This window comes from Oryza sativa, chromosome 2, assembly GCF_034140825.1.
Source record: "Oryza sativa Japonica Group chromosome 2, ASM3414082v1".
NCBI classification, from domain to species: domain Eukaryota; kingdom Viridiplantae; phylum Streptophyta; class Magnoliopsida; order Poales; family Poaceae; genus Oryza; species Oryza sativa.
The window spans coordinates 16,162,324-16,228,091 of record NC_089036.1 but is presented as its reverse complement, the minus strand read 5'-3'; the positions used below and the strand labels follow the sequence as shown (position 1 = coordinate 16,228,091).

Here is a 65,768-nt window from a genome sequence, read left to right as displayed (position 1 = left end):
GAGATGTGCAAATTTTTTTATTATTATTTTTTTGATATTTTTTTCACACTTAGAAACTCACAAGAACCAACCATATAAAAAATAAACTTAAACGGACGAAATATGTGGCCTGTGGAATTTTCGAAAGCTTTACCGAAAAACTTCTCTCCTCAAAAACACAATCTTGCAAGCGGAATTCAGAGGTTTTAATATCGCCAAACCCGGCGAAGCCATGGAGAATCGGATGTAACTTTTTCTGTAGATGTCCGTGAATATATTATTTGCCTGATTCCGAGTCCATATGAGAAAGTTACGCCTATTTTAATAAATGACATATTTTGTCTGTTCCGGTAGAGTTTTGGAAAATTCTACAAGTCACATATTTTGTCCATTTGAGTTTATTTTTTATATGGTTGGTTCCTATGTTCTCCTAAGTGTGAAAAAATATCAAATAAATGAAATAAAAATAAAAAAAATTGTATCTTTTTGTACTGTTTAACTTATGGCTATCATTTCATTTGGCTATATTTTGAATTAGATTAAGTAATTTCATATAGTGATAGAGTGCATTATGTGTAACATGCTGATCAAAGGATATTACTAAAGGAGTTATGCAAAGGGTTTTACTAAAGGAGTTATAGTCTAATTTTAGTGAAGGTGCAAAGTAGACTAAGTGGTATGCTAGCTATTTTCAGACTTAGCTAAGTGGTAGTTCGAGTTTATATTTTTTTTATGGTTGGTTGTATCATGATCCTAAGTGTGAAAAAATATCCGAAAAAATAAAACAAAAATGACACTGTTGCAACTACATACAGAGAAACAGGGATGGAGGCGAGGGGTTGGGGGGGGGGCGGCGCCAGCATGGCTGGCGCCCTCTTCCTGCCACGTCGGTTCGCGAGTGCCACGGTGGCAGGAGGACGGCGCCAGCCACTCTGGCGTCCCAAAAAGGACCATTTGTGGAATAAGTTTTTTCAGAGGTCTATTTGTGAAATAAGTTTTTCAAAAGGGGGACGGCGCCAACCACTCTGGCGTCCCAAAAAGGACCATTTCTAGAATAAGTTTTTTCAGAGGTCTATTTGTGAAATAAGTTTTTCAAAAGAGGGACGGCGCCAACCACTCTGGCGTCCCAAAAAGGACCATTTCTGGAATAAGTTTTTTCAGAGGTCTATTTGCGAAATAAGTTTTTCAAAAGGACCAAAATGTGAAAAATCCAGTTCTAAAGTTACTTGCTGGTGATATTTTGTTATGTACTTAAAAAATGGTTTTATTTGTTAGATGTGATGGGACTAACTATTTATGGAAGAGTTATGATAACGCTTGTATGTAAGAGGACGTTAGAGTTATGATAACGCTTGTATGTAAGAGGATGTTTTCTAAATGGTTGGATCAACTTTATGCTTACATGTGTTGAGGAGCCATATCATTGTAGAATGTAATAGCATGATTTTTCATGCACCTTGTTTCAAGTAAACAAACCAATCAATGAAATCTAAACCCCAAATCCTTAATAGCGGGAGAATAATGTCGTTCTCTGTAGTACCGTGTCTATAATAGCTATTGCTGATATTTAAGACCTACCCGCAGGTGTAGTTGATGTTTGATTTACTGTTATCGAGATTTGGCATTAGAAATTTTGATAAGTTTTTATAGTCACCCCTAAAATATTATATCTATTTTTTCTATGAAAAACGTACAAGCGCTAGGAACCCATAACATAGTAGTAAAGGCATGTCACAAAGTTGTAAAAACCTATTCGTACTAATGAAGATAAAGATTAAATAAGGCCATACATGATAAGAAAGTTATTAGTGTATGATTAATTAAGTTTTAATTATTATAAACTTAAAAATTAAATTTATTTAATATTTTAGAGTAACTTCAATATAGAAAATTTTTGCACGGAACATATCGCTCAGCAATTAGAAAAGCTTGGTAATAGAAAGCATGCATCTCTGTTAGAAAAGAACACGGCCTAAATCCAGTCCAATTTTTCATCCCACTATCATAGGATAGTGGCCCAATAGGTCCACTTTGGCAGTAAAAACGTCCCAGGCTCCCAGCCCATCACGGCCTAGTATCATGCCCGAAGGGAGAAGGAAAAAAGTTCACCTCAGGTTCCTCAGTTTACTGCCGAGTTACAAAATCATCCCTAAAAGAAAAAAAAAAGAAAGATATAACGCCTTCCTTGCCTTACAAAATCAGATCATTTTGAGTTCTAAGACAGTATTGCTTCCATTTTTAGGTGACATGGTGGCTGAATCAGTATGGTACCCATATGTCATACTCACAAAAAAAAATCCTCTTCATGAGTCCCCAATCTCTCCCGCTCCACCCACCATCCACAGCATGAGTCCGCACAAGCGGGCATGCTCGGCACTGGCCCTGTCGGTGTTGCGGGAGACGAGGCGCCATGGAGAAGATAACGCCAACAGCGGGTGGAGGCGGCGAAGCCCGTCTTCTGAGAAGCTATGTCGAGCTCCATTAGTATATGTTGTGTCTAGCTCATGGTGTCGTTCTATTGCGCACTCAGCCTGGTGCCGCCCGACAGCGATGCCGGCACCAGGTGACAGCTCGCCGATGCGTCAACCTCACAGCCAGCGATCTTGAGGTCTCTATAGCACGAGACGAACATATGGTAGCAGTAGTCGGACTTGAAGCGCTCGCCGTCAGTGGCCCAATCAGAGGCATCTCACATCTAGCGGTCGGGGAAGATCTGGCCACCTTGGGTGACGAGTGGGTAGTGATGGACGGCAATACAAATTGACTTATGAAATGAATACGAAGACGACGAGTACTTACGTAGAAGGTGGTGTTGACGCCGGTGGTGTAGCTGGAGGGGACCTTGATTGGAGAAGCTCCCTTCTTGTTCGCCTTGCCGATGCCGTTGTTGGGTTCGTGGGGGCAAGGAGGGGCCCTCGCTGCTCCTCCTCAAGATGGGTGCCACTCTGCACTGGAGCTCGACAGAGCTTCTCCGAAGACGGGCTTCGCCGCCTCCGTGGCTCCGCCTGCCCCTGGCCTTCTCCTCTCGATGGCGCCTTGTATCTCATGACACCAATGGGGCTGGCGCCAAGCACACCCGTCCTCTCGCTTCACCTTGCCACCCTGAGCCTCGCCTACCATCTTGTCTGCCTTGTTGACGTTGTCGTTAGGGTCCGTGGGGGTAGGGAGGGCACTCGTCGACGGTTGTGGCCCGCTCGTCCAAGTCTAGTGCCCCAACAACAAGCACGATTGCGACTGCTATGTCACCTACTGTGACATCACTACCCAACAGAGCGCCCTATTTGTGCCTGGAGCCTGGTACAGCTTCCTCACCGCGCCGCCAGCGCTCCTCGGCCACCTCATTGGCAACCACTCCCGGCCCTCTCAGGAGATTACCTACTGCGCCATCCACTCGCTCATCATGTTTGCGTCGGAGCCGACGTGGCGACACCTGTTGCTGGTTGTGCGTGGGGACGGCGATGGCTACGACAAGCGCCATGTGTTCCTCCTCGCCATGGCACCTAATCTCCCGCAACATCGACTGGGCCGGCGCCAAGGACACCCGTTGAGTGAGGGAGAGAGTGAGGAGAAAAGGCAATGATTTTTTGTGAGTATGATAGGTGGGTTTCACATTGACTCAGCCACCACGTCACCTAAAATCGGGAACAGTACTAATTTAGGACCCAAAGTGATCCGGTTTTATAAGATAAGGGATATGTTATAGAGTATTTTTTGGGTTCAAGGATGATTTTGTAGCTCGTCCACAGAATGAGGGGCCTTAAGTGCACCTTTTCCAAGGGAAAACCCCTTCCAGCGCGAAGAAACCAACCAATTCAATCCAGGCCCATCAAAGCCCAAATCCATCAACCCTAACTCCTTCAAGCACAACCTCCACCGTCACAGACCGCCGGCGCCGTTCGACTCTTCGACCTCCACGCCGACGTCGCGCTGCGCCTGCCACCTTTATCTTGAACCGCGACGTCGTTGTCCGCCCCTCCCGCGCCGGCGAGGCGACCGAGCCCCCTCCCCTCCTTCCCTGCCTCGTGCCACTAGCGCCGCCCTTCGCCGCCGCCGCCGCCGCCGCCCGCGAGGGAGACGCGAGAAGGATGAGGGTGAAGAGGCGGTCCAAGAACCGCAAGGTGGTCAGGTTCTACGCCACCTGCTTCGGCTTCCGCGAGCCCTACAGGGTGCTCGTCGACGGCACCTTCGTCCACCACCTCCTCAGTCACAGCCTCCTCCCCGCCGACGACGCCCTCCAGTCCCTCCTCTCCGCCTCCAGGCCCCCTCCCCTCTTCACCTCCAAGTGCGTCCTCGCCGAGCTCAGGCGCCTCGGCAAGTCCCACGCCGACGCCTTCGACGCCGCCGCCCTGCTCGCCACGGCCAAGTAAGTAGTAGCACACTTCTACTTCTAACGATGGTTTTTTTTTTTCTCTTATGAGGCAATGAGGGTTTTGTTCCATTGGAAATTTTTGTTTGTGGGTTCAGGTGTGAGCATGACAAAGTAGTCAGTGCAGTGGATTGTGTTCTGTCACTGATAGGTGAAAAGAATCCCGAACACTTCTTTGTTGCCACCCAGGATTCTGATCTCCGTGCAAAGCTACGGGAGGTATGGAAATTCACTACCCTTTCGTGCTCGTGCCAACACGCTGTTTCAGAGTAATTTAAGAATTATCACCTTAATTATGTTATGCAAAAGCATCTGGACAGGGAGTCAGTGGCGGGCCCAGGATTTAGAACTTGTGTATTCGAAATAGGAGTAGGGTAAAAAAATTTCCTACACCCAAGAGCCTAATAAATGATGTATATAATATAACACACCAGTAATTATATAATATATAGCATATATAACACAAAATACACATAAGTTCGTATATTGATATAATTTTATAATATATAGCACATATGTAAGTACTAATTGGATGAAGTACACACAAAAGAATAGAAAATGGTAAAATGATAAGAAATCTTTCAATTTAGAGATGAACTTTTCAATTCTTGATATTTTGAAAATGGTAAAATGATATGTAATCTTACAAATCCTACTTACTATTCCCCTACATGCGCCTAACTAGTTACTTAAATCAAGTCTGCAAGTTAGCAATTATGATGAATCAACTTCCAAGTACTCAGTGAACAATTAGTAGAATACTAGAAAAGTAGAAGTGCAGAACAAAAAATGAAATCAGTGAAGTACTAACATCCCAGGCTCCCAAATCCCAGCGTCCCTGCCTCTTGGTCCATGCGAGCTGCGATGCTGCCTGCCTGGTGCCTACGTCGTCAGCTCGCCAATGCGGCACCGACACCACGAGCCTGTTCGGTTGCCCCGCGCTGCCGTCGCCGTCTTGCCGCCACGCCATGCCTACGCTTGCGCCCGAGCATCGCCGCTGCGTGTTTGGCCACTTGCGCGCCCGCGCCACCGCCGTCCAGCCACCGGCCACCCAACGTCCGCGAGGCTGTGCGCCTGCGCCGACCGCCCGTCGGCTAGGGTTAGGGGAGACTGAGGGAATGGGATGTGTGAGATTGATGGGTGAGGCTGGAAGTGGGTAGGGGAGAGGAGAGCTGGAGAGAGGGAGGGAAGTGGGGAATTTGGGCCCAATACATTTGGGCTAATGGGTGAATGAGGAGGGAGGATGAAGCAAGCCCAAGAAAACTAGTTTGCTTGCTTATTGGGTATTTGAGGCTCTTTTTTATTTGTTTGAATTCATATACGAAATATATAGTATATATACCTATTTTTTGTGTAAAATTCTTGGGCATACATCTGAATACCCTTGAATCATAGCTGCGCCCGCCCCTGACAGGGACAGTCAGTGGCCCGGTTTAGTTGGCAAAAATTTTTGTTTTGGGGTGTCACATCGGATATACGGACACACATTTGAAGTATTAAACATTGTCTAATGACAAAACAAATTACAGATTCTGCCAGGAAACTGCGAGACGAATTTATTAAGCCTAATTAATCTGTCATTAGCAAATGTTTACTGTAGCACCACATTGTCAAATCATGGCGCAATTAGGCTTAAAAGATTCGTCTCGCAATTTACACGCAAACTGTGTAATTGGTTTTTTTTCCCACATTTAATACTCCATGCATGTGTCCAAACATTCGATGTGATAGGTGAAAATTTTTTGTTTTGGGAACTAAACAGGGCCAAACTTCATCACGTTTGACCAAGTTTTTAAAAAATACATAGCAATGTCTTCAATACCAAATTAGTTTCATTAAATCCACATTTGAATATATATTTTTTGTAGTATATCTGTTTTATGTTGGAAGTACTGCAACTTTTTTCTATAAAGTTGATCAAACATAAAGAAGTTTGACTTAGGACAAACCCAAAACGCCTTACACTATGGAACGGAGGGTGCACAATAATGTACATGTTGCCATTACATATTCTCTTGAATCAGTTTATGTGTTCATGTGTGTTTTGACTGGATGCAGGTTCCTGGTGTTCCTGTGATATATGGTCTGAAGAGCTCCTTGTTCATTGAACAACCCTCTGTGCAGCAACGTAAATTTGCTCAGTTGGACGAGGAGAAGCGTCTGCATATGGGTAAATCAGAATATCAGAAGCTACTGAAGGTTCCATCGGATGGAAAGGCGGCTGCCAGTGAAAACGCAAGTGATGATGAAAAGAACAGAAGGCCTATCAGTTCTCTTGTAGAAAATGCACTTGGGGTGGCCGACAAAAGCAAATTTAAGAAGAAAAGACCAAAGGTTAATATTTTCTGTTATTTTCTTCTGGCTTCTGATGTATTAGATGTATACGCAAGCGCAACAATACGTATGATCTAGTTGGCATCATCAGCCTTACTCCATAGTCAATCCTATTTTCGATAGGACCGCTTGACAATTGAATCCAATTTTTCCCATTATTTAACTATCCATAATAGTGTGGAAAGAAAGTTTGCTACAACAGTTCCGCTTCCGTAAGTAATTTTTATTGCTTGTCATTTCTGCAGGGACCAAACCCACTCTCCTGTAAGAAAAAGAAACCAAAGCCCCAATTGTCAGCTGCTCAAAATCAGGTAATTTTCATTTTATATCACTGTTGTTTTTCTCTCAGTAGTTGTACGTAATAATACCTAAAACTGTTACTTTCAGATTAACATGCCCATTATTAGTATCTATTATGTTGTTGGAAAAGCATGTCTAGAAGAGCTGTTTGCTGTCGATGCAACACGAGGACTGATGAGAACATGTGTCCTACAGGGGCCCAAAGCTGATGGGGAGGCAAAGCGAAAGAGAGTTAGGAAGCGGAAGAGAAGCCACAAAGATAGCAAGCAAACGGAAACAATGAGCTAAGAAAGATGAGCTGCAAAGTTAAGAAACTCTCGCTGCATATCCAGAGGCAGAGCTAGGTGGCACAATGTTTTGAAGATAGAAATCATACTGATCTCATGGTGTGCCACTCATTGAGTCGGCTGCGTTCTTTGAATTGTAATGCTTGATTGTTCACAGATATTTATGATAGATCCGTATAGGATGTATCTGGATGTCTTCTTGTAGCAGTTGATGCAACACTGTCTATCAAATGGAATTCATGGTGCTACTGCTAATCTGATAGAATTTCCTATTGGGTTCAAATCCTGTGAACTTCCTCCATTTTTCCTTTAAAAAATTTTCCAAATGTTTTCCCCTGTCACAATTCTCGGCTATGCATATTACAGGCCACAGGATGAGCTGGCGGGCTGCTCTGCTCCCAGGAATAGTCTACCAAGGATGCTGCTCCAGCGAGTGCCATCAGTTCATCAACTCGTCAAATTGATGCTGATGTCTGAACAGTTGCGAACTCCTCAAGATCTGATTCGTCAGAGCGCCCTTGTCCATCGGCCATCGCTCACTTCATTAAGTTAATTGTCCTTTCTGTGGTACAGTTTTGCTTGTGAATCGTTTACCTTGATTCTTTCCTCTCATTTTCTGTACCGCTTGAAGAGTTCTTTGAGCTAGTAGAAAAGTTGCTTTGGTTTGACATCCGATAATCTAGATGTTCCAAAAGATTAGATTTCTGAATCTGATGGATGTTTTGCTTTCTTTTCTTTTTTTACATCTCCACTGCTATTTTATCACCAGAAGTCAATCTGACTCTGCTGCATCCTAGCCACTTCATGGAAGAACTACCCACGGTCCACAAGCTCAAGATTCATCCAATCCAAATGTACATTTGAGCATAGAGCTGGGAAGAAAAGGTCGTACTCCCTCCGTCCTAAATATAAGGAATTTTGGGTGGATATGACACATCGAAAATCCCTTGTATTTTAGGACGGAGGGAGTATAGCATAAGCTCATTAGAACGTCTTGCCAGCGATGTATTAACCATATCATGATATGAACATTGGAAAAAAAAAATCTTTCTGTTTCAAGTCTTTTCTCCGCCTCTGCAATACAGTTGGATGGAACTTGTTTGATCCTCAAGAAGTTGAGGCCAACACAGGATTCGTTGAACTTCAAAATGATGGCATGTCACATGTGTACTTCACCTCACATTCGTCTCTGTTAAGGTTAACATTGAACTCCAAACATCTGTCTTGTGTGATCTTGGATCTATAATGCAGACATTCTTCTACAGAAGTTAACAACTCCTCTTCGAGCTATCTTTTTATTATTATGGAATTATTATACCAGTAGATTGGGTAGAACATTAGCGGTAAATTTTACTCCCTCCGTCCCCTAATATAAGGGATTTTGACATTCTGTTTGCACTATTTAACTACTCGTCTTATTTTAAAAAATTGTGTAAATATAAAAAAAGAAAAGTTGTGCTGAAAGTACTTTGAATAATAAAGTAAGTCACAATTAAAATAAATAATAATTCTAAATTTTTTTAATAAGACGAATGGTTAAACAATGCAAAATAAAATATCAAAATCCTTTATATTAGGGGACGGAGGGAGTATCTTTAGTTAGTTGCCCTCTAAAATTCTATGGACTTCTCATTGGTATGTGTTGCTTGAAACTCTATTCTAAAATATAACAACTTCTGACTAATTTATTCAGATAGATAGCTAGAAATTACTATATTTTGAAACCGATGTATATACTACTAATGCATACTTGCATATAGTATCCGCGTCCCATTTTACAATTAGTTGCATTGAATTTGAAGAAAAAAATGTACACGATGGGACATATTAGAATTAGTTTTCCCCTGTCCAGCTTCCGCCAAGGCCGAGGCCTTTTGCAAACCCTGCAATCTCCGCGAGGTACAGGTCGTCCATCCCGCCGCCGTAGATCGCCGGGAAGAACAGCCAGAACGCCGTGCCGGCGACGAAACCCAGTACGAGCGGCGCGGCCACCGCGCGAGGCAGCTGCGGCCTCGCCTCGCGCTTGTGCTGGCGCGCGCACCACCACCGCTCGGCGCAGACGCACACGCCGTGGAGCGCGAAGAACGCCGTGACGCGCCCCGTGGGAGCCCGGGAGGTCAGGTAGAGTATCACCACCTCGTGCATCAGCCCCGACACGAGGAACGCGGCGAGCACGCCGGCCGCCGGGTCGCCGGAGCGCGCCCTGACGGGGTCGTAGACGGCGGCGCGGAGCACCGCCGACGCCACGAGGTTCCACCGCCGGCCCCAGAAGTCCCGCAGCGAGGCCGACAGGTACGGCCGGTCGAACTGCGGCTCCATCTCCATGCCCAGCGCCACGCCCGCCGCGCCGAGGGCCGGCAGGACGACGTCGAGGAAGCAGTACATGAAGACGGCGTTGAGGGAGAACGCCGCGTAGCGGTGCATCTCCTCCTTGGCGTGGAGGACGCGGACGATGGCCGCCATGGCGCCGACCTTGATGGCGGACGAGACGACGAACTTGAACGTAGCTGCAGGTGCAGCTGGCGGTGGCCTCGACGCCGACGCGCCTGCTGCTGCCGCGGCGGCGTCGACGAGCTTGACGGGGAGCGCGGCAGTGAAGACGAACGGGAGAGGGCGGAGCGCCGGGTGGAGCGGGCCGTGGCCGAAGGCGAGGAGGAGGAGCTTGAACTCGCCGAGCCAGACGAAGACGAAGGCGGAGAAGCCGCGGTAGCTGTAGTACGGGAGGGCGAGAGGGAGGACGGGGAGGAGTGCCATCGCCGGGAGGAGCGCGGCGAGGCGGCGGGGGCCAGGGCCGGTCAGGGAGGCGGCGAGGCGGGCGTACAGCATGGCGACGGTGGTCGCCAGCGGCACGGCGGCGGCGGCGGCGTGGCGCATGACGGCGTGTCGTGTACTCGTGTCGGGGGCCTCTGTGCTTGGATAGTCGGGTGCGAGGTTTTCTGCAGGACAAACTCGAAATAAGAACAGAGCATGCACGCACATGTGTACTGTTCCTAGTGCACTGGAGTAGTGCCATTAATTTGTCAGTACGAGGGTAGAGTTTTCACAATTGAAGTCTTCTCCAAAATACTCCATCCGCACCGATAATACTTGTCGTTTTAAACAAGGTGAGATCAAACTTTAGAATTTTTATTATAAATCATTTTTAAAATATTTATCTTTCAAATATGATAACTACATGTATAGATTAGTCTTAAAAAATATTTTAATAAAATTATATAGCTGTTAACACTTTTATATATATTATAATAAAAAATAATGGTCAATGTTAGTTTTCAAGACCGTCTCTAGTCCAAAACGATAAGTATTATCAACCCGGAAGAAGTAGTTTTGAAGAAATTACTGGCACTAATTCTTCCGAACAGTGCTAGTGCTACAACATCTGTCGTTATGTGCATATTCATTAGTTCGATCCATGCCATTGCAAATGTGGTTATTAAAAAAAAAGTCATTACAATTCTTCAATTTCTAAGCGTGCAACTTAAATTTTACGAAATTGGAACCATGCCATCACCGTCATATTTTCTATCTTCTTCCCGTTTACATGTGGGGTGCTGATATTTCTTAACGACATTACTATAAATATGAATTTCCAGCAATAGCGCTAGAAATGGTCCTGCTATATATACAGTTACAGAAGGAATCCGCAAGCGCACAGATATATCATTGTAGTATTTTATCCGGGAGTATTCCAAGGTATCGTATTTATTAGGCAAAATTTGCTACGTGATATCCAAATTTTGTATAATTGGCTGAGGGACACCGTAAGATCGTGCCATTGCCAAAAGACACCATAAAAATGATGTAATTGTCTGTAGAACACTAGATACATTATTTTATAATTTTTAAGAAAAAGCGGAGAGAGAAATTTAAAAAAGACAAGTTTGCTCCTGGCTTGGCCTGAGCTTAAGTTGGGACTTTCTGCTTCTGCTCAAAGAAACAAAGCTTTGGTTTAGTGACTCGCATGTATTCGATCAACAAAAGATGAACAAATACAAATCAATAGAGTCTAACAAGAACGTGTCGACATATGTGATGTACCAGGAAGACCGTGCTTTGCGGATGAACAAATACAAATCAATACCGGAGCTTCTTGCGGATGTTGCCCTACGTAGTTGTTGTTGTCTTGCTCGTCCGACCACCCGCCGACGACAACAACTCCAGCAACATCCGCTCACCGTAGATCTCCTCCACACACTCCCTCTTTAGCACCACGCCCACGGACAACAATGTGTACACGCTATGCGTAGGGCCACGGTCGCCGTCGCAGCTGCGTCCCTCGTTTTGTCGAGCGTGCAACGATGGCTGCAGCGACAGCAATACGGCCACCGGTAGCCACCATGGTGTGCCGTCGCGTTGGTCGTTCCTCCTCCTTGGCCGCTGCCAAGGGACAGGCCCAGCGCCAGGCTAGCATTGCTCAGGTGGCCGACGTCCCCAAAGCGGGCCGCCCATAGCAGCGGGCCGCTGCCTGCTTGCACAGCTACTCGCCGCCGCCACCTCCTCTTAGCTAGGGGAGAAAGAGCTTGTCATTTTAAAATTCTCTCTCCACTTTGTCATGGAAATTATTAAATAATGTGTTTGGTGTCCTACAGACAATTACACTATTTTTTATGTCCTTTAGCAGTGACACAATTTTGTGGTGTCCCACAGCCAATTACACAAATTTTCAATGTCCTGAAACAATTTAGCCTTATTTATTTAATCCCAAGGGAAGATTGTAAAAAAGAACTATGCTAATAATGTATATATGCCACTTGTATGATCAGAGTCTAAACAGGGGTTAATATAATCATAAGGGTAGAGTGGCACAAAGCAAAGAACTCATATCTCTCATTAATCAATCCTACGCTATGTGGAAGAAGAAATAAAAAAGCAATTAATTCCTATGCTTCTAGTATACGTTCCATCAATTAGTTTATATCCGCTAGTATACAGTTGTATGGCCAATACCCTCTAACAATGCCCTCCTGGTGTTTTGAGAGACCATCCTGGGTTGCCGAGTTCCTTACGACAACTTATCATGGCTGTCCAACCGGGACTAAATACGGAGGAGTACCCTCCCCAGGAATTTATCTTAGGAATATATACTAACATGGAGGAATACCCGTACTAAACTTTCACCATCAGCGGCCCACCTCTACTGTCCCGCAGCATATATGCCTAGATAATGATACTTAATAATCTAAACACCACGTCTACATTATTAAATACTACTCTATATCCCCTAGGATGACATAGAGCAACCGAATAATGGAACATTAAACCCACACCATTGCACCTCTCTGGTAGGCTAGCTACACAACTATACCGATACAGATATAAAGTAAAGTCGATACTTACATAAACTAAAGCACCAAGAATATATAAATATATATAGAATAATATTCCATTAATTCCAAAAGTCTTACAAAAGAATAAAGAAAAGCTACTACCGCCATACTCGAATTCCCCCCTAAAGACTCCGAGGACTTCAAGAGCTATTCCACTCTACTCCACTTAGCACTAGAATACTAAACTAAAGTATAGATAGAAATGTTGAGCTTTCTTAAGTGTGTTTTGAAGTGTGAATGAGCTCCTCCTTAAATAGGCAGGTATGATGGTTGTAGCCTATGCGAAATGTCCAATATGCCCTGAAACCGTCAATCCGTCATTGGGGAGCGATCAGGAGCGTCCATGTGTAAGGCCAGTCGAAGCTAGCGTCACCAGGGTTCGGCCATACTTGGGCCGGCCCAACAGGCCTCCAAACTACTCTAGGGCACTGACAAGTGGGTCCCTATGATGGTTGTGGCAGTTATGACGGTTTCGAGGACAGTTACACCTGACATGTGGCCCCATCTTATCCTTAAGCTTGCTTAAGGATGAGTTCTCCTCCATTTTATTTGCTTAATCACTGCAAACAAATAATTATTCTAAAATAAATATGCATTGCAAGTATAGCTAGCTCCCCTTTATTTTAGTTATATTGATGGTCAAAATTTATCTATAACGACCATCAACATGAGGCCCACCAGTCATATTCATCTTCTTCCTCCATTCTTCCCTCCTCTTTTTTCCCATCTCTCTCCAGTACTTCTTCACCTCCTCCCCACCAATCCATCCTCTCCCCGCCACCACCGGTGCCGGCACCGCGCCAGAGCGCGCGGCCCACGTTGGCCGCGCAGCTGCTGCAGCAGCACAGCAGTGCAGTAGCGGCAGTAGCAACTACAGCAGCATAGAGGAGTAGCGGCAGCGGAGCAGCAGTGCCAGCAACAGCGGAGTAGCAGCAGCAGCCGCGCGCGCGGAGCGGGAGCGGCGACAGCAGCGGAACCCTGCGGCAGCATCCGACGGGGGCGACGGCACGAGAACACATTTGGCCACCGACCTCGCCACCTCCTAGCCACCGGAGCACTGGCGCCCCGCTCCTCTCTTCCCTCTGCTCTACCTAGCAAGAAAGAAGGAAAAAAGAGAATAGGGGAGGATGGAGGAAAATGAATCTGACCGGTGGGCCCACGTATAGATGGGGAGGAAGATGAAAAATGTGACGGCGATGGTATGGTTCTAATTTTGTAAAATTTAAGTGACACGTTTACGAATAGACGAATTATAATGGCTTTTTTTTAATAGCCACATTTACAATGGTATGAATCGAATTAACTCTAGATTTAAATGGGATGTTTCACGGTGTTGCTAGTCCGTACGGAGTATTGTTTCTCTTAAAGGATGGGGATGTTTCACGGTGTTGCTAGTCTGTACGGAGTATTGTTTCTCTTAAAGGATGAATGGATAAATGTTTACGTTATTTTATATTTCTACTATTATAAAAATTAAAGATTTTTTTGCCGGTATTTCGGTACATCATCCGTGTTTTAGTCAGTTTTTAAGTTCGTTCGCTTTTGAAAATGCATATCCATGTTTGAGTTGGATTTAAAACTCGTTTGCCTTTGAAAATACAAAAGAAGTCGTATAAGAAATCTCTTTAAAAAAATCATTCTAGCTTGAGATGAAATACGGACTCCTAATTGCAGTTTATGATTTTCTAAAAGAAATATTCAAGCACAGTGAATTTTACCCTAGCTAAACCGTATAAAAATAATAAAATTAAAATAACATTTATCGTTGCAACGCACGGGCATTTTCTTATATATAAATTTAATAGACTATTCTTTTATTTTTTTTGAACTTTATAATAATTAATTAATTCATTTATACCCTTGATTACTTGTATCACCTCATTCAATTAAATATTTAGTCATTCAGAAAAAAAACACATGCACTGGGCGAGGTAGAAAGAAATAGAGGGTGCCACTTACTTAATTTATTCTACACTTTAGATCAAGTTTAAACTGATGCGGGTATCTAAGTTTGTATTAGAGAGTGCACACATGGTGAAAATGTATGAGATATAGCTCAATTTTATTTTGATCGGGTTCCTGGGCACTCCCCTCCCATACTCTACCTCCGCTAGTGCATATGAATGCATTAAAACCACCCTGGAGTTGCCGCGCTGAAAGTGTTTTGGACCGACGTGTTCGCACGCGGTGCTATCCACGTCACTCCAGCGCGCTGGGAGGCGGGCGGATTTCGCGTCCGCACGCGCCGTCCGATTAGCTTGAGTGGACGGGCAGGATGATGAGGGTGGAAGTTTTGCAAAAAAAAAAAAAAAAAAAACCCTTCACTTCTTTGTAACTTTTGTTAGGTTAAATACATACGGTCTTACGTTTTAATTTTTAACGTTTAGACCCTCTATAACCAGGAAAACTTTATGCAAAGAAAAGAAAAACATGAAAATAGGTCCGCACTCTGAAAAACAAAAGGAGGCTCTTTTGAAAAATATAACATCCCCGATCGGCCAATCCCCTCCCCACCGAAACCCTAGCCAGCCACTGCTCCCACCAGGGGCGGATTCACCATTGGGGCTTGTTGGGGCGCAAGCCCGAGCTTCAGCTTCCAGCCTCAAGTGTTCTCCCAACAAGCTCAAAGCTAGTATAAATCACTGGGACAGTCAGAGTATATATATTGGAGCCTGCAGCGACTAGAGAAGAAGAAAACTCGCCTGTAGCTATGTGGTGTGATTAGTGCTTTGTCTGTCATCTAGTGTTTAATAATTGCTAAATGCTATACCAAGCCCAATACAATTACCGAACCGGTGAGGAAAAGACAAGACAGATATTACCATCTACCAGGAGCTCTTGGTTTGCATTGTTCAGGGCACATGGATGGTCTAATTCAACTGGGCATACATGTTTTTTCCAAATTAATGAAACATGGATTTCTAAGTTCATAATTTTGAAATATGATTTCCATTACTGAGCTATATATTTTTAGCCCTATGCATTAGCACCATCTTCTATTTCAATCTTGGGGCACTGCTCCCACGCTGTCCCCCCCTCTCCCTGCCGCCACCTCCTCCACCTCCTTCCCCCGCTGTGATGGCTCGCGGCTCGCGCCTCGCCCCGCCGCAACTCCCCGCCAAGCGACGCCTCTCACTGATCCGTCCCCTGCCACCTTCCTCCTCGATCCCCTCCCTACCACATGCTTGGTAGCTTCCTCATCAGCCGCCGCCATCCATCTGTTGCCGCTGGTGGACTGGCGCTCAATTCGGCGGGATTTGGTGGTGGCTGCCTGCATTGAGTGGATTTGGGGAACGACGGCTCCTGTGGCGGCATAAGCGGCGGAAAGCAGGTGCGGTGGCATGAGCTAGGGCTGGAGTCGATGGGCCACTAATCTGGTGGCAGCTTAACACCACCCCATTCACGAGATCAAAGCGGTGGTTGGTCTGAGGGAAATGGGCGGTCCGGGCAGATGTGCAGACATGCTCTGTGTCGAAACATGAATTCGGCAATAATAAAAGGGGGTAGCGCACGAGACCTAAAAGTGGATGGATGTAGAGACAAGGATTTAGACAGGTTCAGGCCCTCTCAATGAGAGGTAATACCCTACTCCTGTTTGGGGATTTGAATCCGCCGGGTGTAGTATAGATCTGACGATCTAGTTGTGTCTCATGCCCCTAGAGGGCCTCCTGCCCACCTTATATAGGGTGGGGGGCAGGATTACAAGATAGAAACCTTAACCAATACGGTATCGGTTTCCTAAATCTACTTTACAATATTATCAAACCAGGACTTTAGGCCGTTCCATAATATACAAGGAAACGTAATACCTAAGTCATGATTCGTTACATATTCCATAGATATAAATTATCCCTTATAACCCGTCGGACAACCATGCCGTGTGGGTATGGGGTACCCATAATCTCCACAGTAGCCCCTGAGACCTTCACAGTCGAAAAGATAATCTTCTCTCGAACCAGATTACTCCAAAGCCAAGTGCTTCAATCATCTTTGCCATGGTCACCCGAGTACTTTAACAAATATGAAGACTGTGGAGGGCTGAAAAATAAAGTCAGATGCATTGACTAGATGCACCTAATAGATGTAGCCCCCGACTACGTGGTTAGCTGAACAAACTAAGCATATAGTCAAGGAATAAATAATCCAACCAACCGAGTGGTTTTGATAATTGTAATCAACCAAGTGACTTGATATCAATATATAGCATATGCGGTGTGAATCCCCCAAATAACATGATCCAAGTGATATACCGACTGCTTTGTAAAAATTGATGCGAGCAACCTAAAGTTGACTACATCATTGAAAATTCACATAGCAAAACAGCTATAAACAAGCTTGAATGATGTGAATAAAGAAATTTTCAAAGTATTAGGCATACGCCATGCACACACTGCTTTAATAAATGTGCTTAAGTCCCTAAAAGACACATGGTTTCACCACACCCGGAAATATACGGCATATGTGGTGTAAAATCCGAGTAAATAAACTCATAAAGGATTTACCAACCGCCTGAAAAATGACTAAGATATATAATCAGCCTAAGCCATAATATTGGTCAATAAAAATGCACACTTACGTGGCAAAAAGCAGTGGTATTGTATCCAATCAATTGCTTTATAAACCCAAATAGCACATTGACTATATAAAAAAGTCAGTAGGACAGCTATGAAAAACTTCACTGCTGGGCACCTTTTAAAATGCATTGTACCAACTCCTAAAAAGTTGAGTAACTGCGGTATAAAAGGATTTTAAGGTATTGGGCACTTGATCACACGCACTTTGGCCTAAGCAAAAAATGCCTAAGTCCTTAAAAGAACGTGATAGGCTACACCTGAAAATATGGGCTGCAGACATATTAGGCCTAGGCCAAAAAATATGCCTTCGACACCCTTTAAAGGATGACGCATGTAACATGCTCCCGAGTAATAAATCTTCCGGGTGATATAGACCAAGTGTAGCTCATACGAATAGCTTCTGATCTGAGTGATTATCCCTTATGGGATACTCCCAAATAGATATAATAATTGAATCCCGACTGGCGCAAGTATTCGGTTGATAACCCTTACGGGGAATAATAAATAGTCCAGTCTTTGAGCATAGAAAATAGACCCATGATCATGAATTCATGTTGCATGTATTCGGAACAAGTCCAAATTGAAGGTATGATACTTGTGTTTGAGCTAGTAAGTCCCTAAGCATATAGCTTGTCCTTCTGTCGTAGTCACAATTGTCCATTGATGGTAGCTGACGTAGTGGGCATAGAGACAAGATGACCAATATAGAGATAATATTGCCCACCAGAGGTGGCAAAAATATTGGTAGTAGTGAAGATAGTGATACCAATCAAAAGTGATGAAGTTGCACAGCCGTAGAGGCGAAGAAACCAGTCGGCAGCAGTCAGGTCAGCCAGCATTGAAGATGAAAGCGCCCAACGACAGAGTTGTGCAGCCATGGCAGTGAAATAATCAGTCGATAACAAACGAGGTGCCCGGTGAAGAAGACAAAGACGCCCATTAGTAGAGGCATAATAAGCCATCCGTGAAAGCGAAGACATCATGGGCGGAGGCAAGCCGGTGGTGAAGACGTAGACGCTCATCAATGGCAATGGCGAAATCCATCAATCATGAAGATGAAGAAAATAGTCAGCGACAGAAAACGCAACCGATGATAATGATGATTAGCAGCAACAGAGATGATCGAATATGATGACGAAGTTGCCCATCAATAGCAGTAGAATAAGCTATGTTGAAGAGGCTTGACATGATGTTGATGAAGATGACGATGTCGGTGATCCAGTCAATAGCTGTGTAGCAGCCGATGATAATGACGAAAGACACTCATCAACGTTTACGTAGTAGGTCAGCCGTGAAGGTGAAATAATAAGTCGGCAAAGACATAATCATCCATTAGCAACAATGGAGATGACAGAGCCGATGAAGCAGAGGTGCTGGTGATGATGTCAGTGACAATAATCCATCAAACTGTTGAGAAGATATCAAAACTCGAGTAGTTTCCTTGATGCGAGCGTGTGCATAACAAAGATGATGCAATGCCCCTTGATTTACGAAGATGACTACAGAACTTAGTGTTATATCTGTTGCAGATGCTTCACTTGGAAGAGAGTAGATGTTGTTGTCCAACTTGTTGAATATGAGTTAATTGGTTGATAACTCCAACCTCCCGAATATGTAGATTAAATCTCAAACTTGATACTTGAGAAATTTGAAGTAGATTGTGGCAGTATGGAGCATCCAAAATTGTCAGTGAAATAATTGAAGTAGAACGTCTGCTCCGAAGCAAAAACGAAGATAATGACTCCTGGAGTTGTAAATCCTTTATGAGTTTATTTACTCGGATTTTACACCACATATGCCATATAATGACCCGGCAATTTTGAGAGTCTTGTGTAGCCCCCAACTCTTTGATTAGTTGGGAAACAACTGAACATAGAGTCGAGAACTATAGCTTCTTGTCATCGAGTAGTCATTGCTTGAGTGAAGATATGTGTTGAGGATGTCCGAGTAGAAATCTTGAATATTGAAACACCAGTTGTTGTAGTAAAATAACACGGCATCAAATCTAGTGGTGCATGCCGAGATGTCGAGGCTCTTGTAGTCGTCGTGGTTTGTGAAGTAGCAAAGCTTGCGAAGTAGAGGCAATAGAGTTTGCTGGTGCCGAAGATAATAAAAATGAAGTCGCTCCACCATGACGACAAAGTTGCATAGCCGTGATGAAGTGAACACGAGTCGGCGGCAACAGAAGCAAACCGGTAGCGAAGATGCGTAATTGTGAAGATAAAAACATTAGTCGGCGGCGGCATAACCAGTCGGCGATGGAAGAAGTAGAATGATGACGAAAACGAAGACGTCCTTGAATGGCAGCAAAATAGGCCAACCATGAAAGTGAAGACACCATGGGCGGTGGCAAAGGCAAACCGGCGATGACGATGACACCAGTCAATGTTGATGAAGACACGCAGCCGTGGAGGCGAACAAGCCAGTCAGCGTCAGACAAGGTGGCCAGCAATGAAGACGATGACGTCCATCAGTAGTGGTAGCAGCATAAACCAGTCGTAGAGGCGAGGACACCAGTCAACAGCAGACGACATGACCGGCGGTGAAGATGATAAGGCCAATCAACAGTATCAGAATCATGCAGCCATGGAAGTGAAGAATCCAGTCGGTAGCAGATGTAGACAGCTTGTGTTGAAGATGATGACGCCTATTAGCGGTGGCGGCGACGCGGCCAGCCGTGAAGGCGATAGCACCAGTTGGCGTCATACAAGGCGGCCGGTCAGTGATGATGTGGACGTCCAACAACGGCGGCATAATAGACCAGCCTTGCAGGCGGAGACACCAGTCGGCGGCGGTGAAGGCGAGCCGGTCAGTGAAGACGTAGACGCCCAACAACGGTGGCATAATAGGCCAGCCGTGCAGGCGAAGACAGCAGTCGGCAGCGGTAAAGGCAAGCCGGTCGGTGAAGGCATAGATGCCCAACAACGGCGGCATAATAGGCCAGCCGTGCAGGCGGTGACACCAGTCGGCGGCGGCGAAGACAAGCCGGTCGGTGAAGACGTAGATGCCCAACAACGGCGGCATAATAGGCCAACCGTGCAGGCGAAGACACCAGTCGGCGGCGGTGAAGGCAAGCCGGTCGGTGAAGACGTAGATGCCCAATAACGGCGGCATAATAGGCTAGTCGTGTAGGCGAAGACACTAGTCGGTGGCGGCGAAGGCAAGCCGGCGGTGAAGATGTAGATGCCCAACAACGGCGGCATAATAGGCCAGCCGTGTAGGCGGTGACAACAGTCGACGGCGGTGAAGACAAGCCGGCGGTGAAGATGTAGACGCCTAACAACGGTGGTGTGACCAACCAACCATATAGGCGAAGACACCAGTCGGCGGCGACGACGGCAAGCCGGTGGTGATGTTCTGACTGATCCATTCCTAGAGCGTAAGAGATAAGCTTAAAGCCATGAATCCCTTTTATGCATATTTGGATCTGGATCCTGCAGAACAAACATATAGGATGAGTAGTATCTGATATAAATATAATACTCGAGGAAAATTCAAGTATTTTAAAATGTTTATAAATATGTATTTCTCCTCTTGTTAATTTTGATTTCCCCGAGCGAATGACTCCTTACGTTTAAACACTCTGCCCGACTAGTCATAGCCCCCAAGCACCGGGAGTCGGCCTAAGCACTTCCAAAACATGCATATGAGTGACATGAGTTCGTCATTAATGGAACAAAGTTTCACGAATCAGAATTTACTACTCGGGTACTTTTGCAATTGTTAAGAGCAGAAAATAAATTTATCTTATCTCTATGCTTTTGATTTATTCCGAATAATACTTAGCACCTTGCGTTACTCGGTCCATCCAACGAGCCCCCGGGTGATAGGAATCGGCCCAAAGGCAACTATCCATCGGCAAACCAAATGGAAAGCATAGGAAGATAGAACTCCATAACTCGATAGGCACTTTTGTACTCAGATTATATTGCAAGCAATCAAGATAAATATTATAAAAATTGTTTAAAAAATATGGTATAACATATGTAGCCCCGACTCACTAGTCAACGGCGAACCAGTTGACATAGTGAGGCAGAGGAAAAGGAAAATATCATGTAAAGAATGAAATAAATGATGACTTATCTTTGTAATATTCCCGTTGGTGATGGCAGAGGTGACCAATGTGGGAACAAAGTCGTCCATCAATAACAATGAAGACACCAGTCGGCGGCGACGAAGGCAAGCCGGTGTAGATGACGAGGCCCATCAACGGCGGCGGAGTCCACCAACCGTATAGGCGAAAACACTAGTCAGCGACGGAAGCAAGCCGGCGGTGAAGACATAGACGCCCATCAATAGCGGCATAACAGGCCAACTATGAAGGCGAAAGCACCAGTTAGCGGCAGACGTGGCGGTCGATCGGTGAAGATGACGATGACGCCCATCAACGGAGGCGGAGTCCACCATCCGTATACGTGAGAACACCAGTCGGTGGTGGCGAAAGTGGGCCAATGGTGAAGTTGTAGACGCCCAACGACGGTGGTGTGACCAACCAACCGTGTAGGCGAGAACACCAGTCGGCGGCGAACGAGGCGGCCGGTCGGTGAAGACATAGACGCCAATCAACGGCGGCATAATAGGCCAGCCTTGCAGGCGGAAACACCAGTCGGTGGCGGCGAAGGCAGCCGCGGCCATCGGTGAAGACTGATCCCGGCGAGGTGCCCTAGCTGACAGCCAACATGAATAGGCAGCCATGCCGAATATATAGATGAACATACTGTACATGGCTTGATGTATTGCATTGTTCCTAAAAAAATTGCATGGCATCGGGTTTGGCCCAATTGATCTGAACAAAGATGAAACCACCAAAGAGAGCAAAAACTCCGCCTGTGTGTGCGCGTCGTCGAGGCCATGGTAGGTGCAGATCATTATGGCAAACAAAAACGGCAAAAGTCCGGCGGCCGTGACCGACGCTCGGAGAGTTATGCATGTGTGATTGTTGATGCATGCACGTGAGATGGAGGCGACTGGCGGCGATCTGATGCGGTGGAGGTCCCCTGGTCGACTCAATGCATGTATGCATCTTAGATAGATAAATCATTTGACTAATCAAATTCCTTTCCTGGTTGCTGATGACGTGGCAGCTCCTGATTGATTGACCAAATTGCCATGCACGTTTGCTTGCACATGTATCAGATGGAAACATACACTTGCATGATTAATGTCTTCGAGTATTGCTGATCAAGGAAATAACTCGGCGACGACCGCTCTGATCGATTGGCTCCAAGTTCAGGCTGACTCCGATTTGGATTAGTAATTGAGTATCGCTAGGAAATTTCACATCTTCTTAAAAAAAAGCTGGCGGATGAGAATTGATCTGTTGCATTGATATCGCCGAACAGATTGAACCAGATGATGAACACAACATGCCAACTTTCTTCAATAAAACCGGTAAACATGGCGGCGATCCAACGAGATGAAAGAAGTCTTAAGCCTTCCCGACTGATTTTGCATCTGAATTACAGAAGCATAAAATTCCAAACTCGTGGACGAGGAAATTGAAACTCCCGAAGTGAGAGGCTTGGGGTGAATACCAGGGGGTCAATCTGTAATTGAAAGTTAATCTAACAATAACATTGGTTAGATTGAAACGGCAAACCCGATATCGATTTGATCAGAAGATTGCATCAATGACGGCATAATCCATGAAACTCGAGGGAGGATGATGCCAGCGACTCAGGTTGATTCCATCACACTTCTTGACAGATAACTCGGCGTAGCCCTACCTGGCGCGCCAACTGTCGAAACATGAATTCGGCAATAATAAAAGGGGGTAGCGCACGAGACCTAAAAGTGGATGGATGCAGAGACAAGGATTTAGACAGGTTCAGGCCCTCTCAATGAGAGGTAATAACCTACTCCTGTTTAGGGATTTGAATCCGCCGGGTGTAGTATAGATCTGACGATCTAGTTGTGTCTCATGCCCCCTAGAGGGCCTCCTGCCCACCTTATATATGGTGGGGGGCAGGATTACAAGATAGAAACCTTAACCAATACGGTATCGGTTTCCTAATCTACTTTACAATATTATCAAACCAGGACTTTAGGCCGTTCCATAATATACAAGGAAACGTAATACCCAAGTCATGATTCGTTACATATTCCATAGATATAAGTTATCCCCTATAACCTGTCGGATAACCATGCCGTGTGGGTATGGGGTACCCATAATCTCCACACTCTGCAATGCTTCACCCGTGTTCTAGCTGTTGCTGTTGCTTTTCATGTTGACATCGTTCTTGCCATCGAAGACAACGGATCTGGCCACCGGTTGCTGTCCCGGGGAGCTTGTAATGGAATTAATGTCAATCAGGGCAATCTACCGTTCTGGCTTGGCCTTGTGCTGCTGTAGAAGACATGGCCATATGACTGGAGCAACTAGAGATTGGCTGCCTACCACTGCTGTGCTGTTTGCTGTAACATTTAAACACCAAACAAGTAATAATCTACTGATTTTGATTTATCTCTGCATACGATATTATTTAGTAGTTATTGTTTCTTGGATATCAAATAGGTACATTATTAGCAGCGAATAGATTGTTGTGAGGTCAAACATATTAGCAGGTGCTTGGCTTACTATGCAGTGTGGCAGGGGGTAATATTGCAGAGGTAATGCACAGAAGAGTAAACAATGATTTCTATTTCTTTTCATGAAAGCCACCTTTGGATGAGCATAGTATAGAGTATAGTTGTGTGTTGGTTACCTTGCCTTTAAGGTGTTTGTTATTCTTCCTATGAGCACAGAGTATGAAACTATCTTGAAGTTATCAACTAGATATGCATGGCCTACTGATATGCATTGGTTGGGTATGAGATATGTGGTCCCTGGCTTTGAACTATTTTACTTTAATAATTGTGTTCTTTGGCTCCCCATCCTGATCTATTTTGCTCTATGCTTCTGTTGTGCAATGTAGCTAAAAAAACATCCAGAGAAGAGCTTTGCTTAAGAGATTCTAGATTTAGATACTTTAGTTATTTAAGATGTAAGAGTTACTTTTATTGTGTTCTTGGCTCAATGTGCAGCTATCCAGCTGATCAATTTATTGTGATTTCAAGTTATATGCAAAAAAAAAAAAGAGGAGACATCTGCTTTACAGATTCTATTGTAGAAGGCACATATATCTGTATGGGTATTTGGTGTTAAATTTTATTGTAGGGTACTCCCTCCGTTTCACAATGTAAGACTTTCTAGCATTGCTCACATACATATAAATGTTAATGAATCTAAACACATACATTTGTCTAGATTCATTAACATCTTAATGAATGTGGACAATGCTAGAAAGTCTTACATTGTGAAACGGAGGAAATAGTTCTCACATAGATCTGCCATTGTAGTGGTATTGGTCCGACCGCAAGAAAACAAAACTACAGATGTGTCGTGTATATGTTTGATTAATCATCCATATTCTGACTAAATTTGAATGTAGTTCAGTTCTTGGCAATTTTCATGATTAAAGTATTAAACTGGCTATAAATTGCATTTCTGTGCAAAGCATCAGCTGAGTAGGCTATAAGAATGCTAAGGTATGCCCATAGTTGAGATATTAATTAAGTCCCCCCCCCCCCGCCTTTTCATATGTACTAACTTCCCAGTTTATTTCATGTTTGTGTATCTGATATGATCTGTGCCATAAAAAAAATGTGCATTACAATGTCCTTATTCACAATGTATGAAAATACTTACCAAATCTTTGTGTATTTATTGCTGAAGTGGTTTTAGCACAAAATGTCCTTATTCATACAATGTGTTAAAGATGCTTCATTATCTAACAAATGCTTCTTTTTTTCAGATAATTTGGTGGTTAAAACTTTTGGTGGAAATAGGTTATTAAGGGCTTGTTTGGTTTGATACCAACTTATTGCCTTACCAAATTCTTGGTAACTTGAATAGTAGCATATGCATATTTGGTATGCTACCAAAATTTTACCACAATAGTTCAAATTCAATACTACTCAATTTGGTAGTGCTAAAACTTGTCAAGGTTTTGGCACTACCAAGATTTTGGTAGGGTAAAAATTGGCTTCAAACCAAATAAGCCCTAAGATACGACTGTTTGACTGTGATATATAAATATGACACTTCCATATTATTGATATACCTTGGGTATTCACATATAATTAAATAACGTATATACCCTATTCAATGGAGTGATGTTCGGTGACGTGAATCGATGAATTATGATGCATTTCTGATATGTATTTAGCTCCATGATACCTTCTTAGGTTTCGCTCAGTAATGTTAGACCAATCTTAAGACTCATCACTGTTTTTTTGAGTCCATCTCCTCATTTCTTATCATGTCAGATGCACGGCATTGGCATTTTAATTTGTTGCAATAATTAGGTTGTAGCCCGTGCGTTTACTGTCATCATGACTTCTTTTTTTTGCCCGTGCGTTTACTGTCATCATGACTTTTTTTTTTCTTTTTGTTGTTTGCCTGATGGTAGGGCGCGCGAAGCACGCCTTATTATCTACTCCCCCGTTCCAAAATAAGTGTAGTTTTGTACTATTCATCTTCAACGTTCGACCGTTCGTCCATCTCAAAATAATTACTATTTTTATTACTATTAGATGATAAAACATGAATTATACTTTATGTATGACTAATTTTTAAAAATATTTTATAAATTTTTTAAATAAAACGAACGGTCAAACGTTGGACACGGATTTTCACGGCTGCACTTATTTTGGGACGGAGGTAGTAGTATGAATGCATTCAGACCCAAAACACACACACACACGTATGAATAGCTTTGTATCGTGCAAAATTTCACATCTCCCTGCTTTCGGTCTATTTTTCATATAAGCACAGCTAGTGTGAGTATTTGATAGGTTAGATTGCAAAAGTTCGTGCTGTGGTGCATCCCTAGCAGAATCAAGGCCTTCCTCAATGGGTAACTTCGACTCTATATGGCATACCTTTGTACCCTTGGCAAACACACCCATCACAACTCTTCGAAAAAAATGGTAATTCCAAAACTTTCCACTCTCAAAACTCAACAAAAGCTATAAAGGTCTTAAACCGAACACTACCCAAACATCTTCTACGGAACCAAAGTTTGCTAAGTTTTCTCTTTTTTTAAAAAAAAAACCAAACAAACCCATAATTCAAAGCGATTTTGAATTTTTAAAGTTTGATTTTTAAGAATAATATTAGCTAGTCTTTGAATTGTTCTCCTAGTGATCATGAAAAAGAGCCAGACACCAAGACAAAAGGAGAAAGACAATGGAACTAATTCTAAAACAAAAGCTTAAAAAGAAAATCAAAACTACCTCTAGGAGAGTCCCTGTTGGCATCATACTAAAATCAAAGCCTAAAATAAAATAAAAAATACCTGAAGATTTTAGCCTTTCGATACAGCTTCCATGTGTCACCAGCCGTCTGATTCTAATTGCTTCTAAACTATACCATAAAGGAGAAAGCAAAAGAGATTGTCCCGGAATAAACATCATACTACTTAGTTTCAAATAAAAAAAAATCATACTACTTCGCACCCAATGGCTTAACAATGGAGTTTAAGATGCATTTCCTCCGTTTTCAAACAATTCAAAGAGTTCTCTCGGATTACACTTGGTGAGTTGGAATCATACCAAAATGGTTGGGTATAGGCTTGCATGTGACATGCCACTATGAAACTTCACTTTTGTCAGCTACCTCTTCCATATGTGACTTCATTTTCTTACAACAGAAAAGGCGGGAATAAGAAAAAAAAAATCAGTCATCTGGGAAGCCAAAAAACTTGTTAATCAGCGATACAACTGGTTTGGCATCCCCTGGCACATAAGGGTTGAGAGTCTCTATGTCCATTTCCTGGATCGTCTCTCCTAGTGTTTGTGGGCTTGCACAGAAGAGGTGTTTCCTTGTAGCCAGTTCCTCTGCTAACTCACTCTGATGATTGTCCATCAAATCCTCATTTACAACAACAATTAGAGGTTTGCCATGTCGCAACGTCTCGAATATGCTTCCTGAACCTGCTAGAGCTCAATCTGGTTAATTGCAATCAGCATTGACAACTACTCCCTCAGTTTCATAATGTAAGACTTTCTAGCATTGCCCACATTTTTATGGATGTTAATGAATCTAGAAACATATGAATGTGGGCAATGCTAGAAAGTCTTACATTATGAAATGGAGGAAGTAACAAAGATGCAAAATTGATGATATACTTGCTAAAATTCACAGTATTTATCCAGAGCACATATCAAGGCAGCACAGAATTTATGTAACATTTAATGAAATTTGACCATAACGGCAGGTAGAAATATTACAACTCTACCTAACAATAGCAAGTATGGTCAGCTTACTTAAATATTATGCTTCTTTGTACGCGTCAGATAAATATTGTGAAGCGAAGTAAAAATGGCATGTTTATTAGTTCAAATGAACTCAAATAGCAGTATGATCTAGAGGTGAAAAAACATAAATTGGTTAACAAAAAAGTGCTTATAATATCAGAAGATGTTTTGTAAATAAAAATCGAGCAGCCAATATGGCGTTAAAACAGTACAAGTGTAGCTATTCTCTTCAGGCGTCAGCCATTTAAAGACACCAATTATGCTCAATTTGTTGGCACAAACTACCAAGTTTAGAAAGGATTTCATGTAATGCACCAAAGCGTTCCACACGATATAATACTCCACTGCAGCACTTAAGAAAAAAATGAGATAGCATATGCCTTAATCAAGTTCAAACTATTGGCATGAAGATCTTTAAACCCAGTTTTGTATATAAGCTTATACGGTAAGGGTGTACACTCCTCATGTCCAACAGAATAGAATTGGCCATGAAGACAGACTTTACACAAGGTATGACCTATAAACAATGAGAGCATATTCATGGTGCAGTGGAGTAATCCTTCAATTGAGAAAACCATTATATTGGGTAAAAATGTTATTTGAATGAAATACATTTCACCTGGTATGTCCTATAAACATGTACAATTACCTGCATGACTGATGACCAGGGAAGCATCCCTTATATAATCAGCAATGCTTGGCGAAAAAGTGAAATAATCAACTTGAAGAGTTCCATCTCCTGAGACCTGTATTCAAATATATCAAAGTTTCTGGCTGGTTTCACTTCACTTTCACAACCATCAACATGGTGCTTACAAATGTTTCAGGTAGAACAGAGGAATCACTAGCAGAGTAAAGCAATTATTATCTGCTAATATAACATAAATTCATGCCACATGTTAGGAACATCCCCTAATCATTCAATGATTGGATATAGTCCCTACCCATTCAACTTAGAAACATTCACTCGAAACTGGTTATATAAAACTGAAAATAAGAAATGTGCAATCCAAACAGAACTCTTCACAAGAAATCAAACCGCGCAACTTCTGTTCATCTGACAACTCATCAAGAATTAACCCCAAGAACAGAACACGCACACAGACAAAAAAAAAGCACCAAAAGAAGAATTAACATGCAGAACAAGCTGGAATTCCGTGCTGGTAAAGTGGCAATTTAAAAGGAATGAAAGAGAAATTCATTGACCTTAGATGGAACATATGTACCTCGGCCCATTTGAATTATTAGATCAGTATAACCTTTTTCCAGTAGAGCTTCTTTGACTTGCGGGGAATCTACTGCCTTGACAAGAGCATCAAAACACGTGGTCCCTACTGTGACAAACACAGTTCGTCTTTCCCTATCTCCCATTTATTCTGAAACGAGCACTGTCTGTACAATAATGTTTTCCTTAATCCGTAAAGAGAAAACAGTATTCAAGAGAAAGGTGAAAAAATGCATTATGCTGGCATGCTGCTATGCCAGGTGAAATTTAGAGAGAGACAGAGAGAGAGTAAATGGTGTGCCAGAAATAATTAATCCCATTATTCCACAGATACTATTATCCTTGATAGTTAGGGGCATCTATTAAAACAACAATAGAGAGTTTGACAAACGAAAGGGTTTCTGTTCCGATGCGAAAATTAGCACAAAAAATGGGGTAAGAACTGGTAATTCTGTACTAAAAACAAGATGAACAATTCAGACACTAGCAGGAGCGGATCTAGCGTGGGACCGACAAGGGGGTTCAATTGAAGCCCCAAACTACTTGGGGGAACAAACAAACTGTTACTAGTTATTCAGATTAAGGCAAATTTCTAGAACAGAATCTATAGGGTTCAACGCAAATTCGAGAAGAAGTGCGTGGGAAGAGACCAGAGAGAGATGAGGAAGAGGGTGCGCGTAGGGTAACGGATGGATGCTCACCAGGATGCGGGCGGAAGCAACAGGACGAACGACGGCGCCAGCGCCGGGCGCCCCTGCTCGCTCGCGGGATGGAGATCGGCGCAGGCGGCGCAGGGGCGAGCTCACGAGGAGGAGACGACGGAAGTCTATGCCGAGCTGGGGGGGATACATGGGCCGCACCTTTTTAGATAGAATACTACATGGGCCTCACGAACACTTTGGACACATAGCAGTCCCAAAATTGGAATAAGTTCACTGAAGGTCCTCTAGTTGTCACCGAGTCTAAAATTCGTCTCTAAACCACAATACCAGATATAACACGTCCCTCAACTCACAAAACCAGTGCAAACAAGGTCCCAAGGAAGTTTGGACTATGGTTTCGACTGACATGGTGTCTACGTGGTGTTCACATAGCGCTTAAAGTAAAAAAAAAACATAAACATAGGACCCACATGTCAGTGATTGTCCAGTTAAAAATAAAAAAGATACAGTGGGACCCACGCCATCACCCCTCTCTTTACCCTCTTCTCTCCCTTGCGGTTCAAGCACAGCGCCATTTGCTGAGGAGCGCAGATGGGTGGGTCCCCTCTCCTCTTCCTAAATCTCCCCGTCTCCTCCTCCGCAGTTGCCACTACATGAATCCTGTCGCTGGCCTAGGAAGGTGCCGTGCCGATGATCTTGCCGCACTTCACTCACCTACCTCCCCACCTCCCCATAGAAAACTAGCAGTATTCACCCAGATAGGCATAGCAGAATATACATCAAAGATTATATAATATAAATGTGTGCAGTTATATCTAGAAATTTCTAATATTAAAACTATAATTTTTATAGAAAAATATTACAGAAGAAATATCAAATGCATGCGAAGTTGTTGTCGCTGGTTTGTATGGAGCCTGACACCACACGAAACATTCCCTAAGAGCATCACCAATAGTTCTCATAAACATATCCTAACAATTATAGGATTTCAGATGAAAATCATGCTCCAACAATCCATCTGATCAATTGCCTAAAATTTGAAAATCTCATATCTGTTTTTTTTTGGCTATCCACAAGTCGAGAACACGCAACCACTCCCAATCGATGGATCGCGTGGATAGGAGGGGGAGCGCCGATCATGCACGGGAAGGGGGGCCAATCATATGAAGAAGAGTTCGAGGTGAGCTCACTTTTTTTTTGTTTTCGGGAGTTAGTTCTGGGCAATCTGTTGGAGGTATGTTTTTTTTAAAAAAAAATCCTAAATCCATATTAGAGATTCCTAAAAGAAAATTTTGAATTAGAATTTGTGGGAACTGTGTTGGTGATACTCTAATGGGTTATCTCCCACACAACGTTTTTTACGCCAACACGGTTCCCGCAAATTCTCCTGAAGATGAAAATTAAGTTTTTTTTTACGCAAAACGAGGTAGTATTAACGTATGATTGATTGAGTTTTAATTATTACAAACTTGAAAAATAGATTAATATGATATTTTAGAGCAACTTTCATATAAAAAATTTTTGCACGAAACACACCGTTTAGCAGTTTGAAAAGCGTGCCAAAAAATATTTATCTTCATCCAACTGTTGTTGGAGAAAAGAACGGAACCTTAGAGCAAGTACAATAGGAGGCTGTAAGCCGACTAAATACTGATGCGGAGGATAGAAGAGAGGAGAGAGAGGGGAGAAGCGGGCTATAAACTTATAAACTTACAGACGGCTTGGACACAAGAGCCAAGAAACTCTGTAAGATAGACAAGTGAGCCCTGTATTAATTGTAAAAAGCTAACTATTATATGAATGGACTGAGAGAAGGCTAAAAAAACCTTACAGCCAACAAGTTGGTTGTATTATTAGCCTTGCTCTTAAGACTCTATAACCCCATGCATTTAAGGCAGCCTCAAGTACCACCCAATACGTTGATGAGTAAACAATGAGAACATATACCGAACCAGTCTTAGCAGCTTAGAGCAAGGTCAATAGTATAGCCAACTACTGGCTCCAAAACATCTATAGCCAATCTAATAGCTCATTCATACAATAGTTAACTATAAAAATATACTACACCATTAATACCCGGTCCCACCTCTCATACACATATAACATCTTGGAGTCCGTGTTGCAACCAGCTACAAATTTGTAGCCCGCTTTCTTCTCTCTCTTTTCTTTTCTTCTCGATATATGGTTATAGCCGGCTTATAGCCTGCTATTGTACCTGCTCTTATACATAAGGGTGATTGATTTTTTTTTCCTGAAAAAGGTTTATACATAAGGTGTTATACTCTATCCTATTTATCATCACGCGAAAATTGAACTTAGAATAAGAGTGTATACACATAAAATAGAAAATATTAATAGGAAGTAAAGTTAACCAATTAGAGAAAATCTAATAAAATTTCAAAAAAAAATTGTCCGTACTTTTCACTATTACTAGTGCCTCTACAGTACTTTGCTTTTACATATCAAAGAGGTGAAGGCTTTATCAACGAAAGTTTCTTTCTTTTCTAAACGAATATTCATTTAGAAAAAACAGAGACAACGAATATTCATTTAGAAAAGAAAATCACCTCACTTTTAATTTGAGCTTCCATTCTTAAACCTATTCTCGAAACAAACTAATACGCATACCTACACGAATGCGCGGGTTACCTTCCTATTTAGAAAGAAATTAATTAAAATCTAGAAAGTACCAAATTGGATATTGGTAATATCAATCATTTGGCTTAAAACCAAAACCATCATGCCTACCACTTTAAGCAATCAAAATATTGGTAGGGCAACAAAGAAAAAAAAAACAGTCCTTTCATTTTCTTATGGGCATAGTTACGCTGAGAATATGAAGGGGCATATGAAACATTGCTACCGTTGGTAATCACTGCGACACTGCCTATAAAAAAACTCGAAAGATCAATAGGTAATCTCTAACAAAAACTGACTCAGGACCATCACCGTCAGTCATCTGTATTCTCCGATCTTAGAGAAAGGATAATAATGGAAGAGAGAGAGGTAAAGAAAAGCAGAAAGTATTGGCTCTAATACAAGAGCTAGTATAAATTTATGGTGAGAGAAAGAGAGGATGACAAAAATAAAACTAACATTATAGCCAATCATATTATCTCTAACATTGATTTATATTAGTAAGTAGTGAGCTTATATTATAGGCCGTCTCATAATGACCTTTCCATCGATTGGATGGCCATTCTGGCGCCCAGTAATCCATCCAAGCCTCCAAGGTCGCAAAAGGAATACATGCCGAACTAATCAGCGTCGGCTGTGCCAGCGATATGCCGGTGATGAAGATTGAAGAAGATGACCTTTGCTCTTCTTCGCACGGGCATCCGCAAGACCGCAACACAGGAAAATGGATAATGTTCTGAACATACAGTCAGACTACAAAGGAAGAGATAACAGAACAGAGCAGAGCAGAGCACATTTCTTTTTACGCAAAGCAGAGCACTTTCTCACACTAGTTGGATGACAATTCCATTTCACTTTTCAAATTACACTCTTTAGGAAACAAAACTGAAAACATGCTGTAAGCTGTCATTTATAACCTATTCTTCTGCAATTTTATAAACAAACAAAAATTTTAATTGGATTTATCGACTGATGGCACGAACTTGATTCAAAGGGATTCGATGAGTTCAGGCAGAGATGGGGTGGAAGGCGACGACGGAGTGCTTGGCGATGTGGAGGCTGAACTGCCCGCCTTTCTCGCTCACGTCCAGCTTCTCCACGCCCGGCGGCGGCACCATCTCGAAGCTCCTCACCAGCTTCCCGACGATGAGCGCCAGGATGGGCAGCGCCAGGATGATCCCCGGGCAGCTGCGGCGGCCCACGCCGAAGGGCAGGAACCTGAAGTCCACCTTCCCGGCGACGGTGGCGTCCACGCCGCTCTCCTTCTCCAAGAACCGCTCAGGCCGGAACTCCTCGGGGTTCTCCCACAGCGCCGGGTTGTTGGCCAGCCACCACGCGTTCACCACCACCTTGGATCCCTTGGGGATGGTGTACCCGCCGAGCTTGGCCTCCTCCAGGTTCATGTGCGGCACCAGCAGCGGGATCGGGGAGTGCAGCCGCAGCGTCTCCTTGATCACGGCCTGCAGGTAAGTCAGCTTGTGGATGCTGGACTCGGTGATGGGCTCGTCGTCGCCGAGCACGTCGTTGATCTCGGCGCGGACCTTGCTCTGCACCGCCGGGTGGTTGACGACCTCGGCCAGCGCCCACTCGATGGACCAGAGCGTCGTCTCGATGGCGGCCACGTTGATGTTCTCCACGATGTAGATCACGTTCTCCGCCGTCAGCTCGCCGTTCTTCTCCGCCTCAAGGATATGGTCGATCGCGCACCGGAGCTTGTTCCTGTCTCCCGGAGTGTCCATCACCTTCCTGCATTTCATATCAAGATTTTTGTTGATTAGACACGAACAAATTTACCTTGCAATCCTCATTTTTTCCATGACAAGAATGGATAGGGAATGCAGTAAAGTAAGAAAAATGGAATGTACCTTCTCTTCTCGACGTAGTTGTTGTTGAAGAAGGCGAGCCTCCTGCTCTGGAGGTCACGGCACTTGTTGAGGTAGCCCCGCAAGAAGGGACGGAGGATGGGGATGAAGTCGCCGTAGTTGTACTCGAAGCTCTGCGCGAGGCGGCTGCGCTCGGAGTTGAACCTGGTGGCCTCGATGAACATGGGGTCGTCCACCGACTCGAACCGCGCGTCGAACATCATCCGGTACATGATGTTGTACAGCATGAGCTGCAGCCTGCGTCGCACCACGAAGCCGGTGCCCTGCGCCACCGCGTCGCCGCGCACGTCGTCCACGACGGCGTCCATCTCGGCCTCCCACATGGCCTTGTACTGCTGCACGACGCGCGCCGTGAAGAACGGCAGCGTCATGACGCGGCGCATGCGTCGCCAGTGGTCGCCGTACTCGGTGAACACCATGTCGGCGCCGTTGGCGGTGAAGATGTCGAAGACGACGTTGCGCGGGCGGGAGCCGAACTCCACGCCCTGCGTGTGCAGCACCTCCGTCGCCAGCTTCGGGTCCGACACCACCACCAGGTTGCGCACGCCCAGCCGCAGACGGAACACGGGACCGTACCGTGCCGACATCGCCGCGAGGAACCGGTGGTTCAGGTCGTTGCCCACCTGCAGCCAGTTGCCGAACACCGGCACGGCCGCCGGCCCCGGCGGCGCCTTCCCGTCACCACCGCTCCCGCCCTTCGCGCCCACCGCAATGCCGACAAACACAGCCACTGGCAGCAGCAAGGTGAGAGCAGGATGCTGCGCCTGCACGAACGACTTGACGAACAAATGCACCGCCAACGACGCCCCGGTGGCGATGGCCACCCTCATCGCGGAGGCCGCCATGCTGCTCGAACTAGACCCGCTCACTGGCTGTGCGATACGTCCCTGTGTTGTGTTTTGGTGGTTTGATTTTAGTTGGTGGAATTGCAAAGCGAGCTGTGGCTGCTGGGTCGGGTGCCGTTGGCCGTGGCGTGCTTATATAGCGTCAATGGATTGGTTGGTGTGGGTGGCAGTAGCAAGTAGTAGTGAGTCAGTACGTGGGAAACGGCTCAGCACGAAGAGATGCGGCGAATTTCGCCGGTTTCGCGCGGAAACCCGTGTGCCACGGAAGGAAACAGGGTTGGCGGGCCGCGATCCATCGGCTGCTCGGCCTCGGCGGAATGGAGGAGAGACGTGGATGCGCCGCGCGCTCGTGCTCTCTGTTGTGCTGGCTGGTTGGTGGGCACGGCCGCATGGGCAAATTGACAAGTCGTATCGTCTCGTTGGGCTAGTCCGCCGCTCTGACCTGGTCACGGGGGCAAAGCGGTGGTGGGGTTGGTGTGGCGCGATAGGAGCGTCTGGATGGCCGATGGACGGCCAGGATGGAGGCTTAGTTCCGGGGTTGGGTTTGGTGGTGGTGGGAGGCCAGCGACCTGTGTGAGCTTCGGTGTTGGATTACAATTCCCTCACATTCTCATTGTGCGTTCAACCGTTGGTTGGGTCTTTTTTGTTTTCTGAGAGAGAGCGTTTGTTGGGATTGTTGACCACTGTCTTGGAGATGAGATACTGCTTTACCACGTGATTAGTTCAAAGTCATTTGAATAACCTGACGCATAAGTACATCATTGTAACATTTAAATTCGAACAGTTTCTGTGAAAGGGTTCCTCGCGGCGATGTCTGTGCTACAGTGATCAAATGCATACAACGGTGTGCGATTTTACTGTAGTTAATATAGTACTTTACTTGATGCAAATGGGGCACTTTAGATTAGTCCTAATGCACTGCATGCCTAATCGGGCACTTTGGATCCATTTCCAACCCAGGCGGCCGGCTAGATTTCAAGGTTCAAGCTATTCCTATATACGTACAGCTATAATGTGATTTGTACGCTTATTATACGTAGAATGTGTAAGCTTGACTTCTTCCCCTCTGAAATGATGTTGAAATTTGTTGATCTCAAAACAAACTAAGTAGTTTTCTTTTAACATCGTTCTACTAAATCATATTATTGAAATAGCGTAAAAAGGCATATTCATAATTCCATATTTACGGTTTTTACCGTCCAGCACCGTCGCGAGGTACCGCGTGGTACCAAGGTGGTACCAAATCGCAGCCGTTGGATGTAAACAGATCTAACGGTCAGGAATGCACGGTACCGCGCGGTACCAAATTTCTCCTTTGCGCGGTACCGCCTGAAATCGTAGGGTGGAAGGGTAGCGTTGTCTTTTCACAATATCCGGATCGATGAGTGGTGTATCGTTGCCCTAACGAATTGGTCTCCATCCGCATCGCAGAGACTTGTCCGCCGCTAACCCTTGTACTGCGCCGCCGCCTGCTGCACTGACCTCCCCGCCGTCGTCGCGAGCCCCGCGGCTTCCGGCTGCCGTCGCCGCGAGCCCCGTGGCTTCCGGCTGCCGCCTCCCCCAGCAGTAACCTCCCCGAGCGCCGAGGCTTGCGGTGCTCGCGGCGCCGCCGTCGCCCCGAGCGACAGCCCCCCGCGCGCCTGGTCTGCTCGCGGTCACTTAGTCGTGGAGGAGCGCGATGCGAGGGCAAACAGGCCGTGGATACTCGCGTCGCCGCCGTCGACGCCGTGGCCGGCCCCGCGCGCGGCAAGGAGCGGTGCATCGCTGCTGCCGGGCCTATCGGCGGTTGGTAGAGCGCTGGTGGTGGGCTATCGGTGCTGCCAAATCGCCGCCGTCGACGCCGTCGCCGGCCCCGCGCGGCAAGGAGCGGTGCATCACTGCTAGCGGATCTATCGGCCGTTGGTAGTGCGCTCGTGGTGGGCTATCGGTTTTGCCAAATCGTGTGTCCTCGCCGTCTCAGACCGTGGTGGGATGTTTGGAAGAAAAAAGTTGTATCACACTGGTATGTTGTTTGAATGGAAAATGATGGTTTATGGTTTGCAATGAAAAATGCATGATTGAATGAAGGGTCAATATGTTTGAGTACTGCATATATCTGAAACTGTTTGAAAGAACGTTTACATCACTGAGTTGACCAAGATAAAAATAGAGAATTTGTTATCATCAATTATAAGTACTTGACATGTTTTGCTCCTGTTTGTGGCAAATTTCTTCAGATTCTTCCTTGTGTAGATGCATTATGTCTTCTTGGACTTGAATCACCTCATTCATGGTTGAATTGATCAAGGTGGTGGCCACTTTAGCTCTAAAAGTAGTTGTCGTGTGCTGAAATAATAAAACGAGGAAAAATTAGACATGATATACTTCTTCAGCACGTAGATCGCATAGCAGATCTTAGCAGAGAATACTTGCCATTGCATCGTACTCGGGGGATAGGTCTTTTCCATTCCAGTGTTCAATGCACTTGAGCGTAAACAATCCACATGACCATCTGAAATTTTCAATTATGTTTATAGTGTTACATTTAGACATCATAGTAATTTTTATTTACAGATAGTAGAAATGGTTACCCGTCCTTCTGTTGAGGCACTTGCATCGGGCATATTGGCCATTTCGTGATGTTCGTAGAATTCCATTTATAAGTCTTGTGTTCATCTTGTTTGGCATAACGAAGATACTTCTCTATTCCTTTGATCTGTTATATTGCAAAGAAATATAATTAGTTGTAGTGCTTTCAGAAGGGAAGTGTATGAAATGTGTTTTCATTATACCGTAGTGGTAAGGGTTTTTTCTGCATCATAGCTTGTCCTATCCATATGCAGTGAGTCCAGTATTTGGATTTTTTCATTGACACCATCCAGGACAGCTACATACCAGTGGGCCGAGTTTCTATTTAAGGGTAGGAAAATCTACATGCGGAATCATGAGTAAGAAATGCATTTTCACTTATGGATATAATGTATACGATGTATGTATTACCATTTCATGCTCTAAATAGCTGGCAGCAACTTTAGATCTTTGATCACGATATCTCTTGTTGCATGTACCTTTGTCTGTACCATTAATTTTCCACAGCTGGCATTGTGTTGCAGTTTCAAGGAGTGCAATTCCCTGTCCTCGTGGAGTGTCGGATTGCTTGTCTATGATGATTTGTATGTATGCATCTATGACCTGTCCAATAGCAGTGCATATTGTGAGTGTTTAATTATTCTGTTGTTGGTTAAATTAGAAGCAGGAGATAGCAGTGCTTACAGTGCCGTTCAACCACTTTGCTTTGGATGGAGCCTGTTTTGGTAGGATAAGTGGTTTCAGATGCTGTCGAAAAATCTTGATTCCTGCAATTGTTGATAGCAATTTTTTGTCTTCACTCTTAGAGATGTAACTCAAGGTTACTTCATCCAGCAGGCTTAGATCATGTGGTTTCGGTTCCCTACTAGATTTAACTGGCTTTGGAAATGTTTTTTTGTAGTAGATGAAATCAGTTTGTGACTTGTGTGTTGGCTTGATAATCCTTCCCTCCGGTCGTCTAAGCCTTCCGCCAATTGTTGATAACTGCTGCAATGTACAAGCAATTAGCATAATGGTCAGTGTAGCATTTGTAATGTAGATGTAGGTCTATTATTTGAAAAACCAGTGTTGGATTTTGCTGGCTATTGTCATCGCTTTCGATTATGTGTGGAGAAGTAGCTGTTCCATTTGGTTGACTATCGTAGTTCTGTTAAGATGCAACAAGATTAGTTAGTCATTTGTAATGCTCATTGGAATATACTATTTTGCTTGCAACCTTACCTTTGAATCATCAACTAGGTCTTGTCGGCAATCTGCCCTGGAATCAATTACTGTCTCTTCTTGTTTGGCTGCTGGTTTAAATTTACGGAAAGTTCGTGACCTTGAAGTTGTACCCAACCTGTACTTTATTGCCTATGCATGTTCGAAATCATAAATAGTACAAGTACAATATCATTAACTTAGTACCTGAATTTGTTATGAGTACAATAACTGTTAAAATTGGTTCTGTACCTGAATATCTCTTCTATTTTGAATGCAAGTATTCTCTATTGAGATTAGTTTTGTGGATATCTTGTTGTCCAGAAACTGACAACCTTGTTGAATCTGCATGAGTTGTGTCATAATTGCATCGAAATTGGCTGATTGATGTGCCTACAACAGAGAGATTTAATAAATGTTTGAGGTGAGTAGTTTAAACTTCATACAGTGGGTATTACCTCAGGATCTTTGTAATTTTCAGGACTTGATGCCTTCAACAGAGAGATTTAATAAAGGTTTGAGTTGAACTGTTTAAACTTCATACATTGGCTATTACCTCTGGATATTTGAAATTTTCAGGACTTGATGGAACATTAACATCGTCTTCTATGTAAACATGGTGTGGACTCTCATCATCATCGCCTCTTCCATGTGAGTTGAATCCGTTTGCAGCCGTTCTTTCTTTAGTTGCTTTGAACATATAATCCGGTTCTTCATTGGTGGGAGTGTCGTCTTTGATGAAATCACCATTATTGTTTTCGGCAGTGGCGCCTTGACAGTCTTCTGACACATTGTCCCCTTTGATCTCTTCAGGCTCAGGTACGATGTGTATGACATCCACAGTGTTATCTTCCATGAAACCATCAATTTTTTTTTCGTCAATTTGGCCTTCACATTGTACTGGGACAATGTCCCCTTTGATCTCTTCAGGATCATCTATGACAACCACAACCTGTAATGTAATATGAATAGTATATAATAGTAGGTAATTAACATGTTAAAACTAATATTTAATGTTGCAAAGAGTTGTAACTTACAGTCCCTGTTTCAAGAATACATTTCTTGTCGTACTTTAGCCATGTCATTACATTCATTTCATTCCAATAGGCCATTAGCGGCGGTGGCCTTCCAACGTATGTCAGTGTGCACATTGGATCGTTAATGTGTACATGTTCCCATGCCCAAAACTGAAAAAAAAAGAGAGCAAGAATCACTGAATGTGGATTGCAAATGGAGACGTGTAATGGATACTTTCATACCTGAAGCAATGGTACATTCCCTTCTAGATTTCTCCTTCCTCCCTTCAATTCATTCAGACAATTGATTAAGTAATCTCTTGTGATTCTAGCCCAGTTGATGTTCTTAATGTTGTCAATGTCTTTCAAAAGGGCTAGGTACTGAGAACTAACTATTGGCTTGGTGGTGGGGCATAGGATGTACCCAATGGTGAATAGTACAAATCTTCTAAGAAAGTGCTCATCTGGGTGTTTTGCACTATTGATTTGTCTTGCCAACTCATGTAGGGAAATGTTCTTCCCCTTATGTTGCTTGTACATTGAATAATATTTGTAGTCTTCTCCATTCATGTGAGGCTTTGGCTTGATAATCATACCATCCGCAGGCAACCCCATGATACACTTCACATCATGGGTTGTTATTGGTATTGCTGTTCCTTGGATGTTAATTGTTTCAGTTTTACTGTCATATCTCTCAGCAATTTGCCCAATCAGTTTGCGGTGAAGGGTGATATCTGGCAGGGCAAGCATCCGGCCAAATCCAATCCTCTCAATTTGTGATATCTTACTCTTGTCAAAATTAGCAACTACAGCGAGAAATCTTTGTATTGAACATGCAATAGTCATGTCTTTCATAATGACAGGCTATGAAGTTCATGAAAAATAGAACAGCTTCAGAAGTATGGAAACATAAGGCCAATAAACAAAAAATGACCGAAGCTAACCTTATGCTCAGTGACCAGTGCTTCAGTTGTGATTTCATCAAAGCGCGGCTGGACCGAAGGTTCAAACTGTGCTTCATTTCTGACTTCGTCGTCTTCCATTTCTCTGGCGATGTTGATGCGATAAGAGATCAGACTGTACTTTCTTTGTAAATAATCTGTAATTTATATGGGGATTAGGAGTGAAAGTATGCCATCAGTCAGCTATTTGTTACGCAGTAATTTTCATCTCTTCGTTTACTGTGCTGACAGCAATAAATATGTGCATTCATATGATGTTCTGACCAAGGACTAAATGCTATTCCCAATGCACAACAGTACAGTGACGCATAGGTACTACTGCACGCATGGTTAGATGATGGTCATCTGGTTGGTGTGTGAATGCAATCGACACGACAAACGATGAGCCCTCCATCCAACCGTGCTGTGTACTACTCCATATGTGATCCGTTTTACTCAATGTGTGATCTGTAGCTCGTCTACTACTCATACGTGAGGTGTGTATGTGGGACACAGTAGAACGTGTCACACCAGTACAACGTGTCACACACTCGTACGTGTCGCATCTGAACGTGTCGAGTCACACCTGTGTGTTAGGTCCGATCGTACGTGACTTGTCACATCTGAACGTGTCGAGTCACACCTGTCTGTTAGGTCCGATCGTACGTGACTTGTCGCATCTGAACGTGTCGAGTCACAATTGTGTGTTAGGTCCGATCGTACGTGACTTGTCGTATCTGAACGTGTCGAGTCACACCTGTGTGTTAGGTCCGATCGTACGTGACTTGTCGCATCTGAACGTGTCGAGTCACACCTGTCTGTTAGGTCCGATCGTATGTGACTTGTAGCATCTAAACGTGTCGAGTCACACCTGTCTGTTAGGTCCGATCGTACGTGACTTGTCGCATCTGAACGTGTCGAGTCACACCTGTGTGTTAGGTCCGATCGTACGTGACTTGTCGCATCTGAACGTGTCGAGTCACACCTGTGTGTTAGGTCCGATCGTATGTGACTTGTAGCATCTGAACGTGTCGAGTCACACCTGTCTGTTAGGTCCGATCGTACGTGACTTGTCGCATCTGAACGTGTCGAGTCACAATTGTCTGTTAGGTCCGATCGTACGTGACTTGTCGTATCTGAACGTGTCGAGTCACACCTGTGTGTTAGGTCCGATCGTACGCGACTTGTCGCATTTGAACGTGTCGAGTCACAATTGTGTGTTAGGTCCGATCGTACGTGACTTGTCGCATCTGAACGTGTCGAGTCACACCTGTCTGTTAGGTCCGATCGTACGTGACTTGTCGCATCTGAACGTGTCGAGTCACACCTGTCTGTTAGGTCCGATCGTACGTGACTTGTCGCATCTGAACTTGTCGCTCATTGGAATATTAATCATGTTTTATCATCTAACAACAATGAAAATACGAATTATAAAAAAAATTCACATAAGACGAACACACAGGTATGACTTGGAAAATGTCTGGTTAGTCTTTTTTTTTTTACGGAGGGAGTAGTCGTGTGCACTTGTGTACATGTATATGACTGATTTATGACAGCCGTGCATGTGTATTTGTGTACGCCTAATTTAATGTGCAACTACTACTAAATGCCAAGCAATGAAAGCAACAGTCCCAATGCGTCCTTATATACTACTTCCATTCTTCTCTGATGCATCCTGTTCTCCACCATTCCATCTCTTCTCTTTCTGCCTGAGCTGCATCCCCAGTTGGCGAACATGAAAGACAAGGTATGTCCGATCGTGTAAATCGTTCGTAGCGTTAGTATTATTAGTTTAAGCGTCGCCGTTACTTCGAGTTGACTCGTTCTGTTCATTTGATTTTTTGCTAGTTTCACCGTTCTGGACTTTGCTTGGAAGTTCCCATGTATATTGACGACGGCGAGTATTTTGGGGATGAAACCGGTACCCAGCTGAAATGTCGTCATGGCCTCCGCCCGAAGAGAAGAACTGCATGGGAATGGAAGGACACCGGAAGAAGGTTTCTTGGTTGCCCACTGGAGGAAGAGGACCAGTGCGACGCTTTGTTTTGGGTTGACGAAGAATGGCAACCAAGAATACAAAAGGCATTTGAGATGCTCTGGCTTGCATTGGACCATGCAAGTACACGCAACCCTACCAAGGCGCAGTACCAATGGTCAAATTTTGTAGACAGAACAATAGTCGAAGAAGACAAAATGAAGTTAGAATTTCAGATGGCTTCACAGATCTCGGCAATCGAAGCAAAACATAAGAAGAGAGTTTCCAGGATAAAAAAGGAAACAGAAGACCTCAAGGCTTGGCTTATGGGTTCCCTAGTCGTTATTGCATTTCTTTTATTTAAAATTATCGAAAATATGTATCAGGGATGTTGATGCTTCAAATATGTATGACGTGTGTTGATGCGGCTTTAAATTTGTGTCAATCTATTTCATTGCTAATTATCACGTCACAAAAGCCCATTGAGTGGCCCGTTTATTGAAGCCCATAAGGTGGCCCATTTTATAGACAATAAAAGGCACACTCTCTAGGGTTTCCCCCATCCACAACCTTCATCCCATCTGACCGACCATGTGAGGAGCCAGCCGACCCCGCCGCCGACACCTCCGATCCCGCCGTCGACGCCGACCCCTCCGACCCCGCCGTCGACCCCTCCGACCCCGCCGTCGACCCCGACGACGACTCCCCCGCCGACGACCACGCCGACGGTCCTGACCCCGCCGTCGACCCCTCAGACCCCGCCGTCGACGCCGACCCCTCCGACCCCGCCGACCCCGCCGACGACGCCGACGACTCCGATCCCTCAGATCCCGCCGTCGACGCCGACCCCTCCGACCCCGCCGACGACGCCGATGACTCCGACCCCGCCGACTGCGCCGCCGACTCCGACGTGGCTTCAACCCCTCCGACTGCCCGACCTCGCCTACGCAGCCGACTATGGTGAACAACAGGAAGGTTGTTATCCAAGTCGACAGTGACACGGGTAATGTTTTGCATCCATCGATTTGTGTTAACATTTTTTTGATGACCGTGAATTGAGCAATTGATTTGTGTTAACATAGATGAAGAGGTAAAATCCGACAGTGACACTGAGACAGAATCCGAGAGTCATATGGAAGAGGAAGTAGACCCTTCATCGTTTTTTGCTAGTGTGCGGCGCGAAACTATCAAGTGTGGTTAGTATGCTTGTTTTACCGAGACTATCAATTGAGGTGATTGAGTTTTTTTTTTTTTGGTATTATCTATTGTGGTTACTATGTCGGTTCATTTGTGCAGGGCCAAACGGCCTGCAGTACGCTGGAGGCTTTCATAGTAGATGCTGGTATGAAAACGATGTGTACTTGACAAGGGCATACCAAATGAATGTTTTTTTTGTTTTTTTTGTATCCTTCCATTGCTCACTGCACAATAAATGTACAATTCGAACTGCACAGCAATGGCAGCCGCAATAAACAGCAATTCGTGATTCGCTGTAACTTAAGCAAAACAGACTTAAATCACATAACAGACACAAGAGCAGCATTTCAATCCCAAAATACAAGTCAAACACAAGAGCATATCATTCTACAACGCACAGCAATGCCAATACAGACTGAACATCAATAATAAAAGCAAGTTGCATACTGCCAGTACGTCTCACATTAAGTTCTTAATACATATATTCATCAATGCCATACACCACAAATATTCATCAAGTTCCACCCCATGTTGCTTCATCTCAGAACATAAACAAACTAACAAAAAATACATGTTCCTTTCCTGTCTTATTCAACGATGCAATTTGACGGCCAACTCCATCGTTCTCACACATCAACACGTACTTTCCTGAAAAAAATTGTGAACCAATTAAATACGCAGGTATTTTTTCCAATTGAACTAGCTTGACTTGTCACATATAAATTACCTCTCGTAAATTGGACACGAACGAATGGTATGGCCACCGTTACGGCAATAGCCACAACGCCTAACACGCTTCTCCAAAAAACCTCTCAATCTTTTTCGCGGTGCTCCCTTCGGAACTACCTCCATGGGATCATGTACCAAAACATGGCCACTAATGTCTGTACGTAAACTTTGACCTACCACGTGACCACACAGTGTCCTCTCTATTTCGTTACCATCACAATCTTCAGTTTCTAAATCCAACTTTTCTAGCATCTCCATCACCTTCAATGTACATTCCTCAGATATGGAGCACTTCATTAGTACTTCGCTACCGAAGCTACGCAACATGCGATACCTTTCCATTTGGTCCGACCATGAAAATGTCTCACCATATCTATCCGACGGAAAGACACTTTTGGCTTTCACAGTCCACCTGCGAACTATGCAACTTTCAGGAATGGCATCCATCTTCAAATAAAACAGAACTGCAAACATGTGCTGACATGGAAGGCTTTCACAATCAAGTTTCATGCAAGGGCAACTCATTGTCTTCAAAAATGATTCCTCATAAGTACAGTTCAAAATCTTCAGCTTCTCATTGTTCTCTTTCAAGCACATGACATACTTCACTACTGTATCCTCATCAATAAAATCTATTACTTCCCAATCCATGGATTTAATAATCTCAAACTTAACCTTCTTGAAAATTGCAGGTGTATATATGCGCGCTACTTCTTTCTCAATTAAACTTGCATCTGTACACGTGAAGGGGACTGATTGTGAAGCTTTTGAATCTAGCTCAGCCTCCCTATGTCTTATACGCGACACGCAATGTTCGTAATGCTCAACCAATACAACTAAACTCATTGTACGATCCAAATGCTTATGAAGTTTTGAATTCAAACTTTCACTATGCTGGTTGCTTTTCATTCCTAGAAAGTACTTACCTTTTAAATAAGCAGCAGCCCATTTCTTCCTTAAGTTGTACATTCTAACCAACCATTGATTATCTTCACCCACTTTATGTTTGTCCTTGAACTCAACCCACTTATTCTCAAACTCTTCCGGACCATAAGTAGAATGGATAAGTGCCCTGAAATCAGCCAACATTTCAGGCCGGAGATGTCTTGCCATATTCTATTCTATATGCCAAGTGCACAACCTATGCTCAGAATGTGGCATCACAGATGAAATTGCCCTACGCATAGAATTGTCTCCATCCGTTATCAAACCTCTGGGATGTTTCTGACCCATGCAATCCAAAAACTGCTTCAGAATCCACTCATAAGATGCAACCTTCTCATCAGCCACAATAGCACACGCAAAAATGACAGTCGAACCATGGTGATTCACACCAACGAATGGGATGAAAGGCAAGTTATATTTGTTTACCCGATATGTGCTATCAAAAACAACTACATCACCAAACGCATCATAATCTATACGAGATTGAGGGTCTGCCCAGAATAACCTTTTCAATCGACCAGCCTCATCGGTCTCATACTCAAAAAAGTACTCCATGTCATCTTTTTGCCTAGCTTGCATGTATTTTATAACATGATCTGCATCTCCACCTAATATCTGTTTCTTCTTCTGTCTTACAAAAAAATTATAAAGGTCCCTACTCACAAAACCAGTAGACTCAAAACCACCATGACGCCTCTCCATGACATCCATCACTTGGTGCTGACGCAAACCAACTTCTCTCAACTCCACAACATTTGCCTTCTGAGCAATGCTAATATTTCGGTGAGAACGAAGGAAAGGAACTTCATCAGATTTAGCCAAACTATGACTGTGCTTTGCCACAAACTTCATACAAACCAATCACCCTGTTTCTTGTCAAGTCTAATCTCAAATATAGCTTTGCATCCACAACGAGTTAGTGCTCTAGGTTCTCTGCTTTTGTTACCAATATCCATATAAACATCTCTCCTATACCCTTCTCTTGAGCAAGTGTACTGCCTAAATATAACATCAGCAGTCACAGGATCACGCCTAGCAAAATTTTTCCTTATACTAAATCCTTTCCCTTTCGCATACCTGTTATAGAACGTGAACCCGTCGTTCTCGCTCTTAAACCTCATTGCCATGAACGTAGCATACTCCTCTTCCTCCTCTAAGCTACTGAAATTGTCTGCCATCTCATCAACCATCATGATTCTGCCAAAAAAATAACAATAATCTCAATATATAAAACAAATTACACAGTATCACTTCAAACAATTTACGACACATCGATTTACCTGTAACAGGAAACACACGGCCGTTGCAGAATACTGAAACGGCGGCAGTACCTTCTGGCGATGAACAAGATTGCTCCAGCGACTCAGACAACGGCGACTGCTACGGCGGAGATGTGATTTGGCGCGGCGGCTCCTTCCGGCGGCGATGTGATTTGGCGCGGCGGCTCCTTCCGGCGGCGATGTGATTTGGGGCGGCGATGTGATTAGGGGCGGCAAGTGCTTCCGGCGATGTGAATTGGGCCGGATGTTGCTTCCGCCGTCGGGCGCCGATGTGAGTGAGGCGCGATTCAGAGCGATGAAATTTGGGCGGGCGGTGGGTCGGGGCGATACTGAAGGCGGCTAGGGTTTGCGTCTCGCGTCTGATTTGGGGAGTAGATACCGATTGCGGTGCGCCGGCGCCAATTCCAATCCTACCCGCCACAAAATCAACGGCTGGATGGGTTTTGGTACCACGCGGTACAAGTACCACGCGGTACAAAACGCAGGACGGGAGCATTGCTCTTCCATATTAGTTTTCTTTGCAGCCCGGCTAAATATAGGTCTCAATAAACCGGAAAGAGCATATCAAATACAATTTAGAATTAACTAATTAATTAATACATCATAAGATCAATTGCATTTTGGATTGAAAAATATAATAATTTAGAAGTTTTTTCCATAAGAACTTCAAATTGAAAATCCTTTAGTAACTTCTATTTGAATAAAACCGTGGTTGTGTTCGGCAATAGTGATTTGGGAGAAAATCCCCCTTGTTATTCATGTGCACGTTTTCTAAATTGCTAAATGATGTGCTTTTTCAAAAGAAGTTTTATAGAAAAGTTACTTTAAAAAATGTATTAATTCATTTTTAAAATTTAAAAATAATTAATACTCAATTAATCATGCGTTAATGGTTCAACTCGTTTTGCATATTTTTTCGATCTTCTCTTTTCTCCTCCTCTTAAACACAACCCTTAGATCAAAAATTGTTGTCTAAATGGGACATCATTCTTGATTTTTTTTATCTATTGTAGGATGAAAAATAGATGTTTGAGATTTGTTTACGTCATCCTAACTAAAAGTTTTACTTATGGTTTAATTTGGGAGTAAAAGTTTTACTTGATATGACGTGTACAAAATTTATACGTCTATTTTTACATCCTACAATATTTTTTAGGTTTCCATTACATATTAGCCACACAAAGTCGTGCATTTGCGCGACCAAGAGATGCATCTTTGTTAAATATCTTAAGATTTTTCTCTTACAATTATAGTGGCTTTGCTTTCTTGCCCCTAAATATTACTACTGCGAAGTAGCCCATAAATTACATACCACTACAACAATATCTTTATGTTTTTTTACACAACACCAATTCATGTATGTTTGTTTTACTTATTTCACTTCTCAAATTTAATCAGCACGAGATCAAATAGTGTAATCATTTCCCATGCAAATCAATATCCCATAGTGTATTTTCCATGCGGTGGACTCTTGTTGCTTGCGATGTGTCAAAGGGGAGACGCTAGAAGACACAGGAGGGAAGTGCCTAGTGCATGTATTTTCTTTTACTGCATGGATGTTCTATGATCGGATGGCCATCTTTTATCCAAACATTCATCCGATGGGGCGATGGCCATTGTTTTTCGGATTACGTGGTCCAATATGCTGTCAAGAATGATTCTTTCTTTCATTACTTTAGATATCTAGGAAGCATATTCTAGGATATAATCATTAGTTGCACACCGAACTGGTATTATGTGCCATGGCATATCAAATAATAATTCAAATTTGTTAATTTGTTCGTGTGATACAATAATTTTATGTCCTGAAACATTTATGAGGAGCAACGGAAAATTGTAGTAAAGTGTATTTGTGGAGTTTTTCTTTCAAGGATATTTGTGCAGTTTTTTTTTTGAATGGCTAAATAGTTGTTGATAGGAAATCAGGGCCAAAATCTTGCAAATTTCTAATCATAAAATTTGCTTCGTGATTCACACTCTGGCGACCTTATTTCTATCTGCCCTATCTCCAGCGATGCCATTTCCTCCAGCTCTGCTGACCGACGATGGCCCGATGAGTTAGGGTTTAGGGTCCCGGGTAGGATAGGGGTAGGGCAGAGGGAAGAGGAAGGAGATCGTCGGGCTTGGAGGGATGGCCGTGGAAGGCGAACATGGATAGGACTCCAGTGTTGGAGCCAAGGTGTTGGAGGAGATGGCAGCGGGCCGACGTTGGTTGCGAGGGCCAAACAGAGCTTGTGGTTAGGCGGTGGCGACCGGTGGTGGTGGAGGGGAGTCACAGGACACGAAGAAGATGGTGGGGGGCACTTGCTACCGTCGTCGCCTTAGGGAAGAGAGGGGGGGGGGGGAGGTGGCTTGATGGCGCCGTGGACCCCGTTCGGCTAGACGGCGATGTGGGGCAGTAGTGGTGCAGGAGGCGACGGGCGGGACCGAGGAAGGAAAGGAGAAAACAATAGGGTTTGAATACGTTACATGAATCTTAAAGCGATCCAATGGTCTAGAATTTTGTAAGATTTAAAAGTTTTTTTTCCTACCAAAAGCCATGTAGGCAAACTTTCTTTTTTAAGATAATCCAAGAAATGCCATTGACAAGCGTCCAAGTCCCAGAAATGCTATCAACAAGTGTGAGTTCCAAGAAATGTCATCATACAAACGATTTTATCCTAAAAATACCATCACCGTTAGGGTTCCGTCCATTTTGTGACATTAAAAACACTGTTCATCCTATAGAACTTAACGGCGCAAAATGGACAGAACCCTAACGGCGATAGCATTTTTGGGACAAAGTCGTTTGTACGATCGTATTTCTTGGAACTCACACTTGTCGATGGCATTTCTAGGATTTGGATGCTTGTCAATAGCATTTCTTGGATTTTCTCTTCTTTCTTTCTTTTTTCTTTTTTGGCAAGGATACCTGTGGTGGGTTTTATGGGCATGGAACGTAAGGACACCACGTTGTCCTCATGACAAATGGGCTAACTTGTTTGATCTTAGATACTACTCCCTCCTTTTCTAAATGTTTAACGCCGTTGATTTTTTTAAACATGTTTGACCGTTCGTCTTATTCAAAAACTTTTGTGAGCTGTGTAAAACTATATCTATCCATAAAAGTATATTTAACAATAAATCAAACGATAGGAAAAGAATTAATAATTACTTAAATTTTTTGAATAAGACAAACGGTCAAACATTTTTAAAAAAATCAACGGCGTCAAACATTTTGGGATGGAGGGAGTATATCTCTCTCCTTTAATATTTGACGTTGGTTAGTATCATATTTAGCTAGCCAACGTCATATATAATAGTGGAAGGGAGTAAATTTTAAATTCCTACTTGTTCTTAATACTTATTGTTCTATTGTTCTAGTAGTCCACCGTTTTTCTTGGATTTTCTTCAAAAAGTGAAGAAATTTACGTGATTATGAGTGAGGTAAGGAAAAAAATGAAGAAATACGATTTGTCCATCAGTCCATTGGAAACGTTTTCGGCAAATTCAAATATTCCACGTTGTAGGTGAGCTCTGCTTTTGGGAAAGTCAGTTGTTGACGCCGCCAAAAATTCCAGTCCTCTCCATGGTAGTCAACGTCAATTTCTCACTTGTACTATATCCTAACGAGTTTTTGGTTCACACCTGTTTAATCTCTGTTCGAAATCAAGAAAAGCTGGATGGAGTAGAGGATCTATGTCGAGTTTAGCTCCAAACTTTTTCTTTAAACTTTTAACTTTTCCATCACATCAAAACTTTCCTACACACAAACTTTTAATTTTTCTATCACATCGTTTCAATTTTAACCAAACTTTTAATTTTAGTGTGAACGAAACACACCCTAGCATGTATGGCATTGTGCCAAGCGTCGTGTCCTGAACTCCAGAACTCCAGAATTCCATATCCATATCGTACCTACAGCGAAGGGAAGGTTCAGATTTCAGACTCGCTGTGGTAGGTCAGCTCGGACAGTTTGACCACGCCTTGGCCACTTCCGCTACTCCACTCCACTCGCACGGTCGCCTACCCAGTTTTCTGGCCTTAGCGGCACATAGATTTCCGCCCAAAACCATCCACCTTTTGCCGCCTCCGCTCGTGCGCAGCAGCGCAGCTGCCTTGCCGTTTCCCAATTCCCACACGCCATGACGCCAACCAACCCAAGCACAGCAGTACACCACACGATGTCACGACTCACGGACACACGGGCTATATATATCGACGTGCCACACCACACCGTACCCAAGCAAACAGATTTCCAACTAAACTTGTACCAAAACACAAACGACATCGGTCCCAGTCAAGCGGAGCGCACGAACACAACGCAGAGCATGGCAGCCTCCGTGGTGAGGGTGGCCATCGCCACCGGGGCGTCGTTGGCGGTGCATTTGTTCGTCAAGTCGTTCTTGCAGGCGCAGCATCCTGCTCTCACCTTGCTGCTGCCGGTGGCTGTGTTTGCCGGCATTGCGGTGGGCGCGAAGGGCGGGAACGGGGGCGACGGGAAGGCGCCGCCGGGGCCGGCGGCCGTGCCGGTGTTCGGCAACTGGCTGCACGTCGGGAACGACCTGAACCACAGGTTCCTCGCGGCGATGTCGGCGCGGTACGGGCCCGTGTTCCGTCTGCGGCTGGGCGTGCGCAACCTGGTGGTGGTGTCGGACCCGAAGCTGGCGACGGAGGTGCTGCACACGCAGGGCGTGGAGTTCGGCTCCCGCCCGCGCAACGTCGTCTTCGACATCTTCACCGCCAACGGCGCCGACATGGTGTTCACCGAGTACGGCGACCACTGGCGACGCATGCGCCGCGTCATGACGCTGCCGTTCTTCACGGCGCGCGTCGTGCAGCAGTACAAGGCCATGTGGGAGGCCGAGATGGACGCCGTCGTGGACGACGTGCGCGGCGACGCGGTGGCGCAGGGCACCGGCTTCGTGGTGCGACGCAGGCTGCAGCTCATGCTGTACAACATCATGTACCGGATGATGTTCGACGCGCGGTTCGAGTCGGTGGACGACCCCATGTTCATCGAGGCCACCAGGTTCAACTCCGAGCGCAGCCGCCTCGCGCAGAGCTTCGAGTACAACTACGGCGACTTCATCCCCATCCTCCGTCCCTTCTTGCGGGGCTACCTCAACAAGTGCCGTGACCTCCAGAGCAGGAGGCTCGCCTTCTTCAACAACAACTACGTCGAGAAGAGAAGGTACATTCCATTTTTCTTACTTTACTGCATTCCCTATCCATTCTTGTCATGGAAAAAATGAGGATTGCAAGGTAAATTTGTTCGTGTCTAATCAACAAAAATCTTGATATGAAATGCAGGAAGGTGATGGACACTCCGGGAGACAGGAACAAGCTCCGGTGCGCGATCGACCATATCCTTGAGGCGGAGAAGAACGGCGAGCTGACGGCGGAGAACGTGATCTACATCGTGGAGAACATCAACGTGGCCGCCATCGAGACGACGCTCTGGTCCATCGAGTGGGCGCTGGCCGAGGTCGTCAACCACCCGGCGGTGCAGAGCAAGGTCCGCGCCGAGATCAACGACGTGCTCGGCGACGACGAGCCCATCACCGAGTCCAGCATCCACAAGCTGACTTACCTGCAGGCCGTGATCAAGGAGACGCTGCGGCTGCACTCCCCGATCCCGCTGCTGGTGCCGCACATGAACCTGGAGGAGGCCAAGCTCGGCGGGTACACCATCCCCAAGGGATCCAAGGTGGTGGTGAACGCGTGGTGGCTGGCCAACAACCCGGCGCTGTGGGAGAACCCCGAGGAGTTCCGGCCTGAGCGGTTCTTGGAGAAGGAGAGCGGCGTGGACGCCACCGTCGCCGGGAAGGTGGACTTCAGGTTCCTGCCCTTCGGCGTGGGCCGCCGCAGCTGCCCGGGGATCATCCTGGCGCTGCCCATCCTGGCGCTCATCGTCGGGAAGCTGGTGAGGAGCTTCGAGATGGTGCCGCCGCCGGGCGTGGAGAAGCTGGACGTGAGCGAGAAAGGCGGGCAGTTCAGCCTCCACATCGCCAAGCACTCCGTCGTCGCCTTCCACCCCATCTCTGCCTGAACTCATCGAATCCCTTTAAATTATGATTGTGTCAGGAGCAGATTAAGGATATTATACAGCATTAATTTCGATTTGTCGAACAAAATTAGACAATAGTAATAATGCAAGGGATTTTACATGTTCTGTTAGAAAATATATTTTGTGAACTGATCTTATCATTGTCAGTAAACAAGTGTGGATAGTACTGTTTTCCATAAAAATCAAATTTAGTCATTTTTATTTTTATCTGGTGTTGGTAGATTGCTCTGGTCGCTGACTGAATTTTTTTATTAATTTTCTTTTTTTATATATTTTTTAGAGGAGGGTAAAAACTGTTTTCCATGAAAATCAAATTTAGTCATTTTTATCTGGTGTTGGTAGATTGCTCTGGTCGCTGACTGAATATTAATTTTATTAATTTTCTATTTTTTATTAATTTTATTTATTTTTTTAGAGGAGGGTATTTTTACTCGTCCTCTACATCTAACCGGATATATGGAGCCTTTTTAAAATTATTAGGAACTTAGCCCATCGGACAGAGAACTTAACTTAGCCCTCAAATAACCCAATTCGAAATTCGATACTCAGGTCAGTGCAATCACTAGGCTACATGCCCTTTCACACTGCAACCATTATTAATTTATTTTTGCGGGGAACAAGGGATTTACTCGAATAAACGAGTCCTCGCACACAAGGTGCGAGATCATATTACAATTATCGTCTGGCCAGAATTCCATCATGGATTCACAACGGCCTTTATTTGCTAAAAAGTGACTAACTCTATTTTGGTTCCTATGCACTTTGGCAAAAGACACTTCCTTTGTTCCAGTCATGAGAAAGCGAATCTCCCTGACTATAAATCCTTCGGCTGACAGCAGCTTCTCCTTTGAATTCAACAGCTGAATAATTTCCAGACAATCAGATTCAACGGCAATCGGAAGCAGGGTCCACTGCAACGCCAGGTTGAGGCCATCTCTGCAAGCAATCAGCTCTGATTCCAGGGCCCCATTGCATCTGCCAATGAAACCACACGTGGAGAAGATTACTCTTCCGAAACTCTCTCTCAAGACAGCACCAGTACCTCCTCTCCCATCTTGAGGGCCATACGACCCATCAATATTAAGCTTCATCCATCCCGGTTTTGGCCTTGACCATCTGGGTGGGTTAGTTGAACATTTAGGGGCTGTTTGGTTCAATGCTTCAACTTGCCACACCACACTTCACACTTTAGGCTGCCACACCTCCTTAGCCTTGTGTTTGGTTCATTACCTTAGTTATGGCAAGCCACACTTTCTTACTATCTTACCCTATATGTCATAGACTCAATCTTTTGCCTAACTTTACTACAAGTGTGGCTTACAATTTGTAGGCCACAAAAAGTGTGGCAAGCCACACTTGCCTAACATTGACTAAAGTGAGTTATGGCAATGTTAGTTAAGAACCAAACATGCTGTTAGCCTTAACTCTGCTCCCCATTCCTTCAGGTTTACAACATGCTTCCCTTTCATAAGATTTGCAAAAGGATGCTGCTTGATTTCCACTAGGGAATGAACATAACTCAGGATAAAATGAGTCGAGGCCTCTAGAGGAGGGGCCGGCTTTCCGTGAGTTAATTCGTTGCGGATGTACCAGATGCGCTAAAGCATCATCAGCACAAGGGCCTGTTCATCGTCCGGTACCAACTGAAGCATGTTTAAAATCCAGTCTGGCCCTGCCCAGCCAGCTGAAAATAGGCTTGAGATATGCTTTTCCTTCACCATCGACTGCCACATACTCCTAGCATGAGGGCATCTGTATAACGCATGACCCACATCTTCCTGTTCATGGCCACAAATACTGCACACGTCCAACAATTCCAAAATTCCTCTTCTTCTTGTTTTCCATAGTTGGTAAGCTATTTGTGGCTGCTCTCCAACCAAAGATTTTCACTTTTTGGGGCACATTACAGGACCAGATCAGGTTCCACCCTTTCTTGATGGCGTAGTCCGAGGAGCACGAGCATTCATCCTGTCGAGCAATTTGCATTGCCAACTGATAAGCACTTCTTACCGAAAAACGACCAAGCCGATCAGGAAACCAAACAACAAAATCCTCCTCTTGGCGGGAGGATATCTTGATCTTTACAATTTCTTCAACATCCACCGGGAGGAAGATTGCAGAAACCAAGTTCTCGTCCCAAGAACCATCCGGTTTCAGGATGTCAGAAACCCACTTTAATCTATTGTTCCTTTTCATTGTGATTGGCCGGCGAGACATGTTCCTGGGAATCCAGGGATCCCGCCACAACCGGATAGAACCCCCATTTCCCACTCTCCAGATAATCCCCTTCTTTAGGAGTTCCAGGCCGTACTCGATTGCTTTCTAGCCTGGCGAAGCATTGCCCGTAAAGCTAGTGTCAGTGAGACTACCACATGGATAATACTTCGCTTTGAGAATTCTTCCACACAGTGAATCTGGATTATCGATGAGCCTCCAAGCCTGACGTGCAAGGAGTGCCTGATTGAACAATCTGAAGTCCCTAAAACCCAAGCCACCGCTATGTTTTGGTTTAGTTATGATTATATAAAAAAATATACACATACACACCACAACACACGTACATCACACTCACTAGCCACATGCGCGTTGCGCGACTCTGATTACTTGCACCGTCACATGTGCCAAAGAGGTAAAAGGAATATCCACATAACAGTGTGAGATAGTATAGGATAAATATTGATCTCAAAATACAGCTTACAGAGCTTTTGATTTTTTTTTATTAATGCTGACAACAAATTAAACATATTACTTTTCAGTTTTTTGTGTCCATCGATACAACAGTTAATATAAAAAAGAAAAGAATGACGGTCAAAATATATCATCCATTGCTTTCTTATGCTTTCCAATGTGATTATGCTTATTGCAATCATTCTCTGCCTCTTTAAATCTGAAGATTATCATATCATAAATATATGTTGACACCAAGAGAAAATGTAAAAAAAAATTGAAAATTGTACATCAACAAAAATCTGAAACATATCATAAGTAGCACAAAAGCATGTGTGCAGTCTAGTATACAGATCCAACCTGTAATCACATTCATAAATATCATACTCTAGCAAATGTAAACATGGTATCCCTCCCACTCGCCTTTTTAGTTTAGGATATGACAGACAATTCAACGCTTCATATTACCACGGCTATTGTTGCTATATATGACCTCAAAAAGTAATTATCTCTACTACTTAAAAAGAGTGTAGTGGTGGCGATGACTCCAACTCTAGCAGACACGCGGAATGTGAACCATTCAATCGTCAAATCCATCGGTTCAGATTAGGCAGACGCGCTTCTCTCTCCTTCTCTCTGCATTCTTAGGGCAACAGCAATGTGTAATATGGAAGTGGGTATTAGTGTGGGACCATTTGTCAGTGAGTAGTAGTTAAATTAGCCATCACAATGTATGAGAATAGAGAGAAGGAATTAAGATGGGGCCCACGGAATAAAACAAATCGCTACCCCCAACCTCCCGTGACTTTCTCAGTTCCTCCCGCGGCCGATGCGATCCCCAGTCTCGACTCCATCGCTGCCTTATCCAAAAAAAAAAGAGAAAGAGACTCCATCGTCGCCGCTGCTTGCATCGCTTGATCCGGAGCAGTCGGCCGCCGCATCAGGCCGGCCTCCGAGGCCTCAATGCCCAGCAGCCTAGGCCGGCGGAGGAGCAGCTCCCTATCCCGGAGCGCCTCTCCATCCAACTCTCTTCCGATCCCGATCCAAAATCCTTCCATCAAAGCCGCCATCGATTCCGGCCGACTCCGACTTGATGTCGTCCTAATCGCCGCCACTACCCCCTCCCCTCCCCTACCACCCCCACCCCACCCCTCAGGCGCATCGACGGGTTCTTCCCCCCAAATTTCCGCCATCGTTGTGGAGGCTGAATAGGTCATGGGAGGCGTCGGCTTCGGCTTCTAGTCCTCATCCGGAGGCTATGTGCATCGGATCTGAAAGATCGGTGTAGATTGCAAAGTAGACCATTTGGTAAGCCCCCTTTCACCCACTTGCATGTATTTTATGCCTCACTGTTCATGTGTGATTATTTGTTTCTTGTTTGTTCTGGTTCAATATGTGACATATTAAGATAAGTGCTTTGAGACAAATCTGGTAGATTGCAAAGTAATACAAGTATATTGCAAAAACAAGTAATTGAGCCAAATCTGTTGACATGAAAATATTACAGTACAAGGTTGATATGAAAATAGTAAAGTACAAGGTTGATAGTAAGTTAATACACTCTAATCTTGTTGTGGTTGACCTCCAAATTTCTGCCAGATGTGCTCTATCAAATCTTCCTTGAGACGCCGATGTGTAGATCGATCACGAATAGCCCTGTTTTTCTCTAGTACCTCTGCAAATCCATATATTGGTCCGTGGTCAAGTCCTGTTATCTGAGCAGAGAATTGACCTTGTTCATATGTTTTGTCATCCGGTATGTCATAGGAACCTTTCTCATCCTCAACTATCATGTTGGGCAAAATAATACAACTATACATTATATCTGCTAGCTCTTCTCTTTCCCAAACTCTTGCCGGGTGACGTATTATGGCCCAACGTTTCTGTAGAACCCCAAAGGCTCTTTCCACATCTTTTCTAGCTGATTCCTGATGTTGTGCATACAATTTATGCTTAGCGCTCTGTGGTCTGATGATTGATTTGGCAAATGTTGCCCACTCTGGATAGATACCATCAGCTAGATAGTATCCCATGTTGTAATCTGACTCATTGAGAGTATATTGAACAGGAGGTGCTCTTCCTTGTAGGACATCAGTAAATAATGGGGATTGGTCTAACACATTAATATCATTATTTGAACCAGCGGCACCAAAAAAAGCATGCCAAATCCATAAGTCTTTTGAGGCAACCGCTTCAAGCATGATAGTGGGTACCCCATAATCACCACGTGTGAATTGTCCCTTCCATGCAACCGGACAATTTTGCCATTCCCAATGCATGCAATCAACACTACCCAACATGCCAGGAAATCCATGTGCCTCTCCAAACTGAAGTAAGCGTTGAATATCCTCTTCGGTAGGCCTACGTAAATATTGTTTACCAAATATGTGCCTCACACCTTGAACAAAATTGATCATACACTCCATTGCTGTGCTTTCAGCTACCCCAAAAGTCTCATCCATAAGATCAGCTGGAGTACCATATGCCAACATTCGCATGGCAGCAGTGCATTTTTGAAATGGTGAAAGACCCACCTTTCCAAATGCATCTGTCCTAAGACAAAAATATGGAGACCACTCGCCAAGAGCTTGTACAATGTGCAAAAAAAGATGCCTCCTCATGCGAAATCTCCTACGGAATTGATCATCGGTGTACAAAGGATTGTCTGAAAAATATTTAGCAAATAACCTGTTGTGATCGTCTTCATGATCTCTACTGATGTACCTGCGTGTGTAGCCTCCACGCTGATTAGAGTTCCCAGCTAGGCGTGCCATCAATTTCATCTCAAGTTGAGCTTCAAGCCGGGCTTCTAGCTGAGCTTCAGTAGGATCATTAATTTCTTCCCACATCATATCTTCCAAATTCTCACTAGTGATGGACTCATCAGAATGACTAGAATGGACTTGTGAATCACTAGACATCTTTGTGGGAACTAGGTGGCTTTGTTGAGAATGAACTGAATTAAAGGCAATGGTATATATCTTGCTGAACTGCATACCCTGTTTCATAGAAGATACAACTGAATGGATATGTGCTAACATCTCAGTGTTGCTTTTGTTCCAACAGCTAGTTTCCAACAGCTATATTCCATACAACTATGTCATGACTTGTTGTTTGGATGTATTCCAACAGCTAGATTCACAGCAGGCATGCCTTGCTGTTTGGATGTATTCCAACAGCTAGATTCTTAGTAGCCATGTCTTGCTTTTTATATATTTAAACAATAGTTTTATAAACATCCATGTCTTGCTTTTTATATATTGAAACAACAGTTTTATAAACATCAATGTCTTGCTTTACAACTATTTTAAACTATCACAACAGCAAGATTATAAATAATTGTGCTAATTATTGCTGCTACATATGTATTTTGTAGGCTGCTGTTAAATCAAGTGCTAAGAAATTATGGGCCAACAACTTCAAATAAGTTCAATTAAGACTGTGGGCTACATATTATCAGTACATAACATCTTCTACAGGTACAAAGATACAACCATCATTCACTAAGTTTACAATCCAACATTTACTTAGCCTACAAACTTAACACTGAGTTCACAAGTCTAATAATTGCTAAGTCTAAATCCTAGCAGCAAATTGATCATAGACCACATAGTGGCACACTAAGTAACAGGGATACAACATCACTTGGTGATCATTTATTCTTCAGCAAGTTCTGTAGCTAGCTTTTCGAGGACAGCTTCATGCCTCTTCAGTTTTGCATCACTAAAATTTGAAGTGTCTTTGTCCAACAATTTTAAGTATGTCTGATACTTCTCCATTCTTGTGTATTCCTTCTTTGCTTCAGCTGATTTCGATGTTGCTTCTGCAGATTTCAGCATCGCTTCTGCTTTCACTTTTATAGCTTCATTGTAAAGAACAAAGTCTTGACATGGCTGGTCTCCCAAAGGAGAAGGTGCGACATTTTTACCTCTCCCTTTTAACTTGGCTTTGGCTTTTTTCTGTCCCTCAGGGCGCTTCTTTTTGCGTCTGTTCTCCTTTTTGCGTCTGTTCTCCTCCTCCGTGTCTTGGTTGGACGATGATGTGTATGCACCTGATTCAGAGATCTTAGTCCTCTTATTCTTACTATCTTCTTCTAAGACCCTTCGCCATTTTGGTTGATCTTTCAGTTCTCTCCACATATACTCCAATGTGAAAGGTTTTTCATTGTTTTCTGACTTAAACATAATATGAGCTTTCTCCATGATCATATCATCAGAATATCCACTACTGAAGGTGCTTCTAGCTCGAGAATAAGCTCCACAAAATTTTCCAATTTCCTTCTTAACACCACCCCAATGTGTCTTGCATTGCACAACTGTCCTTTTGCGGTTACTTCTAGATGTATTGCTATTAAACTCTACAGCTACAGCCTTCCAATAGTATTCTGCCTTCTTATCATTACCATTTATAGGATCCACTGAATTATTCAGCCAAGAGCTAAGGAGTCTTATGTTTTCCTCTTCAGTCCAGTTGACTCGTGTTCCTCTCCTCCCTGCCTCTTGACTGTTGTCACTTGACTCTTCGATATCAACCACATTGTTCTCTTCATATCTTGCAGGGCACTGAGAGGCTGATTCTGATCCGTGGGAAGAAGCAGACCCAGTAATTTGATTAGGTGAGTACACCCAATTTTCCGGAGGACGAAAACCTTGAAAACTCACTGGTGTAGAGTGTAACCAATGTGCTTGCTGCTGAAAACCGTGGAAGCTTGGAGTAGAATTGCCATATGGTTGATAGTTGTTTGGAGCCCCAAAAGGATGGAAGTTCTGAAAAGTGGGTGTTGAGGATTGAGAAAACTGGGATTGGGAGAATATTGAGGGGAACTGTGGAGAAGTGGAGTTTTGGCTACCATTTCCAGAAGTTTGGCTTTGGGAGCCCTAGCTAAGCATGTGCATAAAACCTCTGTTGGGAGGATCCATCTTATTTGATGAAATACAGAAAATGACTGAGTTGTGTTTGTATTTGTAGAGGGATGAGGTTGTAGCGTTGTTGCAACAAGTTACAATTGCTACAAATGTAACGGCTAACTGCTACTCTATTATTTTAGTGCAACTCTCTAAAATCACTGTACACATGCTATATTTTATTTGTCTCTTGCCGGCAGTAACACTACTGCCTGATTCTTGCTGTTATCTGCCCCCACAATGGCTATTACCTGGTTGGACGAGTGCATTTATTGTTTATTACCTGCTTTTTAAGCACATTGTGGTTGCCCTTATCGAGCGGCGCCTCCCCCACTCCTTTTTCTCCGCGTCTGCCGCCCACTCCGCCCACACTCCGTCGCGCATCGCCCTGCCGCCGACGACCGTCGCCATCGCGCCCTGCCACCGGCGACCGCCCTGCCCCGCCTGCAGCGGAATCCATGCCTCCTCCGTCCGTCGCCCCACACCCCCCAACCCACGGCGCCACTTTCCTCGACGCCACCGCCTCCGTCCAACACTCCAACTGCCACGCGACGCCGCCGCCTTCTCCCTCTCCTTCGTGGTCCATCCCATCACGGCGATTCCCCGCCTCCTCGCCGCCGTCGCCGCTCCCACTCCCCATACCCCCACCCCAGTTTCCTCGACGCCACCGCAGCGCATAGCCAACGGGGCCGTTCTGTCCCTGCTCCCCAGGGACGACGGTGGCGCCGCCGCCGACCGCAAGGCGCCGGATGTCAAGGACGCAGCCTCAAGGTCAGCCTGCTCGGCGATTGCTAGATCGGCAAGACCTGTTTCATGGTAAATTCTCCCATCTCCTCCTCCTCCTCTTCTTCTTCTTCCAATCCATTCCAATCTCTTGCCATGTCGCTTTACTGCCTCGTTAACTCCATCTTGATAAGCTTTCCCACTGTTATGTTGGTTTCTTGTACATGCTATTTCAAGTTTTCAACCAAGAAGCAATCCGACCCTGAAACATGAGTCAGCAATCCAACAAAAAAAAATCATTTTGAGGTTCAGATTTCGGAAAACTGCTACTTAATCATTTTTCATTAAAGATTTTGAGCTTCTTTCCATAGGCCATGCACACGAATTTTTTTTAGCTTGATGACATCTACAACTAATTAAGAATACCTATGTGAAAACGACAAGAGAGCCCAAATCAAACCTGAATCGAGCACAGCATGCTACCGATAAGTTTGTGCAGACCGTGCTGACCTGATATCACCCCTACATCACAGCTAACAGAAAAACAACTCCTCATGCTATTGGGAGAGCCTCATGCTTGAAAATGTAGTTGCGTTTCTTTTCAGCCACAATGAATAGCAGGTTACTGAAAAGTTCAGATGAGTTCTTCAGTACTCGAAATTTAATGGGAAGTCAAGTTTAACCCGGTTTAATTCTGACGAAGAACTTGACAACAAAAAAAAAACAGATGCCTGCATTTGGTGATTCATACAGATAGGCTGTCATATTGCTGATTTCACCTGGAAGGAGATCTCCTTGCCACCTCAATTAATTGCACGTTCATTTGGAGGCTTAATTGTGCAGCGATATATATCTTGTTTGCAAGGTGTGTCTTCTCAATGGTCAAACAAATTCCTGTCACTTGTTGGTTAAATATGGTTATTCTTTATGTTCTTAACATTTTTCAGTTTCTCCATAACTGAATTTGCATCATCAAGAACAAGTTTCAATCATTATATATGTGCTGAAATTCCAAAGGTTTCTTGTTTACTTAAATTAGACAGAAAAAGTTGTGAATTATTCTTCGAATTCCTGACAATGATTCCAAAGGTTGGGATTTTTTTTCTTTTGTTTTGTTTTATGTAAGCTTAGTAGAAATTGTTCGATCTGATCGGGGTATTTCGGTGCTCTTAAGTTTGTTTGAATTTACCCTGTATTACTGTACTGTGCTTACATTTTAGATCTTATCAATCCTGTATTTCTCCTGTTGGATATTCTGAATTACCTAACCTGAGCTCTTATTAAAGCCAAGCCAAGTTTCTGGAATGACTGCCAGTCTGTCAGTCACCAAGATATATCTTCAGATTTACCAATACCCAAATAGAGGAAAAGTTCTTTTGCCACTGAAAACAGGGAAAAGTATTTCAAGTAGTATGGATTAAGCCTCTTGCAGGGCATTTGTTCGGCAGAACTCACTGCAATATATAAAGCTGTAATCTTGAGGTGTTATAGCCCTAACGAAATATTCAGGGCACTGCTATTATTTCACCAAGTAGAATAAAGTAAAAAAATATTTTATTATGCTATTGTGCTGCAAATTGCAGGAAGATAAGCTCTTTTGGTGCAACCAATTATTTTTCAGCAAACAATGATCCTTCTCTAAAGTTTTGGTTATAAGCTAGAACTGAATGAGTTGAGAGGTTCTTGTCTGTTCTTGCTTTCAATTGCATCTTTCGGTAGATAGGAATGCATGATTTGTAACCCTTTCAGCATATGCTTTTCGCCATGTGTTTCTCTTGACTTCTGTACTCCAACATATATTGAAAAAACAATATATTTTGATGACTAGAGTCTGTCATCTGTATGAAATTGGAATGCACTAGAAGTGTGGTCCTCGATTTCGCCTTATGGTTTGTACTGGACTGCACTGAAAATTTTGAACTTGTGCATTACAGGGTTCCAATGGATAGCAATTTTGGGGCCTCTAGACCAACATCGCTGACAAGATCAGGTTAGTTATTCATATAATATAATATAATATAGGTTTATATCTTAAGCTGTACCATATTTGGTTTATTTGATCTGATAAAGGATGAAATAGAGATGGGTGCCTCAAAAATAACTTTAATGGCCTCAATAGTTCAAGACATTTAGACATGTTTTTCTTAATTATGATTAATTATTTCACATGCAGAGCAACCGATGTTGTTGATAGTAATCTTAAATGAGATGGAGTAGGGTGCAATCCTACCAGCTGCACTTAGACTGCCCTGGTGAATGCATTTTGCAAGGGAAAGTCAGTATGAGAAGACTGAAGAAGTGTTTGAAGAATGCAACAGGCTAGCCACGAGACCGAAGTGTATGCTTATGATGTCCTCATGGAAGATAAATGGTGGTCATCATAAATCCATGGCTACACGAGCCTACGTTCCTACCGACATCTGGATGGAATTTTTTACTTTTCTTTAAGTTTGGAGTAATATACATTGTATATATCAATGCACCACAGCCATACAGGATTGCTGCAAGGCGCTTGAGGGATCTCTCCTTGATGCAGCATTTGGTGAGGGGTGATTGTGACAGAGCTTCATATAACATCTTGGTGGATGCATATGAAGGTACAGATGGTGGTAGATAATTTGCCAATTTTGTGATAAAGGAACCAAGAACTTGAGTGCCATGGTGCCACTTTCTAAAACTGAAAGCTTTTGAATTTGCTGCTAATTTTCAGATTCAGAAGCAACATTCAAGCAACTGAAGCAGCAGGTGATGACATTCTCGATGAAGACATTCTTACTTCTGTTGTTGGCGCGTGCAGGTCTGGCAACGTGGTGAGGATCAAGTGGAGGTGATGGCATGGCTGCACAAATCCGGCATGTCATAACTATTGATAATGCTATGCATATGGCCACCTTTATGAAAGCTTTTGATTATCTTGATTATGGATTATATGCAGTTGTCCAAATATGTACCTGCTATATTTGAATATACGGCATGAGTGCATAATGACTAGACCCCCCCCCCCCCAAAAAAAAAAAAAGTGATGACTTGTTTGGTTGGCCAGATATTTATGAATAATTTTGTTGTTTGGGGATAATCAGATATTAGAGTAATCATAAGCTGTCCGTTGCTATAATTGGTCCCAAAGAGGACCTATGAGTCTACATCCATGGCATATTTGTTCTTTTGGAATTTATATCTTGTAATTGTTGATCGACATCCTGGGAGACGTCGGAGTAACTTTTTTCTATTCAAATATAATATTGCCTTCTAGCTTACTTACAGTAATGCAGACACGTTTATATATTTTCAAGTTACACCATATCATATTACTTATTCAAGATCCGTAGCAACGCACGGGCACCCGACTAGTTAAACACAAATTTCCGTAGATTGTTTACTTGAGGCAATAGTATGACAAGGAAGAACACTTAGTGACTAATGGTTGATAAGGAATTCCAGTGCAGATGAATGTACTCAAGGAGCCAAATTCGACAATATTGGTATGGTTCAACACCAATACCAAGAAAAAAGAATGTGTAAATTTCTGACTTATCTACATCATGTAATACAATGACTTCTGAAGCAGCCAACTTGCATATAATTCTAGATTTTTCTTATCACAACTTGTCACAGCTATAACTTTTTAGCAGCTAACTTGTCACAACTAATTTTTTTTGGCAACTATCGAATTAATCAAATACTCATGGAATTTATTTGGAAACTTAATTTTTGAATTTTATATGTTTGTGTGCAAAAGTAATGAAATACTATCTCAATCCACTTATAAACCATTTTGCTGCTAGTTTGAAACCCATTTGTTGTCATATGCATTTTGAAATGAGTATAACATGATATATGAAATTCAATTGTGCATGTACTTCCTCCGTTTCACAATTTTACAATGTAAGTCATTCTAACATTTTTCACATTCGTATTGACGGAGGGGTAATTGTTTATCATTAATGAATTTGAGCCATCAACACATTTTTCTGTTGTACAACTATAATATTTATTGCTTAAAATCTTTCTATGTTTGTAGGACATGTTCTTTTTACAGTGACCTTAAATGAAATCTGCATACTAAAAAAATTGCAAATACATAAGTGGCTTTAAACACCCCGTTTTAGAACTTGTTGATCTTTTTTAGTCCAAACTTACTATTTCAGATTTAGATCTTCAAGTTTTTTAGACATAATTACATCATTAAAAAAATAATAAATAGGCGTGTACTGATTCCACTTTAGCAGCTAGGACATGCATGTGCTCAACTTCTCAGAGTTAGCTGAAGACCTGGTATCTGCACATCATACAATGAACACTGTCAGGAGCGAGAAGTTATACTCACCATTGTAGTCAATGTTGACTTCCCCAATCGTGCAGTTTTTGGGACCTTTAATCTTTCCCCTGGCAATCTTCACCACAGGGGGACAAGAAGAACTGGATCGAGCCATGCTACCGAATTAGATCCCTGCTATTGATGGAGCGAGCCCAGATCAATGGGAAGAGGCGGTGCTGTTGGGGATGAGGGGAAAGAAGAGGGGGCGTGGCTAGGGCCGAATTTTTTTTATCTGAACACATGCAAACCACTAATTGTAGGATCGAATCATAAGAACTAAGCCAACCAGAGAGGGGGTGAATGGTTGATATACCTCAAAACCAAAACTTTTAGCGGAAATAAAAGTTACCCTCAAATCGATGGATCGCGGTCTGACCGAAGTAGATGCACCGGTCTGACCGCCTGAAGAACGTCGGTCTGACCGATGTAGATCGATCGGTCGAACCGCCGAAGTCGCTCGTCGCGCCTGTCGCCGCCGTCGGTCGGACCGCCCTTACGCCGCCGGTCTGACCGCCGCCTTGCCGCCGGTCTGACCGCC

General features: G+C 43.8%; 6 protein-coding genes, 3 long non-coding RNA genes, 2 other non-coding genes and 2 pseudogenes across 14 annotated transcripts; 6 read left to right on the top strand and 7 right to left on the bottom strand.

Annotated features, from left to right (window-relative positions):
* The first annotated feature begins 3,857 nt into the window (after positions 1–3,857).
* On the top strand, positions 3,858–7,549 carry LOC4329331 (uncharacterized). 2 transcript variants are annotated; one of them, XM_015768172.3, is made up of 5 exons: positions 3,858–4,342; positions 4,444–4,564; positions 6,404–6,679; positions 6,925–6,990; positions 7,175–7,549. In XM_015768172.3, exons 1-5 carry the CDS (start codon positions 4,065–4,067, stop codon positions 7,265–7,267), a joined length of 834 nt encoding a protein of 277 aa, XP_015623658.1. In that variant the 5' UTR covers positions 3,858–4,064; the 3' UTR covers positions 7,268–7,549. The 2 variants fall into 2 exon arrangements, with proteins under 2 accessions (XP_015623658.1, XP_025878358.1); XM_026022573.2 differs by having other exon boundaries at positions 7,067–7,549.
* A 1,429-nt stretch (positions 7,550–8,978) lies between these two features.
* Positions 8,979–10,232, bottom strand: LOC107276187 (probable long-chain-alcohol O-fatty-acyltransferase 4). The gene has a single exon (XM_015769560.3). The coding sequence runs from the start codon at positions 10,138–10,140 to the stop codon at positions 9,100–9,102; it is 1,041 nt and encodes a 346-aa protein (XP_015625046.3). The 5' UTR covers positions 10,141–10,232; the 3' UTR covers positions 8,979–9,099.
* Positions 10,233–26,673: 16,441 nt separating this feature from the next.
* On the bottom strand, positions 26,674–29,529 carry LOC4329330 (uncharacterized). Of its 3 annotated transcripts, none has more exons than XM_015771094.3 (4): positions 29,393–29,529; positions 28,673–28,858; positions 28,116–28,212; positions 26,674–27,142 (listed from the first exon to the last, which is right to left on the bottom strand). In XM_015771094.3, exons 2-4 carry the CDS (start codon positions 28,835–28,837, stop codon positions 26,886–26,888), a joined length of 519 nt encoding a protein of 172 aa, XP_015626580.1. In that variant the 5' UTR covers positions 28,838–28,858; positions 29,393–29,529; the 3' UTR covers positions 26,674–26,885. The 3 variants fall into 3 exon arrangements, with proteins under 3 accessions (XP_015626580.1, XP_066163463.1, XP_015626581.1); XM_066307366.1 differs by having other exon boundaries at positions 28,673–28,854; XM_015771095.3 differs by having other exon boundaries at positions 28,673–28,842.
* Positions 29,530–32,758: 3,229 nt separating this feature from the next.
* Positions 32,759–34,822, bottom strand: LOC4329329 (cytochrome P450 CYP73A100). Its single transcript, XM_015771093.3, has 2 exons — positions 33,856–34,822; positions 32,759–33,736 (listed from the first exon to the last, which is right to left on the bottom strand). Exons 1-2 carry the CDS (start codon positions 34,716–34,718, stop codon positions 32,998–33,000), a joined length of 1,602 nt encoding a protein of 533 aa, XP_015626579.1. The 5' UTR covers positions 34,719–34,822; the 3' UTR covers positions 32,759–32,997.
* Positions 34,823–36,129: 1,307 nt separating this feature from the next.
* On the top strand, positions 36,130–37,937 carry LOC136355129 (uncharacterized). The gene is made up of 3 exons (XR_010739234.1): positions 36,130–36,720; positions 37,541–37,645; positions 37,794–37,937. It is a non-coding gene; the product is annotated as an uncharacterized lncRNA (long non-coding RNA).
* Positions 37,938–38,108: 171 nt separating this feature from the next.
* LOC4329327 (uncharacterized) lies at positions 38,109–40,095 on the top strand. The gene is made up of 4 exons (XR_003241014.2): positions 38,109–39,137; positions 39,252–39,305; positions 39,594–39,756; positions 39,875–40,095. It is a non-coding gene; the product is annotated as an uncharacterized lncRNA (long non-coding RNA).
* Positions 39,707–40,516, bottom strand: LOC4329328 (uncharacterized). Its single transcript, XR_010739235.1, has 2 exons — positions 40,447–40,516; positions 39,707–40,366 (listed from the first exon to the last, which is right to left on the bottom strand). It is a non-coding gene; the product is annotated as an uncharacterized protein (transcript).
* A 1,599-nt stretch (positions 40,517–42,115) lies between these two features.
* On the top strand, positions 42,116–42,879 carry LOC136355128 (uncharacterized). Its single transcript, XR_010739233.1, has 2 exons — positions 42,116–42,190; positions 42,292–42,879. It is a non-coding gene; the product is annotated as an uncharacterized lncRNA (long non-coding RNA).
* Positions 42,880–42,940: 61 nt separating this feature from the next.
* LOC136355244 (protein FAR1-RELATED SEQUENCE 5-like) lies at positions 42,941–46,416 on the bottom strand (annotated as a pseudogene).
* Positions 46,417–50,794: 4,378 nt separating this feature from the next.
* Positions 50,795–52,823, top strand: LOC4329324 (cytochrome P450 CYP73A100). Its single transcript, XM_015767961.3, has 2 exons — positions 50,795–51,742; positions 51,862–52,823. Exons 1-2 carry the CDS (start codon positions 50,880–50,882, stop codon positions 52,598–52,600), a joined length of 1,602 nt encoding a protein of 533 aa, XP_015623447.1. The 5' UTR covers positions 50,795–50,879; the 3' UTR covers positions 52,601–52,823.
* Positions 52,824–56,742: 3,919 nt separating this feature from the next.
* On the bottom strand, positions 56,743–58,226 carry LOC136355127 (protein ALP1-like). The gene has a single exon (XM_066307365.1). The coding sequence runs from the start codon at positions 58,204–58,206 to the stop codon at positions 56,848–56,850; it is 1,359 nt and encodes a 452-aa protein (XP_066163462.1). The 5' UTR covers positions 58,207–58,226; the 3' UTR covers positions 56,743–56,847.
* Positions 58,227–58,922: 696 nt separating this feature from the next.
* Positions 58,923–60,276, bottom strand: LOC107280113 (uncharacterized; annotated as a pseudogene).
* Positions 60,277–60,509: 233 nt separating this feature from the next.
* Positions 60,510–64,027, top strand: LOC4329323 (uncharacterized). Its single transcript, XR_010739232.1, has 4 exons — positions 60,510–61,005; positions 62,847–62,902; positions 63,086–63,509; positions 63,623–64,027. It is a non-coding gene; the product is annotated as an uncharacterized protein (transcript).
* Positions 64,028–65,768: the final 1,741 nt, after the last annotated feature.

Coding starts and splice junctions, on each gene's coding strand:
- LOC4329330 (XM_015771094.3), bottom strand. CDS start 28,837: ATGGGAGATAGGGAAAGACGAACTGTGTTTGTCACAGTAGGGACCACG. Junction 28,213..28,672: donor GTACATATGTTCCATCTAAG/GTCAATGAATTT, acceptor ATTTGAATACAG/GTCTCAGGAGATGGAACTCT. Junction 27,143..28,115: donor CCTGGTCATCAGTCATGCAG/GTAATTGTACAT, acceptor GAGCTCTAGCAG/GTTCAGGAAGCATATTCGAG.
- LOC4329324 (XM_015767961.3), top strand. CDS start 50,880: ATGGCAGCCTCCGTGGTGAGGGTGGCCATCGCCACCGGGGCGTCGTTG. Junction 51,743..51,861: donor AACTACGTCGAGAAGAGAAG/GTACATTCCATT, acceptor TATGAAATGCAG/GAAGGTGATGGACACTCCGG.
- LOC107276187 (XM_015769560.3), bottom strand. CDS start 10,140: ATGCGCCACGCCGCCGCCGCCGCCGTGCCGCTGGCGACCACCGTCGCC.
- LOC136355127 (XM_066307365.1), bottom strand. CDS start 58,206: ATGTCTAGTGATTCACAAGTCCATTCTAGTCATTCTGATGAGTCCATC.
- LOC4329331 (XM_026022573.2), top strand. CDS start 4,065: ATGAGGGTGAAGAGGCGGTCCAAGAACCGCAAGGTGGTCAGGTTCTAC. Junction 6,680..6,924: donor TTAAGAAGAAAAGACCAAAG/GTTAATATTTTC, acceptor TCATTTCTGCAG/GGACCAAACCCACTCTCCTG. Junction 6,991..7,066: donor TGTCAGCTGCTCAAAATCAG/GTAATTTTCATT, acceptor TGTTACTTTCAG/ATTAACATGCCCATTATTAG.
- LOC4329329 (XM_015771093.3), bottom strand. CDS start 34,718: ATGGCGGCCTCCGCGATGAGGGTGGCCATCGCCACCGGGGCGTCGTTG. Junction 33,737..33,855: donor AACTACGTCGAGAAGAGAAG/GTACATTCCATT, acceptor TATGAAATGCAG/GAAGGTGATGGACACTCCGG.